The 65,548-nt window shown below is 39.0% G+C and overlaps 1 long non-coding RNA gene and 1 pseudogene across 1 annotated transcript; both read right to left on the bottom strand.

The window, feature by feature from the left end:
• Positions 1-27,959: 27,959 nt before the first annotated feature.
• LOC125616935 lies at positions 27,960-46,469 on the bottom strand. The gene is made up of 3 exons (XR_007347725.1): positions 46,459-46,469; positions 45,091-45,097; positions 27,960-28,120 (listed from the first exon to the last, which is right to left on the bottom strand). It is a non-coding gene; the product is annotated as an uncharacterized LOC125616935 (long non-coding RNA).
• Positions 28,368-29,028, bottom strand: LOC107136116 (annotated as a pseudogene).
• Positions 46,470-65,548: the final 19,079 nt, after the last annotated feature.

Below are 65,548 nucleotides of genomic sequence, written 5' to 3'. Positions count from 1 at the left end.
TATATATATATATATATATATATATATATATATATATATATATAGCTCTAGGGTATATATATATACATAACCTAGAGCCACACCCCAATTCCCACCTCCTCCAGCCACTTCAGTTACCACTCAGTTAATCCCTATCAGGGGATTAATCTCCGATTGGGTTAAGACTCTCACAACCCAATAATCTCTCTTCTGAACCTTCTTGCATGGTCTCATACATGAGCTTTTGGGGATACCTCACATCCAAACCAGCTTACTTGCATGTCTAGGGCAGAGTTGGCTGTTGGTTGAGGTCATGGCGTGATTTGACTTGCTCCAAGTTTCTTGTTCTCTAGCAGATTAGCCCTGGCATGTGATAACAGAGTTGCAAGAATGGAAGCAGAAATGTGCACTTTTTCAATCATCTTATGTAACATTTTCTTGTATTTCATTTCTCTAAGAAGTAACATGGCTGAGATAAGAGTTATGAAAATATATTTCAGGCTACATGGCAAATGCTGTGACTATAAGAAGAGGTGAGGAATTGGAACATATTTGCAATCTATCATGGGATAAATGCTAGGAGTAAAATTGTTGTTAAAGAACATGCCTAATTTTAAGGTTTGATCCATATTACTGTATTGTCTTCCTAAAAAATATTAATTTACATTATCAAGGCTTTTTATCAAAGGATCCATTATTCTATACTTGAACCAGCACTTGTAAAAATAGTATTTGCATATTGGTCAACTTTAATTTATGAAGAGGTTGGATTCTTTAAAATAATGGCAGTTTTATTAAAAGTACAAGTCATGTGCTATACAAATCACTCACATTGTACAATATAATATTCTTTAATATATTCACAAACTTGTGCAACCATCACCATGATCAATTTTAGAACATTTTTATTACTTAAAAAGGAAACTTCATTAGCAATTATTCTCCATTTATCCCCATAGGCATTTAAAATTAAAAAATTAAGCAACTTTCTTGTTATGAATTCTTTATATGTCAAAGGTATTAAAACTCTTTCCTACCATGTGTATTATAATTATTACCCAAGTTTTTTATGATCATTCATTTCTATTTATGACATACATAATTTCTAATTTTTATTTAATTTCTATAGTTCTTTTTTTGAATAGGTGTAACTTGATGTAGGCAGGCAAACAAAACAATGCATTTGTAGATTACTTTTCTAAACTAATAGGTATACATTGAATGAACTGGATGTATTATATTCAACTAGGAGAGGCTTGATTTTTTCATGAAGGTACAAGTCTATTTCTTTGGATTAAATGGATATAAATATGGAGGCTCAAATTGAAATATTTTGAACACAAGGTACTTTCCTAATATTATGAATACATTTATTATCAGGAATACCTTGACTATAGTTCTTTTCTCTGTGTGTCAAGTAATATAACTGAAGAAGAAAAGTGACCCAAAGGATAAACTCACTCTCCCTTAAGAAAACTCTGCAAAGAACAGTAAAATTCAATTTCATAAAGTCAAAGGAGACAATGGCTAGGGTGTGATAAATGTTTGCACTGATCTTTGAGCAGCCTTTTGATCTTAATAATCCCAGGTGACTCTAACGAAACTATATAGTAAAGGTTTTTCTCAAAAGATTGCTCACACCCTGCACATTCTGAATAAAGATTGACCCTTGCTCTTGGGAGGCAACTTTTAAACCCTTGAGATATCCTGCATGATAAGAATGTCTTTCAAAGAGTTCCTAGCCCAGGCACCAAAACATGATGCATGGAAGAAAAAAACTGGCAAATTAGACCCCAGGGATAGTAAAAACTTGGCTTTATGAATACCTGTTTGAAGAGTATAAAGGACAAACTGTAACCTGGGAGAAAATAGTTGCAAGTCACATATTAACCAAAGATTTATATGTATAAAGCACTGTCAAAACTAAACTCAAGTAAAAAAAATCAGTTAGACAATGACAAAAGACATGAAGAAACATTTCATTGAAGAAGACATAAAGCTGGCAAACAAGCATATGAGAAGATTTCCAAAATCATAAGCCATTTATTGAAATAGGTGTCCACAATGAGATACCACAACATACCTATCAGAATAGCTAAGATATGGTGACAACATGGAGTACTGGCAAGGATTCAGAGACTCTCAACTACCACTACGTAGCATATGGTAATGTAAAATGGAACAGCCACTCTGAAGACATTTGGTATAGTAGTTTCTTACGAACAAACCTGCAATTACTATAGAACCCAGAAATTGCACTGTTGAACATTTATTGCAGAGAAGCGAAGCATGTATTTTGAAAAATGTTTATGGAAATTTCATTTGTAATTGACCAAACCAGAGTCAGTTCAGAAGTCCTTTAACAGGTGGTTGGTTAAATAATTGTGGTACATCCATACCATGGAATACTACTCAATAACAAAAGAAGAGGAAGATTGATGCAGACAACTTGGGTGAATCTCCAAGGAACTATGCTGAGAGAAAAAATTCATTTTCAATGGGTTATATGCTGTATAATTCATCAACATCAAAAAATTACCAAATTTTAGAATTGTAAGTTAACCAGTGATTGCCAGTGGCTGGCGATGTAAGAAGAGGTTGGGTAAGGTGTGAGTATTGTTATGCAAAAGCAACATGAGGGATTCTTTAGGTAGAGAAACTCTTCAGTATATTGCTCATATTTGTATTCACAGACTTACATAGGCAATACATTGTATGATACTACCCACATACCCGTCCACACACAATTAAAACTGGGGAAGTCTGTTTAAGATCAGTGACTTATCAATGTCAGCATTGTGATTGTGATATTATACAGCAAAAGTGTACAAGCGATACTCTATTATTTTTTATAACTACATGTGAATTCACAAAAATTTCAATGAAAAAAAATGTTTATTTTTATTCACTGATTTGAAATTCCAACTTTTAAAATATTTTAAATTTCATTATGCATTCGTGCTTTTGTCTGGATATTCTGCTCTCTTCTACATATTGGTCTTTTGTCTAAACCGCATGGAGATTTTCAAATTGCTATTTCTGAAATGTGGATGATGTATACATGTCAGTTTTGAGGTTTTATTCATCACCTGTGGAAGATATATCCCAAAATGGCTACCATTGGGCCTATCCAGCATGACCTTTTCCTATTTCTCCATCAAGAGTTAGGATCTGTTTCTCTGCTCTTTATATAAGGGCCAGATCTGTGACTAGTACTGGCCAACAGAGTGGGCAAAAAGCATGATTTCTGGGTCAAGGCCTTAAGAAGTTTTGCAGTCTCTATGTTTTTCTTCTTGGAAATAAATCATTTGTAAAGGGGCTATAATTTGATTATTGAATGATGAAAGACTAGGTGGAGAGAAGATGATCTCAGCCCTTCATCTGTCTTTGATGAGGCTTAGACATGTAGGTAAGGCTATCATGGACACATTAAATGTGTTCAAGATACAGCTAATAAACATGAAAACGTTTTTGTGGCAGTAGGGAACTTTCCCTGTTCAAGGACACTTACATTGCTTGACATAGGAGACCACCCAAGTGAAAATGAGGATGGGGAGGAGGAAAAAAAAAAAGGAAAAGAAGAAACAGATAGGAAAATGGGATTCAGAGAAGAGAGAAAATGACACAAAATCATTATGACACATGATGAATGTGATAGTTTTTAATTGCTGTAACAAAAATACCTGAAATTAACAACTTAGAGGAGGAAAAGTTTATTTTGTGCTCATGATTTCAGATTTAGTCCATGAGGGGCCAACTCCATTTCTCTGTGCCCAAAGTGAGGCAGAACATCGTAGTGGAAGGACATGGTGGAGGAGAGCTACATCAATGCATAGTGGCCGAGAAACAGGGTGGTGGTTTAGGGGGAAGGGGCTGCAGGGAAGATGAACTTTTTCATGGCATGCCCCTAGTGACCCACATTCTCTAGCCTCACCCCACCTGCCTACAATTACCACGCAGTCCATTCAAACTAGAATGGACTGATTAGGTTATAGCTCTCACATATAATCATTTCACCTCAGAACGTTCCTGTATTAATCTGAGAGCTTTTCGTTGGCGGGGGCATCTCCAAATCATAACAGTGACTGATGGGCAAAGAAGAGAGATAAGGAGAAGGAAAGAATCAATGAGAGACATGAGAGAATGTGTTGAGAAGGTGTGAGAGAGAGCTGAAGGCAAAAGATGGGGTAATATGGAGAGAAGTTTGATAAAACAAGCTAAAGTACTCTCATTAAGTACTCTCATCTTCCATTTGTCCTTTGGACTACAGGGAACATTTCATTCTGCCCTTGAAACTTTGTCATTCAAGAGAATTACTTGAAGCTTAGAGATTTATGATGGAAGTAGAACAATCATATGATCCAACAATCCGAATACTGGGTATGTATTTAAAAAATGTGAAAAATCTTGAAGTCAGTACCCATATATGTAATCAACCTAAGTATTCATCAGCAGATGATGGGTAAAGAAAATGTGGCATATATGCACAATATAAATTGGCCATAAGAAGAAGGAAATCCTGCCTTTGTACAATGTGAGGAACCTGGAGAACATTATGTCAAGTGAAATAGCCAGGCACAGAAATAGAAACACCACATGATATGTAGAATCTGAAAAGGTTGAACTCTGAATCACAGATCAGGATGGTAGTTACTAGGAGGTAGTAAAGATATAGATTAAAACACATAAAATTTCATTAGGAGAAATATATTTGAGATATATATTGTACAACATGGTGACTGTAGTTAATAGCAATGCATTGTGTATAGTACTTGAAAATTGCCAATAAAGTAGATTTTAATTGTTGCTATGATAAATAAATAACGAGAGGTAATATATCTGCTAATTAGCTTGATTCTGCTATTCTACAATATATACATATATCAAAACATCATCCTGTATACCATAAATTTATATATTTTTTGTCAATTAAAATAGGAAGAAAGATTTAGAACAATTCTTTTGTAATATTGAGAATGTTTTCAAGCTTAAACTTTTATTTTTTAAAATTAAGTTGTTGTTTTTTTGTGTGGAACTCTGTGGGTCTTTTCAAAAGTAAAATACTATTTTGATTTGGGGAATTTTCTTTAGAACTTTAATAGTGTCTCATAGATACAAAATCCTGATTATTTTTGTTGAATAAACAAGCAAATTCACTAGCCAGGCTTTTAAAAATCTCTTTGGTATCAAACATTGTTTGGTGACCTTGATACTTGGGAAGTCAACACTGTTTTATGTTCTATTCACAAGGGTCCTTCATTTATAACCAGATATCCTCCCATGCCAAAGGTGTTCTTAAGTCCTCTGCGAGAGTTATTTTCCTTTCCTGAATCATCCCCTTTCTTTCCCCCTGAGGCTTAATTTTGTCCTGTTGCCACCTCCCCAATGAGCTCAGGTATAGATCCCAGGGAATGGAATTGTAATTGATCTAAGGCAATAATGATGGGCCCATTCCTTTTGCAGATATTGATTTAAGCCAGGTTATGTGACTAAGTCTAGCTAACAGAGGAGACAACAATTGAGGAGCTTCTGGAAATTTCCTTGCTAAAAGCAATTGAGACACAGGAGGAAACTCACCTTCTTTGCTAGATATTGTTTCTGGAGCTATTGGTTGTTGCTGTTGCTGCAGCCATGTCTGGACTGCAGAGGGAGTCACGTGACATATGAGGGCACATGAGGGTGACAAAACTGAAGTAAATAGGGCACTGTGGTCCCTGATGACATTGTTCATCCACTAAATTAAAGGACCCTGTTCTGGCCTTCACAAGCTGCTTGTCACTTAGATATTCTATAACTTGCATGAAAAACATTTTAACAGGCACACCTAGCGCTTATAGCAAACCAAATGAATGGTGGTGGGGGGGCAGAAACATGGTAAAGAATCAATAAGTACAGTTCACAGTCTTTCCTCTTTTTAAAAAATTTTTAATTTGTTCTAATTAGTTATACATGACAATAGAATGCACTTTGAGACATCATACATAGACGGAGTATAATTTCTCATTCTTCTGGTTGTATTTTCCTCTACTCTTAACACAATTGTGCAAACTTCTCTCAGAACAGGATTAGACACAGCAGCCTACTAGTGGGGCAAGAATTTTCTGGATTTCATCTCATCCTGTGTCCTGTGAGGTGGGCTGGTATAGCTGAACTACCAGGCAGATATGCTACTGCCCAGTGGAACTCATGCTTATGTTAAAAAATTGTGTAAGTGTTGTTGGTGGCCAGGTGGCCTAGAGGATGCATAGTAGATTCTTCTTATTTCCTTAATAGCCCCAAGTTTTGAAAAGAAATTTGAATCCAGGCTGTTTACCCTGCCTCTAGGCTTTAGGTGTCACCACGGAAACTCCCAGAGGTCTAAGATTCTTCCTGATTTTGCCTATCTTTGCTATACCACCACTCCTACTTTCTATTTGTTCCTTGAATAAAAAGGTACCCATTGCCCCTGAGGACTTAATGAAATAGAAGCTATCATCCCTCTGCAGCAACCTCTTCTGCCATCATTCCATTTTGCATGTTTATGTCTCCCCTCTTCTTCTTCCTTTATCTGTTTCTCCACTGCATCCTTTCCAATCCATCCTAGCCAGTCTCTCTCATCTTAAAATCCTCTTCCACCTCCATTTCCCATCCAACATTGCCCAAGTTCTCTTCTCTTCAGCAGCTACTTGAAGGAATTGTGTATACTTAAGTCTCCATTCTCTTCCCTCCCACTCACCATTCAACCTTTTAAGATCTTAACTCATCACTCCATTCAAACTACTCCAATGTCAATAGTGGACCTAATGCCACTGACTTCAAATTCAAATACTCTTTACTGTCCTTTGTGTTCAACTTTTCAGAAGAATTTGATATTGTTGAAAAAAATCATTTCTTGACTCCCATGGAACCTCCTTCTCTGGGTTTTCCTTCTGACACTTGGGATTATCCTTTCTGCCTTCTTCAAAATTCTTTTTACCAATCTCTCATCCATGGATATGGCTAAAGTTTGCTACTCACAAACTTAAATTTGTTTGCTAGTCACAAATTAATTTGTTAATTTTGTACACAAATTTATATATATACAAAACACAAACAGGTGCTTCAAATTCTCTTCAGCATAAGACCTGTGCATAAATCTCTTTTCTTGACATCTCTACTTGGATGTTGTGCAGCCATGTTATATTCAAGTTCAAATTTCAACTCATCGTCTCTCCTCCCAACCCTGAACCCTCAGTCATCTTCTTCAGCTCCCAATTATGGTAAATGGCAATATTAGTCACCCAAATGCCAAAGCCATAAACCATGGCCTCAATTTCCTAACCTCCCAAATAAGAGGTTGCAGTACACCACAGCTAATGTTACTTTCAGCTTTACAAGTTTGTAAAATATTAAATAAAAATTAAATGAAGGGATTTGAGATGGATTTTGCCTTCAGATCCTTCTTCATCATGATCAAAATTTTCCATTTACTGAAGCAGAATTTTTCCTTCCTGGAATATTTTATTTACCAATTATGAAGTTGTTTTTTTTTTTGCCAGATTTTCCTCATGAAATTCTTTATTAAAGGCAAGGTAGAGCCAAGTTAGATGCATTCTTAAGATAAATTGAAAAGATATTCTTATCAAAATCAAATGAATTTTGAAATATGCTCTTCTTTTAATTACCACACACCATTTGGAAATACACATAATTTAGGAACAGAGGAAATAGTATTTATGTCTTCAATAATAGACTTGAAGTAAGGAAATGTTTCTGCTCTTGGTGGCTTTAGTAATATCCATATGAGATCACCATATTATTAGAAGAAGTAATAAAACTTAATTTGTTAATGTAATTTATAAAATTTTCAAAGAAGGTCTGAATAATAATATGTATGTATAATAATAAATAGTGCGTATGGACATCTCTTAATATTGGCACCATATCTAGAAGGTGTACTAGATTCTCCAGATGTTTCAAAAGTATACTGGAGGAAGCTGACACACCTGAACATAAAAACCAAGAGTCATGGACCTGTATATTTGGAGTGGATCTTGGTGTAACCTTGTCAACCTCTTTCATTTTGAAGATGAGAGGATAGGTCTGAGACATTAAGTGACTGGCTCATGCTCACACAAGTTGTGTAAAGACTAGACAGCTCTGGAACCTGATCTCTAGTTTTCAGTCAGAGTTGAAGGCTTAAGAATGAAATGATTATAAAGAACTACAAAAAAAAAAAAAGGATGATCAGGCAAACTTAGGAATCTACTCTGAAACTGTACTTTGTTTCTTCCTTTATGAAATTAAACTCACAGTTTCTGGAAGATTTCCTCCACTTGGTATTTGCAAGCAGATCCCAGCTACAGATTGAAGCCTGGGAGAGGTTTTCCTGCTATAGGGCACTAGGTATCAGGTCATAAAAAAGCAAAATTAAATCAGATAACCAGATTGGCGGGCCTGAGATCTCCAAGACTCTGGTGCAGAATAGTAGATCATCGTGATGGCTGGGATTTTTTCTCAGAGATGATCCCTGGCTTTGGATTAATCTTGGCAATGACTCCTTGTATGATTTGGATATGAAACGCTCGCCTGAAGGTTTGGACCCCAGCTGCTCTGCAACAATGTTTAGAAAATAGGTATTTGGAGAAGTGATTGAATCATGATAGATCTGACTTCATCAATGGACCAATCCATTGAGGGATTCATAGCTGAATAGACTATTGGGCAGTGGTGGAGACTGTAGGAGGTGAAACCTAGTTAGAGGGAGTGAATTCTTGAGAATGTGCTCTTGGGGATTATACCTTGTTCCTGGCCCCCTTCTCTCTCTTCTTCCCTGCAACATGGGGTGGCAGTTTTGCTCTATAATGTCCTCCCTGCCTTGATGTTTTTGTCTCACCACAGGTCTAGAATCAATGGAGTCAACTAACCATGGACTGAAATTATGAGCAAAAATAAATTATTCCTCCTTATGTTATTTTTTTTTCAGATATTTTGTCATAATGACAAAAAGTTGACTAAACCATTCCCCACACAAGGCTGATGATCTTGGTCTGCATGATTTATGTTATCTCAGTTCACATTGTGTACATTCAAAATGCAGTTACTAAGATGAACCTTGTCTTTCCTAAAATAATCTGTTGTCATCCATTGTGCTAGTCAGCTTTTTGTTGCTGTGATAAATAGCTGAGAAAAACTACCTAGAGGAGGAAAGACTTATTTTGGTGTATAGTTACAGGTTCTGGTCCATGGTCAGTTGGCTTCATTACTTTGAGCCTGAGGTAGGGTAGAATATCATGGTGGAAGGATGTGGTGAAGAAGAAGAAGAAGAAGAAGAAGAAGAAGAAGAAGAAGAAGAAGAAGAAGAAGAAGGAGAAGGAGAAGGAGAAGGAGAAGGAGAAGGAGAAGGAGAAGGAGAAGGAGAAGGAGAAGAAGAAGAAGAAGAAGAAGAAGAAGAAGAAGAAGAAGAAGGAGAAGAAGAGAGAGAGGTATAGATAGATATAGAAAGAAAGAGAGAGAGAAAGAAGGAAAAAAATTGGCTGTGGACAAGATATACCCTTCCATGGTACATCCCCACTGACCTGCTTCCTTCAATTAGCTTCCACCTCCTACAGTTTCTACTGTCTCCCAGTAGTCCATTCAGCTATCAGTGAATTAATCCACTGATGAGATCAGAGCCCTCATGATCTGGTCACTTCCCTAAAGCTCCAAATTTGAACTTGCTGCACTGGGGACCATGTCTTCAACTACATGAGCCTTTGAGGCATATTCCAGATCCAAACTACAACATCATTCCAGGGCATATTCTGGGTGAATATTTTCTGTTGAAATAATCTTTTTCATCTTTTAGATTTGAAGATATTAAAAGAGAGAACCTTCTATTAATATGCTCTTGCATTTCTTTATTTGAGGTCAATTCAATGTCTTTAGTGAGCTCTGTATTTCTTTTTATTACTATCTTTATTGGTGCATTACAAGTATACATAATAGTGGGGTTCATTATGTCATGTTTGTACATGCACATAACAATGTTATCAGTCACATTCCCTGGCACCTTTACTCTTCCTCCTCTCCTCTTTCCCCCCATTTTACCTTCTCTACTCTTCTGATCTCCCTTTTATCATTATTATTAGTGCATTATAATTATATTTATAAATGGGATTCACTGTGGTGTATTTGTACATGGACATGGAATAATTTGGTAGATTTAATTCCTCAGTATTTCCTCATGTTCTCCCTTTCTCCCTCCCTCTCGATTCTCTTCCTCTACTCTGTTAGTCTTCCTTCTATTTTCAAGAAATTCCTTTTTTTTTATTCCCCCTTTTTCTCTTTCTCTGGTGTCCATATATGAGAGAAAATATTTGACTCTTGACATTCTGAGTCTGGCTTATTTCACTCAGCATGATGTTGTTCTTCAGTTCCATTAATTTACCAGCAAACGAAATAATTTCATTCTTCTTTATGTCTGAGTAAAACATCATTGTGTGTGTGTGTGTGTGTGTGTGTGTGTGTTTGTGTGTGTACCATATTTTTAAATCTATTCATCTGTTGATGGACACCTAGGCTGGTTTTGGAACTTTATTATTGTGAATTGAACTTGAGCTCTATATTTCTAATTGCTAAATATGTCTAGTACATGTTTAATGTTTAAATGTCAGCTGATAATAAACAATGGAGTTATTGAATGAGAAAATATGTGGGGGTGTTTTGAAACAACATATTTATAGAAGACCTTACTTTAATTAATTACTAGATAGTTTTCTTGTAGGAACTGACAGGTGGAATATTCAACACAGTTTTTCATTGGTTGGACAATGGAATTTGGTGTGGTCCTGATCTGAGACAGTATATACATCAGAACATGTTCTACTCATTTCCTAGCACAAAATGGACCTCAAAATGAAATCTACAGCAGGGAAGGTACTAGAGTGACTTGTTCTAACAGATGGCGGTTTGGTTCTCATGATTATAGATGTGAGCAAACTGCTTAAACAAACCAAGAGAACAAAATGTAAAGCAATTTCTATCTGATGGCACCTGTATGATTTCATGTAATTTCACCAATCATTGTTGGATGATTACTAATTCCAGCCACCCTCTCTATTTCTTTGGATGAAATATGTGTAAGATGTTGTCTCTCCTACTGAAAGTATTTTAATTCAGAAAGAATGGACACAGACAAGTAATTACAATGAAAACCAAATGATCACTAGAAATACTTAGTGAAGGAAAAAGTAATATAGTTGGGAGTGAAGAGTCACATTTAGCTGACAGTTATGGGGAACCAGAGACAGGTTCATGGGGGGATTTGTATCTAAGTTTGACCTTGAACGATTAGACTGGGAAGGAAATAAGAGACATCTCAGACTCAAAAAAGCAAACGAGTAAAGTTTTCCCAAGTATTGCAATGTAAAAAAGATATTAAATGAGGAATAATTCACTCCATATTTTCCTTTGACACGAAGCAGTCAAGAACATTCATAGGTATAAGTAATTTTACTTGGAATTGGATAAAGTCTGGAATGCTTTTTAAAGAAACTGACATAAAGATTAATAATTCTTATGGCATTAAGACAGTGTAATGAGCTGCCAAAACCAGAGAACAGTCAGGCAACACTCTAGACAAATTGGTCTTGCCCCATAAGAATATTTTAAAGGCCAATTAAAACATTTTCTTTAGTCCATAGAATGCTGTTGAAGTTTGTGTATGGGTCCTGTGTTGGAAACAAATGTGTTCTCCACTACAGTTGCCTTATCATTATTTGGCTATTTGGAATTGCTCAATATAGGCATGGCTGGGGCATATGTTTTATTGCTGAAACCTGTTTAAATTATATTCTGACTAATTGGGCTTTGATTTTAGAACTATGGAGCTATGTATGTCCTCCACGCTGTCTCCTTGGTTCCTACAAACCCCAGAGAACATGCCGTATGAGTGTGATGGAAACTCCTGCACTTCTCTTGACTTATGGTTAGTGAGGAACACTTGAGGCTGGCATCAGGTTACAGGTTTGTTGTTCTGCTTTTCTTTCCCTGTCAAGATGTCTCACTGTAATGGCATGTTCCAGGGTAACCACTCTCCCTACCCCCAACCACTTTCTTGGGACAGGATTCCAAGGAAGCCCCAACCCTGAGAATCATGGGTATGTAAAGGACAGACAGTGGCCTCCTGGGTCTCTGTCCCCGAAAGAGTGCCCTGAGGCATTTTTTTCCCCAAGCAAGTTGCTGTCCCTTAAGAGATTCTTTGAAAGTCAGTTTGTCCTGTAGCTACACTCTCTCTGCTTCCTAAAGGGACTCAAGGTGTCTCACAGTAAAAGATTAACATAAAATAAGATGATTCAAATGGACACAGAGAATCAAAATCCCCAGAGAATTGCCCAGGGTTGGAGGATGTGGGAAATATGCCAACCAGACCCTTGCCCTAAAGCCAGTGTGTGGACCTTGGCACTATTGACATTCTGGGCTGGGTAATTCTTTGCTGAGGGGACATCTTGTTTATTGTAGGACATTTAGCAGCACTCCTGGCCTTTACCCACTAGCTGTCAGTAGAAGTCCTTAGTTGTGACAACCACAAACGTCTCCTGACATTGCCAAATGTCCCCTGGAGGGAAAATCACCCCTGGTTGAGAATATGTGTCCTAGATACGCAATAGAATATCTGACTTTATACTTCCAAATAAACTTATCTTTCCCTAAGTTAGAGCTGCAGGGACTCTAAGCCCCAATATTGTAATGTAATACTTGGTGTCCTCACTCCTGTTCATGAACACAGTATTGATTGTAAATTGGGGTTTAAACCTTGGCTACCATTTACAAGTTATTGTGAGTGTCCTACGTCTCAAAATCTTTATGTAAAAAATGGGAATGATAGTGTTTTTGAGAATTAATCAACATAATGTTTCTGAAGCATTTCTCAGTGTCTGGTATGTAGTTTTATATAAATTCTGGAGAGGGGTGTTTGTGTGTGTTTGTGATTTTCTTAATCTTATTCTTCTGTCCCAAGTCATGGCTGAAATTAGTGAAGAGAAGTGGCGTTTGACGGAAGCAGTTGGTAAAGGAGATATCCTATGAGGTAAGAGATACCCTGTGAGACTATCTTGATGCTTGAAAAAGTCTTATGACTTGTACATACTTGAATGGGTGAGGAAAACCCAAGAAGAGCTCAGAGAGGAGGGAAGAAAGGTGTGTAAGGAGACTATACAGTCAAGGAGTGTAGACAGGAGGGAATATTCTAAAGGAAAGTTTTTCTTTTTTCTTTTCTACCGATGTGAGCACTGTGGATGGGGAGGACTGTGGATAGTACCAGAGTGGAGATACCATTCTTCCTACTTCCTTTGCAATACTTGAGAGCTGGAAAATACAAGTTGAAGGGACAAATTCAACATCACAAAAGCCTTGCTATAGATATGGCAAATAAAAATCATATATTTGTGGTGTTCTTTATAGATAAATTCACTGCTCCAACAGTATTTGCTATTGCCTTAGAGGTGCTGAGCTATGGTGCTCTGCGTGCTAGGGGACAACTTTGATGAATGCAGATTTAATTATGATAAAACCCATTAGCCCAAAGGCAGAGGATGGGATCCTTATAAGCAATTCATTCAGTGAAACTATTGCTTACAATGGAAGCCTGTTTTGAGATGATTCTAAATAGAAAACTTAGAAAACCATAAATTTTTATCCTTGGAGCTAGACAGCTAGAACATGAGCAAACAAGATAATTTTAGTATGTGCAGGCTTAAGGTGATAAATCCCTTCCCTTTATAGATTTTGTGGAGAAATTTTTAAGTTCACTGGTTCCCAGTTTGAGTCATGACCGAGTGGGAGGCAAGAGAATCTCTTCCAATGTGAAATATTTAAATTTGGAAGACTAAAAATATCTATGATTAATTTGTATCATCTCCAAGGGAACCCACAACCTTGATTTAATAATATGCAAAGAAATTTCAATCTGGAATAAATAATATAATGAAGTCCAAATATGGGTACCATAGTACATTTATAAGGTGCTAATGGAGCCAAATATCTGGCTTCATTCTGCTTTCTTGCAGGTTCTGGTTGGAACCTTGACCTTCATTGGGGGAAGATAACGAGGGACTTTTCCATAAGTTATTGAGTTGAAAGATAAGTTCCAAACTTATCTTGGCTTACCCATAGCCCAGCATAAAACTTTTTCAATAGAAAAAGTCCACAGGCAATACTAGAGCTGCAGGACAGGGATTGAGTCTCATTTTGGAAACTGGAGGTTCCAGGTTGATCTATGATAAATGAAGGCATTTCATATCTGCTAATGAACAGGTCAGGACTCTTGCCAGTGTACAATATGCAGTTGGATCTGTATTAATCTGCTAGGGTTGCCATAACAAAATCCCAGCCTACTTGGTGGCTTAAACAACAATTTTTTTTTCATTTTTTAGATTTTAATTATACATACACACACACATTTATGACAGTGGAATGCATTGTAATTCATATTACACATATAGAGCACAATTTTTCATATCTCTGGTTGTTCACAATGTAGAGTCACACCATTCGTGTCTTCATACATGTCCTCAGGGTAATGATGTCCATCTCATTCCACCATCTTTCCTACCCCCATGCTCCTCCCTTCCCCTCCCTCCCCTTTTCCCCTTTGCCCTATCTAGAGTTCATCTAATCCTCCCATGCCCCTACCACCATATTATGAATCAGCATTCTTAAATCATCAGAAAACATTTGGCATGTGTTTTTTTGGGATTGGCTAACTTCACTTACCATTATATTCTCCAACTCTATCCATTACCTGCAAATGTCATGATTTTATTCTCTTATACTGAATAATATTCCATTGTGTATATATACCACATTTTCTTTATCCATTCATCTATTGAAGGGCATCTAGGTTGGTCCCACAGTTTAGCTATTGTGAATTGTGCTGCTATAAATGTTGATGTGGCTGTGTCCCTGTAGTATGCTGTTTTTAAGTCCTTTGGGTATAGACTGAGGAGTGGGATAGCTGGGTCAAATGGTGGTTCCATTCCCAGTTTTCCAAGGATTCTCCATACTGCTTTCCAAATTGGCTGCATCAATTTGCAGTCCTACCAGCACAGACATTTTTTTTTCACAATTCTGGAAGTTAGAAGTCCAAGGTTAAGGTGTAGCCATGTTGTTTTTTTCTAAGGCCTTTCTCCTTGGTTTGGAGGTGGTTGTCTTCTTAGGGTATCTGTACATAGCCTTTTCTCTGTACATACTCATTCCTGGTTTCTCTTATTCTTTGTATGTTTTTATTGGTGTATTATAATTATATTAATAGTGGGATTAATTGTGACATCTTCATACATGAACAAAACCCAATTTGATTAATTTCATTAGATAGTAATTCCCCTTTCCCTCTTCTCCTCCTACCCCCGTGCCATCCTTCTATTCTACTGGACTTGCTTCCTTAAATATTTTTTGAAATTGTGCATTATAATTACATCTAAAAGTGGAATTTATTGTGATACATTCATACATGTACATAACATAATTGGCTCAATTTCATTCCCTGGTATCTATCTTTCCATTTCTCTCTTACCTTCCCCTGGATCCTTTTCTCTTCTATTCTTCTAATCTTATAAGGACAACAATTCTATTTGATTAGGGCTATAACCTTATGACCTCACTTAATCTCAATTACCTATTTAAAGACTCTATGTCCAAATTCAGTCATATTAGGGGCTACAGCTTCAACATATGAGTTTTAGGGAGGTATAATTCAGTCTTACGACAGGATCTTAGAGCAAGGACTTTAATTTGTCAAGAAGCTCATGGGGAAGGAAGGAACCCACTGCACTGATGTTGGTACCCATGAGATTCTATACTGGTTGTTCACTAGATGCACTGTAGAGAAGCAGCATTTTTTCCTCCTTCTCCATGTCTAAGAGTAGGAGGTAAGCTGAACATGAGGAAAAGTGTGTTTCTTGTATGAAAATTGGTGAAGGAGAAAGATCAAGTCCAAAGTACCTCTGAGCAGGGAAGGGGGATGTGGGCAGGTGGGGCTCTGAGGTGGAGAAGTGATATTTCCATGCAAGGGACACTTAGAAATCCTTTGCCTTTTTTGTCTGATCCATGAAATAAGTTGGATGCAAGCAGAGAGGACACTCTCAAAAGACTGTATGCTTCCTGCTTTGTGTTTATGTAACAGTAAATCTCACTGTTTCTCCAGTATTCTGTGTCTATGGTGGGGAAGAAGTGGATCTCATCTTTTAGACAGTCTCTAAGAGGCAGGTTAGGTAGACTGTGTGGCTGGATGGTCCTTTGCTTGCCCCAATTTCCAATGGTCTCATGATATGGTGCATGTGTAAAAGTAAAATTCAAGGTAAGAAGCCCATGCTATCTGAGCAGAGAAATGATACCTCTAAAAGAGGCCATTTGTCAGTGTGAAAGGTCTTGGTTTCTCAGGGATACAAAGAGACAGATCCTTTTCTCCCTCTTACCGACACTTTCCACATTTTGTTTTCTCATTCCTCATTCACAGAAGAAGACTATGGGGCAACGCTGTCAGAGGTTAAAGTGAAAAAAAGGGAAGACACTGGGGAGGACACACAGAAGAACTAAAGGGACTGAGGAAGATATTTATCCCTACCAGCCATGAGACGGGAGACCACGAGAGGAACTCTTAGGAGCCACTGTCAAAGACCCATGCCTGTCAGGGACTTGGTCAGGAAGAATTCAAGAAAGAAGTCACTCTGGATCCTTCTGAACTATTGTTCACTTACATGCACACCAATGCTAGGAGACCTGACTTTAGTAGGTAGTAAAGGCCAGTTTTATCCACTGATGTAGGCTGTGTGTGTGTGTGTATTTGATTTGTGTGCATGTGTGTTCAAAGGACTACAATAAAGATGTTTCACAGTGAATCTTACAAACTCTTTCTTTCATTATTAAGGGTCTTTTATGCCAATTAACATATTATTGCTCTTGGAGATTCTTTGACAACTCTCCCTTTTCAGGTAGGTCAGTGTACAAGTTGAATTCACATCATAGTCTCATCGATTTTTCAAGAACATGATTATTTTTAAACCTCATGCCTCTTTTACTTGAAATCATAGCTCTTTAGTTAGACATTACTTACAGTTTTAGCCTTCTATATTTTTTCCTAAAGCTCAGGTGGGAGGAAAATGAAGATTAGGACATCGGATATTTTCTTTGTTTGAAGTTAATTTTTTAAAGTATTTATTTAGTTGTAGAAGGACACACAGTATCTTTGTTTATTTTTATGTAGTCCTGAGGATCGAACCCAGTGCCTCACACATTCGAGGCAAGCACTTTATCCCTGAGCTACAGCCCCAGCCCCTTGAAGTTGATTCTGACTACAGCAGGCACAACAGGGCTTCCCTGGTTCTGCCCCAGAGCTGATCATTATCAGTCCCTCTTATTACTAAAGAGTTGTGTGTTAGTGGAAATCTTTTGGGTCAGTTTGGTAACCTTCATATTCTCTATAATAGGTTTTTGAAAGGTAATGACAAATTCAATAATTGCCAAATCATATGGTTTATTGACAAAACTTATTAAAAATAAAAAGCAAAATTCTCAGAACTGAGAGTGAATAAGTCTATACAAGATTATATTTAGCTTATTAGTTATCTGTTGCTGTATGAAATATTACTGCACACTTAGCAGCTCATAAACATACATTTACTGCAGCATCGTATCTGTAATTCAGGAGTCTGAATATAGCTTAGCTGGGTCCTCTGGCCTTCACCTTCACAAGGCTGCAATCAAGATGTCAACAGGGGCTGCAGTATCATCTGCAGCTTGACTGAAGAAGGATCTGCTTCCAAACTCATGTGGTAGTTGTTAAAGCTCAGTTCCTTGTGGTATGTTATAGTGAGGGTCTCAATTTCTTGCTGGTTGTTAGTTAGAGGCCACTCTCGCCCTTGCCACATGGAACTTTCCATTTGCTTTCTTAAAGCAGCAAGGGAGACAGTTTCCATGCAGGCAGGGCATTATAATCTTATATAATAGAATGGTATTTATTCCTTTATCTTTGTCATATTCTATTAGTTATAAAATCAAGTCACAGGTCCTGCTAATACTCAATCACATAAGAGATTGAGTAATAGGATACCATGCATATCAGGTGGATCAAGAGGACCAACTCTCTGTATGCCAGTTAGCAATACTTCATACTCATGACCAGAATTATAAGTGAATATAGCTGTCATTGTCCACTTACACTCTGTCAGAGTACTTGGGAAAGGAGGTGCAATGATCACATTGCCTGAGCCTCATCCACTCAGGGATGGCCCATTTGGCAATGAACTTGTCTTCTTTTTTTCCCTGACAGCTTTAACCTTAAATTGTATGAGAGGAAGCATCTACTTGGATAAACAGGTATTTATAGGAGAGGGCAATCCTGGGTAGGAAACCAAATGCCCTCTCCATTCTTTCCGGAGGGCTGGATGCAGAGTTCAATTGGTAGTCTACAAAAAGGAAAATTTTCTTTATGTTTTATAGGACTTTTGTGTTCTTTGTGCATTTCCTGATAAGACTAGGCATGTTAGAGATAAATAGGTTTCATGGTAGACTGTCTCCTTGTCCCCTGTATTTCTTACATATTATAAGGAGCTGCCTAGTGATCCTCTGTGGAAGTATTTCCTGCTTAATTTATCTCTTGTTCTTAGTAAATTTGACTTCACTTTTAAATTTTTATAATTAAAGTTAAATCCACCTTAAGTGCTCTTTTCCACACAGCAAACACAACTTGCAGATATAGTTCATTATTCTGACACAATTCCTAGTCTTGCATTTTAGACCACCTTCTGGGTGTTTCTATTTGGCTATCTTAGGCTGGTCCCAGCCATAGCAGACTGTAAGACATGGATCTGAGTGCCTGTAATTATCAGAATGTGATTTCAGGAAGCAGCAGCAAGGAGTGGGATAGGTGAGGGAGCAAAGAAAAGGGAGCTAGTAGAGAGTGTGGTATCAAATTGATTATTGCTCTGTGCACCTGGGGTTTAGTTTCACCAGGGGATACTATAGAACATACTCCTGTTATGAGTGAGCTGTACTACTAACATAGATCAAACTTATTTGTGTCCTTTCCACATTGTGAGAATTTATTGAACAACAACAAACTCACAGGATACACCACTTTTCAGAAGTTATAGTTCACTGAATAACTCATGGTTCCCCTGATGATCATCTGCTGGGCAATCACAGGATCTTTTATTCCAATCTTAATTACTAAGGTCTGAAACACAACATACACCACATTTACACAAATTTGGATATACATAACAAAAAGGCTAAGAAAGGGTTAAGGCAGCCACAAGGGTTTAGGAAGCTGAATTTGGGGCAAAGACCCACTGTATGTGGTCAGATTAATCTAAGCATTGGCTGAAGAACTTGTTCAGAACACAGAGTTGTCAGGGCCCAGAACTTACTCCAGGTCAGGGTCTGGACAGATGGCAGTTTCAGAACGTCAGCTTGGTGTGTCAGCTTTAGACGTCTGCTTGGAGTGGGCCATGCACAGTTATGAGCAGGAAAAATATGCTGTGTGAAGCCTGAGGATTGAGATTCTGAGATGCATTGCTGTGGTGACTTTTCTGGGCAAAGCTCGAGAGCAGTGACCTGCTGACAGGGTCAGTGTACTGCCACATCCAGTCTTGGGATGCTCCTCCTTTTATGGTCTGGTGTGTTCAGTAAGCTCATGGGCCTGAGTTTTTCCCATATGGGTTTGATACATCCATGCATCCATGTGCCTCTGATTAATTTGATAAGTTCACAGGAGGCCATTTTTATTATAACGATTAATTTATTTATCAGTTTGTTTCTTATAATTGTGCAGGGACAATGGTGGTTGTTTACTTGGACAAACAAGGTGTGGAGTTATTCTGCCTTGGCATCCTGAGAACTGCTGTTTCAGACGTCATGGAGTAGCTCAGGGCAGGGCACAACCTGCTGGCTACACTTCCGTCATTGTCCTTCCTCCCATCCCATCATAAAGTGGCTGGAATGTTTCAGGCATTGGTTGGGGACTGCTTCAGGAGTGCATCACGTGGGCTACAGTAGCCAGAGGTCACCTCAGGGATAGAGTGAGCGGTGCCGTTGAAACCACAGGTTTGGGAGAACCTATCACATCCATTTAACTGTGTCTCAGTTTGCCTCTGTTACACTTGTCAACTTTTGTGTCAGTACCGCTCCCCTCTTCACATCCTGTCAAATGTCACTCCTCTCGGCCTGGATTATCCTCATTTTCTGATGGGCAAGCAGACACTGGGAATGTTCAAGTGATTTGTCCAATGCCACAGACCTAGTGAGTGACATGGTTTTCTACTACTCCACCTAGAGGAGTGTCCCAGAGGTGGAAAGAGCCTACAGCAGCCTAGCTTGCAGAAGTCAGACGACCTAACCTGAGGCTGGTGGACTCACATTAAGTGGCATTTTTCTCTGGGCTTCCTATTTTTTCCAAGCCCAAATTAGAGAACTAAATCTCAATAGTTATATAGATGGTAAAATAACTCTCCTGAACCTCTGCCATGCTGTTTATTCCAGTTGGCTCTAGAACTGTATGCAAAACATACTCTCTCTAGAGCTTATTTTTCTCATTCAATGATTTTTGGTGGACCCTTTGAACACTAGCAGTGTGGCACAGGTGACATACAACTTGCTTTTTGTAGTGCATTGGATATGAACAAATGAGGTGAAACCCAGTCTTGATTATTTTCAATGTAGAAAAGTGGTTTGTATAGTGTAATAGTGAATTTGAATTTTCAACTTGATTGGATTAAGAGATGAAGAGGCTTCTGGGTGTGTCAATAAGAGTGTGTCTAGGAATGATTGGCATGTGGGATAGCGAACTGAAGTGGAGACCCTTCCTAAGTGTGGGCAACACCATTCAGTAGGATGATGGCTTGGATGGAATAAAAGTTGGAAGAATAAGGGAGCAGCAGCAGATGCTAGCTCCATTCTTCTTGAATGGCTTCTTGATTGTTGTCTCGATCACCTGAGGATATTGGATCTTGCTCCTTCACTCTTCCAAAGTGAATCTCCTAGTTATTCTCCAGGGAGTTTCTAGAAGCCTTTGGTCTCAGACAGGGGTACCACCATTGATCCCTCTTGTTCTGGGGCTTCAGCTTCTTGGACTGAGCAGCTTCCAGCTTTCCAGCCTGCAGGTGGCCATTGTGGACTATTCAGCTTCTGGTCATGTAAGCCAATCTAATAAATCCCTTTTTATAATCATACTGCCTGTTGATTCTGTTCCTCTAGAGAACCCCGACTAATACATATAGCTTTTTTATGTCAAGCAGAAAATACTGTAGACACTTCCAAAATATCCATGGTTATGTTCTTGTGTGTGTGTGTGTGTGTGTATGTGTGTATGTGTATAAAAGTGTGTAAAGATTAAAGTGTGATGGGAACAGAAGGGGTGTGGCTAATTAGGGCCATTTGTGGCAAGGGCTATGGAGCGTGATGTAGTAATGCTGGCACCTCCAAGAATGACATCACATGGCACCCCTGTCTTCCTGCATGAGCTCCTGCAGGTGTCAGCAATCTGAAGGCAACATCTTTTCCTAGGGCAAGCTAAGAGAGAGTATCAAATGCCAGAGTGAATATCAAATGCCAGAGTGAGTATCAAATTATCTGGGGGTATAAAGAATACACAACAGTACAGATTTTATTTCTAATGAGCCCAGGCTGGAAATACCTAGAAGTGTATTGTAATGTTGGTTCACCTACTTCAATGTTCAGGTCTCATTGGGCTGAATTCTCCATTTGTTAGCTTCAAACACTTTTCTTTTTAAAAATTTATATTTATCAATTTTTTAATTTTAGTTTTACTATCAGTGGTACATGGATACACAGTGTATGCAAATAAAAGTTTTATTAGAACACAAACATGCCCATTCATTTGCATACAATCTGCCAGCGTTCCCATTATAAGGCAAAGCTCATTAGTGATTGAGATTGTATGAAACAAATCCTTAGACAGTTATTTTCTTGCCATTTATTTAAAAATTTGTTTAATCTAGAAGGTGATAAAAGCCTTGAATTCTGTGGGCTTGATATTTCTCTTAATTGATCTAGATACAAAGCCTGATTGAAGCTTCAGAAACTTCCTAGAAACTCATCCGTGTACAAAGATTCTCTTTTTTATCCTCTTCCTGGCTGGGAAGTGGGGGCTGGGGGGGTTATACTTGCAACCTTTTATCCTCCTCACAGCTTAGATGATGAGGTGTTGTGAGCTCAAATAGATACTGATGGTAGATTATGCTCCAAGGAAAAAAGTCGGGAAAGGAGGCTATTCCACATGATCCCATTGTTGATGATACTTGTCCCTGTCCTCCTGAGTGAAGCAACAGAGTGCCAGGATGTGGAGTCCAGTGCAAGTGGGGCTCTTGGTAAAGAAGAACCGTTGCAAGCAGAACAGCAACAGCAGATTTAGGTTGACCCCAGTGCAGGGCATAGCACAGGGACCCACGCCAATGCATAGCTTGCCCTTTCAGGAAGCAGGCCTTGATCCTGGGGCTTTGGAGCTCAGAGGGATGTCAGAAGGCACCTGCTCACTGATTGAGACAGAGTGGTTTTGAAAACTAGCTCCACCAGGCGCCCTAGAGGGGGCCCCACCTGGGAGCGTGCTTCTCCCACTTGGCCCGAGCCGTTGGACGGCGTACTTTCTGGATCCAAAGAGCATATCTGGCTCCGTGAGCCACGCAGCTCCAGTCTACCAGCCAGCTCTCCCTAATACCTGGAAGTTATTTTTAGGGGACTTAGGGTGGACTGGAGAGGTTTGACACGTAATTTTCATGCCTGAGGGTTGGGTTTCACAGGAAATGTTTCAAAGAATTTAATTCAATGCAACTCACACACATTAACAGGGGCACGTTGGTTTTATTCGGGTTGCCTTACCATTAAGGGTTTCTATTCTTAGTCTTTTTCTCTCTTCTCTTCATTACCTTTCTTGACTCAGTTCTCTCCAACTTCACAGTTCCCTCTCATGCCAGTTCCTGAGCCCCTCACTGCCACACGGATTTCCTTTCCCTCAGTCGCTGCCAGCCCTTCTGCTTCTCCACGGTGGATGAGTTAGTGTCACTGCCGGCTTCCTTCCTGTATTTTCCAGACTCCTTTCTACTTTTATTCCTTTGCTCTAATTGGATTCGCCTCCTTATTTCTAGAACTTGAAATCTTAAGGATTGTCTTTATTTGTCCAAACCAAACGGATTACACACTGCAACTCATTCTTAATCATAGATTCTGCCTCTCCTTGTCTTGTGTCCTTGATCTCTATTTACATTAGATTGCTTAAGTGTCAGGAATAAGGAACTGGCCAGTTTCTTCATTTTTTGTCTTAGGACCATATTCTAGTTGTATCAATCCTCCTATCTTCTTAAAGTCTAACTTAATTTATATGTCCTTCTCTATGTCATTCATTTTTTATTCCTGGAAATAAGAATTACAGCTCTGAGAGTGAACATTTTAAATGAATCTCAAAGCAACTTTGCATTAAGAATAAACAACTGAAAGAAATCGAGAAACTGACTCAATCTCATGAGAAAATAATAGACTGGAGGAATTCACTCAGGATGCAGTCACATAAGCTGCATTTCTTCTGCTTACACTTTCTTTCCTATACCTAGAAGAAGTTCTGAACAAATCTTTCCCACAATGCTTCTCTTGCCACTCTCCTCTGTGGAAATCTCCTTCTTGGTCTTAAATTTACCTTTATCCTGGTCAATTTGCCCTAAGATGCCTGACCAACTTGATCCTTTTGGTCCTACAGCTCCTAGGAGATTTTTCTTGTCTTATTTCAGTTGTCCATCACTGTGCAACAAACTACCCTGCAGTTTACTGTCATAGGCAATAATGATTTATTATTCTCAAACATCTGTGAATGGGTTGGGCATTTCCTCTGTTGGCTTCACCTGGGCTTGCTCTTGCAGCTGCATTTGGCCAGAGGGTCTGCTGTGGTTTGAACATCCCCTCCAACACTCATGTCTAAGTTTAATTGCCAAAGTAACGTATTGAGGAATGGACCTTTAAGAGGTGTTCAGGTCTGGAGGGCTTCACCTTCCTGATGGATTAAAACCACTATCAAGTGAATGGATTAGTTATCCTCAAGAGTGTGTTGTTGAACAGTTTGACTTTCTCAGCTTTCCTTTGCTCCTGTCCTCTGTCTTTTGTACTTGATTCTTTCTGCCTTCTGCCATGTTTTGATGCACTAAAAAGGCCCTCACCAGACGCTGGCACCTTGACATTGGACTTCCCAGCTCCCAGAACCACAGCAAATAAATTTCTTTTCCTTGTAAATCATGGAGTCTATGGTACATTGCAGAAAATGGATTAAGACAGGGACTCCTGGCTTCTAGGCTGCTGCTACCATTGATGCTGTTCAAGAGCTGGGGAAATGGGGCAACAGGAATAAGGAAATCTTAGACAAATTCCTTTAAGAAGATGATCTAAAATTTTTTTCTACTTTGTTTCTTCTTCTATTCTGCTCCCATTATGAAATATTTTATAAATCCATTAAAATGTGCCAACTGGCTTCATTAGTTGTTCTAACAGTTTTAGCATAACTGGATTCTCTCCGTGTAACTTCTTCAACCACTCATGACAACTGCCTTCAATGTAGATGATACCTTCTAAATAGATTGAAATCCCCTTTCCTTATAGCTTTCTGTGGTAATTTGATGTCCCTAGTCCTGCATGGCAGAGCATCTGCCATATCTAATGAACATCTGCTGAATAAATTAATGCAAAAATAGCAACATGTATAATGACTCAATGCAATACTCACACTTCAGGACATTCCATTGAAAAGACGAGGAAACTAGAATACTGTGCCTGCATGGAATGATAGAACAAAAACAGTTACAAAGTGAATCACATCAGTAGAAAATAGCACCCAAATAACTACTCTGAGGAAAAGATATCTGAATCAGAATGTGGTCTGGATTCGGAAGGAGAATTCTGAGTAGTTTCAAAGTATTTTGCTATTGGAAGTTTTGGTTTCTTATGATGTTAATTTTAAGTTAGAATGTAGAAAGTCTCCTTTTTTAAAAATATTTTTTAGTTCTAGATGGCCACAACATATTTATTTATTTATTTTTTATGTGGTTCTGAGGATTGAACTCAGTGCCTCACACGTGCAAGACAGGGCTCCACCACTGAGCCCCAGCCCCAGCCCTGAAGGTCTCCTTTTTTATGTTACAGAGACCATTTGTAACATTGTCTTGATCTGTAAGGAACAAGTGTTTTGGAATCAGACGTCCTGGATTTCATGATCTATTTTTCCAATTACCAGATACAAGGTGTTTCTTCTCTGTAAACTGGAATAGGTGAAATCTAGCTCAAAGGCTCTTCAAAGAGTCAAGTGAAGTGATGCTTATTTAAAGTGTTTTGCAATAGCAATATAAGACTCAAATATGAGCTTAAGAATAAAATAAATGTGTTTTTGATTTATGACTGAGATGGATGGAGATTTTACTGAGATCTCTTTCAATACATGGAATGATTTTACTGAGATCTCTTTCAATACACGGAATCTGTAACAGGAGATGCCTGAGTTAAAATCCAGAACCAAGTTGCTGTAAAAGAAAGAATAACCACCAGCTAGCATGCCTTGAGTTTAGGTGAGCATGAATATGATGGCCAAAGAAGGGTAGCACCTTGGCATGTCATCAGATTAGGTGCCCAAACTGTGCCCGTCCCATCTCCAGCATGCAGCATCACTCTGTGGATTTGGCAATTTTAAAGAAATGATATTCTTCCTCTTGCTTAGAGTCCACAGCTCTGTGTTGTCTTTCCTGGTGCCATTAGCCTTCTCACTTTGGAGGACCCTCTTGCCTGTGACAATGAAAACCCTTGAAGACTCACACTCGTTTTTCTAATCCCTGCACTTTCTGTCTCTGCCACTCTCTGTTCAGAGCACTTCCCCATCTCTGCCTGGCCTACTCTACTTCCTCTTGAAGACCTGGGTTAAAATCCAACATTTTCAAGAAACCACTGCTAATCTTCACCACCAAAGTTAATTTCTTCCTTGTTCCTCCTTCCCTAGCTCTTGGTTTTTCCTCATTGGAAGTCTGGGTCGTGGTTTGTCTAGCTCAGAATGGCTTGTTCTCAGGAAAGGTCTATTTTCTTCTCGTTGTGAGCATATTACAAAAAAGGACATTTACTTGTTTGTCTTTCTGTTCTTCATGGGGCCTAACAAAGTGCCTTGTGTATAATAGGTTCTCAATAAGGACTTGTTGAATTAAGTTAGGTTATACTTGATAAATGTTTACCACAAGAGAGCATTGTCTTACAGAGCTGGAAAAAAAAAAAACCTTCGTGGAGATAAAAATAGACAAGCCACAAGGACTGAAGATGAAGGGTTACTTCTTGCACAATGAGGTTGTGTCATTTGGAATCTTTGGAAAACATCTCAGAATTTCCACTTCCTAAAGATCTTGCTGTTCTAGCATTTTGCCCACATGCTAAAAGGCATCAGAATAGACTTTGATAAAACAGATTATTTTTAGGCACTGTAATCGGCCCAGCTCTGCCAAATTCCTGGCCTTTGGTATGTGCTGCTGAGCAATGTCAGATGCTCAGACACACACTGACATTTACAAGGCAAGTGGTGGGCTCAGCCAAGTTCAGAAACGATATCCTCCCTTTCATTGGTTCACCAGAACTTTAGGAGGCATCTATGCATTTATTGTTTGCTACTGGAAAACTGACAGACTGCTGGCCGATTGACTTTCTTCTTCTTTTAAAATCTTTAATTGACAAATAATAATTGTATATATTTATGAGGCACAATATGGTGTCATGATCTATATGTACATTGTAGAAAGACTCAGTCATTTAATTAGCATGCCCAACACCTCACCAATTTATCAATTTGTGTATGGTCAGAATATTAAAAATCGATTTCAGTCATTTTGAAATATACAGCACACTATTACAGTGGTGGTCCCCATGTACTTCAAAAAGATTACTAAAGCGTCTGGGGCTGTAGCTCCGTGGCAGAGTGCTTGCCTAGCATGTGTGAGGCCCTGGGTTCGGTCCTTAGCACCACATAGAGAAAAAAATAAAATAAAATAAAGGAATTCTCTCCATCTACAACTAATTTTTTTTATTTACTAAAACATAGTTTTAATATAACTGCAACCGCATGCTATTGAATAGTATCTTCCCCTTACCTATCCCTCCCTCTCCCCACCAGTTTTCAATTTTCTGCTTCTACAAGATAGATTTTTTTAGAATCAACATATAAGGGAGATCATGAATGTCTTGTCTTTTCTTCACTAGGGAAATAACCTGCCAAAAGAGGCAGAATCTCCTTCACCCTGGGGATTCATGAGGTTATACATAGCTCTGTGAGGGGCCCTTGGGCCTCCCTGGCATTATCGCTAATGGAAGTTACACAAAGAACTAGGGCTGCATTAGAACTTTCTGGTATGGGATTTGTAGAAATGAAAATGGACAAGTCTTCACTCCAAACAAGTACTGATTGATTTTGGAAAATTCTAATTAACAATATCCAAGAGTCTTACTGTCTTCTTCCTGAAAGTTACTTTTACCTTAAAAAAAAGCACTATTTTATTTTTGCACTGCATAAAAACATCAGAATATATTTAGTAACCTCTGGAATTCCATTGACTTTTTAGATGCAGAAGTATCCAAAAAAAAAAAAAAATGTAGAGAACAGGATTGTGTGTGTGTGTGTGTGTGTGTGTGTGTGTATGAATGTATGTTTGAAAGAACAGAATCTCTGTCCAGACAAATAGAGTGGATAGAGAAGTTATAGAAAAAAATTTACATAACTTTGTATTTCTGAAATAGTGCTAATTTTTTTCACATTATATGATCATTTCTATGAGGTCTGTGAGTAGCTACCCTGGAGATGAAGTTTCTGATGGGAATTCAAATTACCTGCCTTCCATGAATTGATAAAAGGTAGATTAAAAACTGGTTTCAGGTCTGAAATGCAACAATTTAATTTTAAAGACTTTAGAAATTTCTGTCTAAATCTTAATCGGTAACATATTTGTGTGTGTGTGTGTGTGTGTGTGTGTGTGTTTGAGATTTTATTGGCTGTATTGACAATCAGTACACAGACATTTCACTTTGTACACAATTCTTAACACACGTACTGGAAATCTAAAAAGCCTTATACTGTGATTCTTTTTCAGTTATTCCAGTGACTTTCCAGCTTTTAATTTGGAGGCAATATTTTCTTAATAGAATATCAAGTACCAATATCTTTGAATGCTGATTTACTAAGGTTCCACTAGTTCAAAACTTCGTCACACACAACATACTCAAATTTTCCATCTTTCACAGCACATTAAAAAATATTAGGAAAACTAGATTTCCAAACCAAAGATGTTACAGAATACATACGATTCTGACAGCAATGATCCAGTAGTGGTCTTCTTTAGGAAACAATTCTACTAACAAACACAGGAATAGAAGTGATTTAAAATATTCGAGACATTAAATGCAATACTGTGACTCCAAACTGCCATTTAATATGTTTTGTATTGTAGGATATAAAACTAACCCCCCACCTATGGAATGTTAAGCTGACACCAAAGACAGTCCAAGCCTCCCATAATTCAATATCCCACTATTTTCTGGTTGTACCCAAAAATAAACAACCAGCAAATGATTTCACTTCTAAAAAAAAATCATTTACACTTAAAAAATGGGATGAGGTGGGATTCCCTTCTTTTAAAAAAATGTTTCTAGAGCTACTGAAAAACTTGCATTTACAAAATAGTTGATAAAAACATTCCTCTGGATTGTACCAGAAGGGAGACGGGACCACTGAAAAGACATGGTGTGTGATGAATCAGACTTGGCTTCTTTCTCTTCTGCTTCATCAGAGGCTGGACTCTCCTCGTTTTTCGTTTCTCCATTTTCTGCAGGTAAATCTTCCTCAGTTTCTTGGTTAGCCACTTCAGCCTGTTTGCCCTTTTGCTCACCTTTTCCCTTTTTGAACTGATGATTTATCCTTGCCCACCGTCTTCCTGGCCTTGGTGTCCGCCTTGGTAGGAGCAGGCTTGGCCGGCAGGTGGACCAACCTCCGCTTGGGCTCCTCCATCGCTGCGCCTTCGCAGAGCTGACCTTCCTCTTGGGCATCCCCAACATCTCTTCTTGTACCTAACCACCTGCTAGATTTAGACACATGATTTCAAAAAGAAAAGGGGAAAAACATTATTCTGCTGTTTTTAGAATAATCCATGGTGGAGTTTTTAGTTCATATGTTGTACATCTTCCCATTTCAATCATTCTAATCTCAGCAAATACACCTCGAATAGTAGAAATATTTACAAGAAAAATCCAAAATGACAGCTGGTTCTTTTCAAGATCGTTTGAGAATTCAAAGGTTTGACAGGAAGGCGAGTGTTAAGTAATGGATGTTTCAGGATTTTCTTGGGTCATGTAGTGAACTAAAGTATTTAGTACTTTTTAAAAAAAATATTTTTTATAGTAGATGGACACAATAAATACCCTTGTTTTATTTTTATGTGGTGCTGAGGATCGAACCCCATGCCTCACACTTGCTAGGCAAGCACTACCAACTGAGCTGCAGCCCCAGCCCCCCTTAGTGCTCTTTGAAGTCTCTAAACATGGTAAGATGGGTAGATCTGGCTGAAAGGTTGTGTAATGTAATGTTTTAGGCACAGCTGCATTTTTGTTGCAAAAAGTTCTTCTTTCATATTTTGCAAAGCAGGATGAACCAGATCTAACCTAGGCTTTGACACTACTGAGCAGGATGAACCTGGGAGCTTCCCTTACCTTCTCTGAGGCTTCATTTTCTATGAAACGGGCTTGGCCTGGTCAACGCCTATGTTATTTTCACAGTTGTTCAACCAGAGTATCAAACTGTGATGTTCTACATGATGGTCATATGAAGATAGCCTTATCTTAGAACTAAAGATTAACAACTATCTTAAGAGAAACTAATTTCTTGCAAGATTTTGCCCCTCCACCTTTTCTCAAAGGTCATTCTATGATATTTTCCCCCTTAATTTAACCCATATTTATGCCTGAATTCCTACATAACCCTTTGTGTATTTCAGAAACCTTTCCTTGGCCAGTAGTCCTTTCTACCTTCAAGGTAGGAATATTCAAGGACTTGTAAGATTTGAATGATGCCTGTTTAATCAGATTAGGAAAAAAGCAATGATAAAACAACTGACTTCAAGACTGATGATTTGTGTTTCTCAACTAGCTGTTTTGGAATGTAAATGAACAGTTTTCTTTTTGGAGATGATGACAATTTTTGGAAGAGAATGCCAATGTCACTCAGCCACAGAAACACCTCTGGACACTGCCTCATTGTGATTTCTCTGATCAGTTAAAGTCAATTGGTTGAGAACCATGATGGTGGCCTTCAGTGGTGAGGCTCATCTTCAGAAATTGCTATCTTCCTGTGCTGTGAGCCAAAAATATGTTATAACAGCATAACCAACCCTTAGAGGTTCATCCTCTGAAGATCAAGTTCAAGGTTACCATGGGCTTGACAATATGGCATTCACACTTCTTGATTGGATTCTTAAAACGTTTTAAAGGGTAACATGGCTGTTATAGATCTTGTGTGAAATTTTGTCTGTGTGTCTTTCATGCTATAAGTCAGGTTTGTATTTTCAAATTATCTTAAAATGGACTCTGCAGGCAGGCACCTTGGATCCTTTGACCTTGAGGAAGTTGTTGCAACTTTCTGTATCTCAGTTTCCTCCTCTAAGAAAGTGGGATAAGAGTAATGGCTAACTAATCATCAATCAAACAATTCATCAATCTCTCTATTCCTTTTTTTACTTTTTAATTTGTTCTAATTAGTTATAAATGACAGTAGAGTGCATTTTGACACATTGTACATAAGTGGAGCACAACTTCTTCTTCATCTGGCTGAACATGGAGCAGAGTCACACTGGTTGTGGAATCATACACATATATAGGGTAATAATGTCTGTCTCATTCTACTATCCTTCTCATCCCCACACCCCCACCCTCCCCTCACTCCCCTCTGTACAATCCAAAGTCCCTTCATCCCCTTGCCCCAATTATGGATAATCATCTGCTTATCAGAGAAAATATTCTGCCTTTTGTTTTTTGCGTTTGGCTTATTTCACTTAGCATGATATTCTTCACTTCCATCCACTTACCTACAAATACCCTAATTTCATTCTTCTTTAAGGCTGAATAATATTCCATTGTGCATATGTACCACATTTTCTTTATCCATTCATCTGTTGAGGGGCATCTAGGTTGGTTCCATAGTTTAGCTATTGTAAATTGAGCTGTTATAAACATTGATGTGGCTGTGTCACTGTAGTATGCTGATTTTGAGTCCTTTGGGTATAAACAGAAGAGTGGGATAGCTGGGTCCAACAGTCATTCCATTACAAGTTTTCTGAGGAATCTTCATACTGCTTTCCATAGTGGTTGCACCAGTCTTCAGTGCTACCAGCAATGTATGAGTGTGCCTTTCCCCCACATCCTCACCAACACTTATTGTTGCTTGAGTTCTTGATAATTGCCATTCTGACTGGAGTGAGATGAAATCTTAGAGTAATTTTGATTTGAATTTCTCTAATTGCTAGAGACATATGACATTTTGTCATATGTTTGTTGATTGATTTTATTTCTTCTTCTGTCAAGTGTCTGTTTAGCTCCTTGTCCATTTATTAATTGGGTTTTTTTTTTTTTGGTATTAAGTTTTTAGAGTTTTTTAATATATCCTGGAGATTAGTGCTCTATCTGATGTGTGTGTGGTAAAAATTTGCTCCCATTATATAGGCTCTCTCTTCATGTTATAATCTGTTCCATTTAGTGATTCTTGATTTTACTTCTTATGCTTTAGGAGTCTGGTTAAAGAAGTCAGATCCTAAGCTGACATGGTGGAGATTTGGTCATAGTTTTTCTTCTATTAGGCTCATGGTTTCTTTTCTACTGTTTAAGTCTTTAGTCCACTTTGAGTTGATTTTTGTGCAGGGTTTAGAGACAGAGGTTTAATTTTGTTTTGCTACATATGGATTTTCAGTTTCCCCAGAACTGTCTGTTGGATAGGCTATCTTTTCTCCAAAGTATGTTTTTGGTGCCTTTGCCCAGTATGAGATGACCATATTTATGTGGGTTTGTCTCTCTCTGTGTCTTCTATTCTGTACCATTGGTCTACATGTCTATTTTGCTGCCAGCACCATGCCATTTTTGTTACTATTGATCTGCAATATAATTTAAGGTCTGGTATTGTGATGCCTCCTGCTTCAACTCTTCTTGCTAAGGATTGCTTTGGCTATTCTGGGTCTCATTTTTCCAAATGAATTTCATGATTGTTTTTTATATTTCTATGAAAAATGTCATTGGAATTTTAATAAGAATTGCATTAAATCTATATAAGGGTTTTGGTAGTATGGCCATTTTGTCAATATTGATTCTGCCTATCCAAGAGCATGGGAGATTGTTCCATCTTCTAAGGTCCTCCTCAATTTATTCTTCAGAATTCTGTAGTTTTCATTGTAAAGGTTTTTCATTTTATTTGTTGATCACCAAATATTTTATTTGTTTTTGAGGCTATTGTAAATGGGGTAGTTTTCCTAGTTTCTTTTTCAGTTGATTCATCACTGATGTACAGGAATGCATTTGATTTATGGGTGTTGATTTTTTATCCTGATACTTTTCTGAATTCATTTATTAGTTCTAGAAGTTTTCTGGTGAAATTTTTTGGATGCTGTAAGTATAGAATCATGTTGTTGGCAAATAGTGATAGTCGAGTTCTTCTTTTCCTATTCCTATCCCTTTAATTTCTTTCATCTGTCTAATTGCTCTGGCTAGGGTTTCAAGGACTATGTTGAATACAAGTGTTGAAAGAGGGCATCCCTGTCTTGTTCCAGGTTTTACAGGAAATGCTTTCAATTTTTCTTCATTTAGAATGATTTTGGCCTTGGGCTTAGAATAGATAACTTTAAAATGTTGAGATATGTTCCTACTATCCCTAGTTTTTCTGGTGTTTTGAACATAAAGGAGTGCTATATTTGGTCATGTGCTTTCTCTGCATCTATTGAGATGATTTTATGATTCTTGTCTTTAAGTCTATTGCTGTGATGAATTACATTTTTGATTTCTGTATATTGAACCGAACCTTGCATTCCTGGGTTGAACCCCACTTGATCATGGTGCACTATCTTTTTAATATGGTAGTATGGCCATTTTATTGAGTATCTTTGCATCTATGTTCATTACGGATATAGGTCTGAAGTTTTCGTTCCTTGATGTGTCTTTGTCTGGTTATGTTATTAGGGTGATACTAGCCTCATAGAATGAGTTTGGGATGGTTTCCTCATTTTCTATTTCATGGAATAATTTGAAGAATATTGATTAATTCTTCTTTGTAGGTCTTGTAGAACTCAGCTGTGAATCCATTTTGTCCTAGGCTTTTCTTGGTTGTTAGGTTTTTAAAAATAATTAATTAATTTTAATTAGGTATATATGACAGCATAATGCATTTTGATTCATTGTACACAATTGCAGCACAACTTCCCGTTTCTCTGGTTGTACACGATTTAGCATCACACCATATGTGCTGTCATACTTATACCTAGGGTAATGACATCTATCTCATTCCACCATTTTCCTGCCTCCTCCCTCCCCTTTGTCCAATCATCAAAGTTCCTCCACCCCCCTGTCCCCATTATGGATCAGTATCCCCACTTATCAGAGAGAACATTCAGCCTTTGTTTTTTTGTGATTGGTTTACTTTGCACAGCATGACATTCTCCAACTCTTGTTCTATTAAGTGTCTTTCTGGTTCCTTTGCCCATTTATTAATTGTTTTTTTTTTTGGTGTTAAACCTTTGAATTCTTGATATATCCTGGAGATTAATGCTCTATCTGAGGTGCAGGCGACACAGATTTTCTCTTATTCTGTAGGCTCTCTGTTCATGTTCTTGATTGTTTCCTTTGCTGTGAAGAAGCTTTTTAGTTTGATACCATGTCATTTATTGATTCTTGATTTACTTCTTGCACTTGAGGAGTCTTTTGAGGAATTTGACTCCTAAGCCAAAATAATAGAGAGTTGGGCCTACTTGTTCTTTTAGTAGGTGCAGGGTCTCTGGTCTAATGCCTAGATACACTTTGTAACCCAAATTCTTTTGAGCATTGAATGAGTTAATATGAATGTGGAATAATGCCTGGCACAAATAAAATAATATATGTTATTCTATTGAGATTATAAAGATATTCATCATTATTTTTTATGATTGAGAGGACCATCATCTTTTTTTTCTTTTTGATGGTGGCAAGGACTCATAGGGCTTTAGGGTTCCATGGCATCTTAAGCAGTTGGTAGTCCAACCTCTTCTCTGATGCTTGAATCCCAACAATAGCTAAGTTAGTAAGTAGAGCAAACTTGAAGATATGAATACATCTCACCATTGGTTAACTAGAAAACCCTGCTTCAGGAATGTAAAACATTATGTCTCCAATGTCTGATAATATCTTTCATATAGACCACAAAGTATGTAATGTTTTTTATACAGTAAGATTTATCAAGATTCTAGAACAATTTGCTCAAATATAGATCATTTAGTGGAGCATGTGTCTTGGTGGTTAGCGAATTTGAGTAATTCATCTGTCCTCCAAGTCTTTGGACAAAGTGAACTAGAAATGGAAATTCTATAAAAGTTCTAGGGAACAAGGCAGAAACATTCCCAACCCTTACAGTGTCTCTCTGACAGTGGAAAGATGTACTGTTTTTTAAGTGTAGGTTAGCTCCCTGTAATTGATAATTCTGCATGTTTTCCCAGAAGATGGAACATTTCTTTCCATTTCTATATTTCCAGTTCATGCATTCTGCACCCAGTATCTTCTTGATTTCATGGAATTTTCTTTAAAACAAACCCCAGATATTCTCAAACCTCACAAAATTTTGTAAGAATAACTTGAGGAGAATTGAGCCTATTGGCCCAATACTTAATCAAAACTGGAATGAGGAAAAAGATTATTTTCAAATTAAAAATAAACATTACTCCAATCTACAATATAACTCTACAAGCAGAATGATAATTTTGTTATCAAGGGACATTTTGACACCAAGGCTTTGAGAATTATATAACATGATAGTCCATTTCAAAGTCAGGCACATTGGCACACACCTGTAGTCCTAGCCACTTGGGATGTTAAGGCAAGTTACAAGTCAGCCTGGGCAACTTAACAAGACCTTGTCTCAAAATAAAATAAAAAGCGATGGCATGTAGCTTAGTGGTACAGCACCCCTGGGGTCTAATCACTAGTACCACACATGTGTGCTCACAAAAGGAAAAAATCCAAACCAATAATGGTTAGGAGTACCAAGATTTTAGAAGTTAACTTCATCTTCACTTCTGGATATTCCTTTAGAGGGTTGAAAACAATGTCCCCTCCTTTTTTTTTTTTTTAAATTTCCTACACAGAATCATTTAAATTAACTGTAGTGTGCATTTCCATCATTACCCACTGACTTGGAAAGTTTTAAAGCTATTTTATGCAGCTAAATGACTTTGGAATAGTGCCTGGCTCAAATAAAACAATATATAAGTTGTTCAATGGCTGGACTAGTCAAACCTTCAGAAAGACAGAATGGGCGTCCTAATCCGGGTTTCACGTACAACTCTAGGTCTGCTCCCCTCCACCCTTAGGCTCTCTCCTGGGTCATAACAACCTCCTCCACCTGGGTGTTGCTTCTAATTCACTTTCCCCTCTCCCTTCCACACGAAAAGCCTCAGCTACACCTGTACCCTCCATAGTCACAACATACCTCGGATCCTCTAGATCTTTCCATCCCATTACCACTAGTCAAGGGCATCTTGGTCTCTCCATCCTCTATTGCAAGTGATTTCTGACTGGTAATCCTGCTTCCACTCTTGGGTCCTTATAATCTTCTTTCCATATGAGCAGCCAGAGTGATCTTCTTAGGACCTCCAAAAGGCTGTTCTCACCCACACAGGATCCGGCTCACCAAGCCCTCCACATTGTAGTTATGTGTGGCTCTCAGATCTGCCTCCTCCACCTTTCCCTTCCTTTCTTCACCCATGAAAAGGACCTTCTTTGAGCTCTTCAGACATGTCCAGATGTGTCCCCTCTCAGGGTTTTGCTATCAGATTGTCATGTCTATCTGGAACACTCTCCATAGATCTTCATATAGATATTTATTTATTTTTTTAGGTTGCCATAGATTGGGCCCTCTTCTCAGACTGCCCAGTGTAAAATAGCCCTCTCTGCTAGCTCATATTTAGTAAGCAAAGTCCTTGCTTGTCTTCTTGATCTGTGCAATCTCTGTGCCATTTGTTGAATGGATGAGGAGACGATGCTATGTCCATTCTTGTCTCTCAGAATCATGCTTTCTTGATATCTTCTGAAAAGACAAGATTCTCTCAATGGCAAGAAAAATTGGCTTTGAAGCCAGATAGCTCAAGCCCAAGCTTGCTAGGTAACTGATTCCTCCTCTGTAAAATAGATGGGGTTAATAGTAGTATCCACGGCATGGAATTATTGAAGTGATTAAGAATGTGAAAATGCCAACCACGATAAAGCACACAGAACACCGATGGCCACACATGTATGTCAGCTGTTCTCAATGTAGCAGGAGCATGAATCTATATATATATTTTTTATCTCCATATAGCTTCATTATAAATAACAAAACATTATACACTTTCATTGCACATAGATACGGTATAGATATAGCGTTGGCTACTTTTGTGTTTCTACTATTTTGTTGAGCAGCAAATAAAATGTTACAAGGCTTTGTGAAATACCATTAGCTGAATGCCAACCACTCTTTCTTACCTGGTTCTATTTGGCTCAGCAGGGTACCCTTGAAGTAAACAGCCCCAGTATCACAAATTGTTACAACGAGTTTCCTGAAGGTGGCAGCAGAAACCCAAGGTTTGGAAAATGCTCCTGTGTTCTTGTGGACAGCTAGACTGTGTATGAAAATTACACCACGGATCTCTTTTTGTATCTTAAAATTCCTCTCATTATTGTGAGTGCTGAGAAGACGCGGGTCATGATAGTGTCGGGGAGCAGATCAAATGCAAATGATATCTGAGAAGCGGTAGTCTGCTATTATTCATTAAAACCTCAGGCAAAACGAGAGCAGTCATGCATTAATACAAAGGCAGGGAAGTGGAACTGGTGGTGAGGTGAGATGGAGGGCAGGTAGCAGGAAGAAAAGGATTTGGGTGGGAACGGGCATTGGGCCCAGGACACCTTGATTTGTGTGAGTGCACAGCTGGTGCAGGCCAGAAATGAGTCTTCTGTGGAGGGGTCAGGGCAGGATCCCTTTTTGTCGCCGTCGAAAGCAGAGAATTCCAGAAGTAACCTCATCCATGATTTAAGCAACAAGCAGATTCTATAATGAAGATGAGTAAAAATCAGATTCTTTGTGTCTACTAGAGACCTGGGGAGTAATAAAATGAAAGAAAGAGAGGAGGACCATTGTTAAAAGGTTGGAAGTTACTTTGTTCAACTAAATGTGAAATAGCACATACTGACCACCAGATGGCAGGATTGCACCACAAAATGTTGGGAAAGAACGTCCTCGTGGAAAGATTCAGATCTGAAATCACCTGTGCTTTCCATTTGCAGCGGTAATTGGAATTTTGCTTATAAGGAGCAATTATTCTTTATTTGAAAATTTTCCATTAATTAAGAATACATTTTTGTTAATAATGACTGCTTTAGGTATTCTTTGGTTATTGTTTTGCAAAGAGGGGTGCCTAAAAGTTCAATTGTCCCTTACTCTGTTCTATGATTAGAAATTATCAGTGGGATGGGGGCGGGGGATAAACTACTCAACACCTGAGCATTTTTTTTTTCTTAAAGAGAGAGAGAGAGAGAGAAAGAGAATTTTTTAATATTTATTTTTTAGTTCTCGGCGGACACAATATCTTTGTTGGTATGTGGTGCTGAGGATCCAACCCAGGCCGCATGCATGCCAGGCAAGCGTGCTACCGCTTGAGCCACATCCCCAGCCCAACACCTGAGTATTTTTTACAGCCACAATCAATCAACTACTGCAAGATTGCAAGACAAAAACAATGAAGTCTAAATTCATACAAATAAGAGATCTTGTTTAATTAAGAAATTCATTCCACCTATGCTACTAAGAGGAAGAAGTCTGAAGTAGGAGAAGGCTGTGAAATTGAGAAGTCCCAGTCACTAGGGACAGCTGTCTTTCCTGCAATGCCTGTATCATATAAATAGTGTCTTGGAGCTACAGTGTCCCTGTGGCTACTGAGGGTTCTGAAGCCATCAAAGAAACAAGTTAATAGGAAGGTCAAGTCAAAACTGCTCTCAGAGCACTAGAGGGTAATCCATGTTGAGGAAAGCAGAAAGGCATGGCTTTGCTATTATGAACGTTATCAGTGTCTCATTAACAGACGCTTTAACCTCAGGTGTCCATAGAAGAGCAGACCCTGAATTATCCTCCAGTCCACTCCACTAGGGACAGGTACCTCGAGCCCTAGGGCATTTCACTCTTTGGCTTCTCCTGTCCCACACTAGTCAAGGATTTTTGCACCCATCTTTTCATTTAATACACGGACCAACAGCCTTCATTTATTATGATTCCTGCCATGTGCGACAGTGGTGGTAGGTATATCATGTATGTTATTTTATTTGATGATCATCTTTTGAAACTTTCACCGCATATACTCATTCACCAAGAACAATTTTAGGCAGAAATGATTATAAAATGTGTGAACCTTTTAAATCCACATTTTATAAAAATGCATAATGTTTTTAGAAAATCTTGGATATTGGAAGTAAAAAAGAGTAAACTGTGTATCAAACAGTTTAAAAATGCATTTTGTTTCTTTGATGACTTCAGAACTCTCACGAACTGCAGTGACACTGTAGCTTCAAGACACCATGCATATGATACAGGCATTGCAGGAAAAGACAGCTGTCCCTAATGGCTGGGATCACTCACTTTCACTGTCTTCCTCTGCTCTAGACTTTGTCTTATTAGGAGCACAGGTGAAATGGATTTCTTAATTAGACAAGATCTCTTGTTTGTATGAATTTAGACCTCATATTCTTTGAGCTTTCCTTTCTTTTCTTTCTCCATCCCTCTCTCTTTCCCGCCTCCTTTCTTTGTTCCTTTCTCTCTCCCTCCCCTCTCTTCAGGTACCCTAATGTCTTATTGTTTATTGTCTTCTGTTAAGTTTAGGTACAAACATTAGAAGCAGGTGCTTTATCTTATTTCCTGTCACGGGCTGAACTCAGTCCTCTCCATCCTGGGCCAGTTTGTACGTTGAATCCTAACCCCAGAACCTCAGAATGTAACTATATTTGGAGTTAGGGATTTTAGAGAAGCACAGTGATGCAACCCCTTAGATTCTTTTGTTCTCTGGAGCATGACTCTTCAGGAATGTGCCTTCCATCCTTGTGCAGGGGCTGTTCTAATCTCTGAATCGCTCCAGTTTTAGTGTCTGCAATGCTGAAGCAAGCACTCCCTTTAGATTCTTTAATCCCCCAATTTACCAAGATTTTATTAAAAATGGGCTTTCCTGGCCCTTAGGTCTTGCCCTTGTTGTTACATCCCACCCCCCACAGGACGCTTACTGACAGCATTTGTGTGACTGTACACAGATGTTCAACCACAGCATTTCCAGTCAGTTCCATTGCACTGTGATATATAGCACATTGATTCACATTAATATTTAACATCATCATGAGTGCCTAAAAAATTATCAGGAAATGGAGTCAACCTGAAAATAATGGTATGTGTGTGGAAGAAAGAAGACCGACCAAAAGGAAAATTTTGTTCTAAACCTTTCTCTTACTGTTGCGTAGTAAAAAAAAGGTTTCCTCCTTCAGTAGATCACACGTGTCTGCAGAGGTCATAAAAATCACAGTGTATGGTGAAAACGTTGAAATGCTGCAGATGGCAGCATGACATTGCACATGACTGCTCAGAGCAGTGCCACTGCGTCATTATCCCACTTTTTTTTCCTAGTGTGTAAGTTACTGGAATCTTTTAAAAATGATTATTTATGGTGAAAACTTGGAAAAGTAATTATGCCTGATCTTTCAAGTTCACTCCCATGGCCTGTACTACAAAGTCCTGGGCAGCAGGCAACCCCCGAAAAGCCTCTAGCAGTTGTATTGTTATCCTAGCTACCAGCCCCTGAAGAATCCCAGGGTCAGACTTCACATATTTTGAAATCAAACTCAGAGATGTCCCCAATCACCTTTTAAGTTCCTAAAGATAAATTTACCAAATGTTAATGAGGAAACAATTATTCTCAGAACTTATGGAAACTGAGCAGAGATTGAGAGTTGCCTTCAAGAGTGAGGTATAAATGCTACTCTGTAAGGGACGTGAAGAAGTGGTTCCAAAGAGCTGCTTCAGGCAACTGGAATAATTACTATTTCTGATAAAATATAACACATTGATTACTCTAAGTTATGGGTCAGCAAACTGTTTCTGTACAGTAAGTATTTTCACTTTTATGGGTTATACTGTCTTTGTCACAGCTAGTCAACTCTAATATATGCCTTAAAGGCAGCCGTAGACAACACACACACACACACAGGTGTGGCTGTGTTCCAATAAATCTTTATTTAAAAACAACAACAACAAAACAACAGGTGGTACATTTGGTCCTGGGCTGTAACTTGCTGAACTCTGCTCCAAACCTGGGCTGGTTTTCCAACTATGGAAGACTGTTTCTGTATTCAATTTGAATGTCTCCACAGACATTTTTCTCTTCTTCACATTTTTTCACAGATCCTGCTGCCACTTTCCACATATGTTCCAAACATGATGCTGTGTCTTTTTTTTGGGGGGGGGAGTTAAAATGTTAGGTTCGGCCAAAATGAGGAACTGACTTCTGAGGGTGACATTGGAGGTAACTCTCATTCTAATGTTGGCTTGAGGGTGTCTCATTTTGTCTTATTTCCTCTCATTGGATCCACTTGATTTGAGTTCCACCTTAGGAATAAGGGTTTACACTTGGCATTGTGTTTAGCTCAAAACTGGCCTGGTAGGTGAGCATGTGATAAGCAGATGCTCTTCAGGCATCTTGGGGCTGAAGCACGTGTATGTAAACCCAACCAGCAGTTTAGAAAGTAAATGCTATTATATTAGAAGTCAAGCACATATACAGTTATAAGCAATCTCCTATATTTATCAGTGCATTCAGAAGTTCTCAAAAAGGTGGTGTATTTAGTAATATATTTACCAATAGTCAGTTCCCCCAGGAGGTTAACTCTGAATACAGTTCACTCACGGCACTTACCGATGTCTAATCTCCACCTGGAGATGGTCCAGGTGTAGATAATAATGATGAGTAAGTAAATTTACCTATGAAGATTAGAAGAAATTAAATCCTGGGATCTTCTTCAAGGCAGAGCCGAGGACTTAGTGGACTGTTTTGCTTTTTGAGAGGATTTCTTTGAGGCACATTGATATGATAGGCTCCTTCCCACCTGTCCAGACTGGAGCTGATTCCAGAAAAATGACATAAATCATTTCCAGGAATTCCCCATGGTAAACTTCTACTGGGGAAGGTAGAGATGGAAGGTTGGAGTTATGGCTTTTTTCTCACTTGAATTCTAAGCTCACACTAAACATTGTAGCTGTAAAACACTGTAACATGAGACCGAGGCTGGTTAAGCATACATTTTCTCTTTCATGAAAATCCCTACAAACTAGATTTGATACATTTTGTAAAGATTAATTTATGAATGATCTCTGTTATTCATATGTGAACTGTGATACTCAGTTGATTAATACATAGGCAGAAATTTGTGGCTGGCCCTCAGGGTTTGACCAAGGGTCATTTGAAGCCTTGATGTATGTCTGCTCTCATAGAAAAATAAAGGTTTATCTGTACAATAAAGGACTTTGTCTATTTTCATCTTTCTTGCCAGTCTGGAAATCTGATGGCGTGGTCTGGGTTGTAGAAATAGACAAAAGTAAATAGAGAAACCTGCTTTACGGAACAGCCTTGGAAAGTGTGGTTGCTAAGGTATAGATAGGCTTTGTAGGGGGAATTTCCGTTATAAGTATAGAGAAAAGACCAGAAAAGTGATTTTACATGGAAACATACACTAGGTACTTGGAAAGTGTGCTGTCTATAGACGGGCTGTGTAAAACACATATCAGGGGGAGAGTTGAGAATTTGCTCAAAATGTTGGGATGAAAAGTACTGGGAGTGTTTTGATTATTGGTTGGAACTTGATGGAAAGAGGAAAAAAAATCCTCCAGGTGATACAAAGTGGGCCTTTTTTCTCATGCTTCATAAAGGTCTTTTGGGAAACATTGCCCATTTCTACCCCATGTTTGGAAAACCTTGGGTGTGTGTTTTTACTGCATACCTAAACTTTCCAGAGGCCCAGAACTGTGCTATTCAATCTAGTTGGTACTGGTATCACTGTTGCACAATTAACATGTGGCTACTATCACTTGAGAAACTGAATTGTTAATTTTACCAAATTTTAGTTGACTTAAATTTGGATAACCACCTGTGGCTACTGACGACCAGTATAGAGACCATTTTCATCATCACAGAAAATTCTGCTTAAACAGTGTCCTGCACTCAAGATCAGTAATTTTTGCTCACAGAGTTGTTTTTTGATAGTGAAGCTTCAGTTTTCTTCAAACTGATAAAGTTTTAAAAAGAATGCTATTTCATGCAGATCAGAGTTGCTCAAAATTTTTTACCATCAGTCCTGAGTAATTCGATTTTTATCCACAGTATTTTATATTTATTTCCTTCTAATGTGATTAAACAAAAACATACTATTATCAGGAAACACTTTAATTCCTTGTGTTTAAAATGGCCTCACTAATCCTTAGTGTGGTAACCAAGTAGATAATTTCATTTTCTCAGTGGGAAAAATAAAAAAAAGAGAAAGACACGTGTTCTTTCTTTTGCCAAACAGGAAGATGCTGTTGTTTAGCAAGAGCGAATTAAGAGGGAGGAAATTTTTAGGTCATCAAGTGACTTCAGAAATATGTACATATAATATATATACTTGCAGCTCTCAGTAATTTCCTGAAAGGGAAACTGTGAATACCTAATTTAAGTTTTTTTTTTTTTCAATCTCACTCTAAGTACACATGAAAGAAAATGAGAACTTTACATTTTTTTTTATCATGATTTATAACCCAGTGTAGGTATATTTCAGGATGTCTCTAATGATCTCAAAATGTCATAAAATTATCAGGAAAACTAACTGAAAGCAAAATGCATTAATATCACAAGGAAATAAGCTCCCGGGAATAGCAACCTGATCTTTCTGCCTCACAAATGTCCCCAGGAATGCCACAACGGGCCCTTATGGAGTGAACGCATTTAATTGTGAGCGTCTGTTTATTGTTATGGCGAAGGAAATGTTACCCTGCAAAAACACTGGGGACCAGGTCTATCTGCTTAATTTCCCAGGCACTATGGTTTGGGGATCCAAGAAACTGGCCAGGGACTTGCATAAGTGGCCCCTCAAAAGACATGGCCTTTCCATGGGCCTATGCCCTATGTCACAGAAAGGTTTCCAAAAGGCAGACTCATGTGTGTCCAGAGTCAGGCAGATATAACTGTCCCAGCTGCTATCACACTTTAAAGACACTTGATTTTGTCACTGATGGAGAGCAGGGTGACAGCCAGAGAGGAACCCTCCTACACCCTCATCCACATCCAGCACCCTTTCTTCCCCTTTATCTGGTCTCATCCTTACATTGTCAGAAAAATCCATCAGCAACATCGCACCCTGCTCAAAATCTTGCCAACACCTTCTCCAAATCATAGCGATCAACATATTTAATAGACTTCAGCTGTCTTTTTGGGAGATCTGGCAACAAACTTAACTGAAAAAAAAAGTCAGGTTTTTTAAAAAAGAAATGCTGCTTTATTGCTTAAATGTGGAAATAATACAGACCACCAGCTAAGCTAATAGCTTCTTAAAAAGGAAAGTTGAACAAGTCTAGTGTTATTTCAATAGCATGTACATAAATGGAAGGTGACAAAATACGGGGGCGGGGGGCACATATGCAGGCAAATCATTGCTATTCTGAGTTCTCCATCGCAACATTGACTGAATGTAGAATGAGGAGCCTAAGAAACAGTTCTGGAGCCCTTCAATAGTGGCGTCCACAAACCAGGTAAAACACTGGGCACCTCACTTCCCAGTGTCTTCCCGCAACCTGCTCTGTACTCTGTTTCTTGTTGAAAACAATTATTTCATGGGTGGTTGTCCTTACGATTCTTGGATTCTCTGTATTATTGGCTTAACTCCCATCAGCAATGGAAGCCTCTGTGAGTTCTGGCAGACCTGGCTTGTGAAATTACACAGAATCTGATAAACTTGGCCCATTTAGCCAAGAAGCAAGGGCAACAAAGTGATGAACATAGGGAAGTGTGTGGATCCCAACAGTGATTACAAAAGTTCAAAAGAAAAATGTGTCTCCACAAGCTCTCCTTCTACCCTTGGTGCACATTTCCAAGTCTGCCCATGAATCACATAGCAGTTCATCTCTGTTACCATTTTATGAACTAATTAAGCTCTGAAAAACTATTTAAATCCAAGCTGTCATGATTTGTTTTTCTCTTTCTTTTTAAAATTGGTTCTTTTTAGTTATACCTGGCAGTAGAGTCCATTTTGATAAAATTATACATGCATGGAATATATCTTATTCTTATTAGGGCTCCGGTCTTGTGGATGCAGATGGTGGCTTTTATTTCAGTTTAATAATCAGTCTTTAAGATATGGAAGTGGTCCAGGTGGGTTGGACATAATCTCATGAGCACTCTCAGTCTAGAGGGCTTGGAAGTTAGAGATAGAGGCTTCTGCAGACCTGAAGGAGGGGGCATGCCCTGGCTGGCTTGGAGATAGAGGGAGCTTTGTGATAAGAAGCATGGGTGGCCTCAAATGGCTGAGAGTAGTCTCTGTTTAAAAGCCACAGTGGAATTGGGGGCCTCAGTCCTATAATCACAAAGAACTGAATTCTGCCAACACCAAGAATAAAATGGGAAACACATTTTCCCCCTGTATAGCCTTCAGATGGGAACTGACACCTTGATTTCAATCTTAAGATACCCACTTCAGAGAACTCATTCATCTTGGGCTAGATGTCTAATTTATAGAGCAGAGAGCTGAGAAGTGAAGTGCTGTGTTAAGGTGCAAAGTTTGCAGTAGCTATTTTGCTGTAACAGAAGAGCTATACAGCCTTTAAAGACCTTGCCTACATCTTGGGAGCAAATTTTTACCCATCACACATCAGATAGAGCACTAATCTCTAGGGTATATAAAGAACTCAAAAAGCTAAGCACCAAAACAAACAAACAAACAAAACAAAATAAACCCAAATAACCCAATCAATAAATGGGCCAAGGACCTAAACAGACACTTCTCAGAAGAGGATATACAATCAGTGAACAAATATATTAAAAAATGTTCATCATCTCTAGCAATTAGAGAAACGCAAATCAAAACTACTCTAAGATATCATCTCACTCCAGTCAGAATGGCAGCTATTATGAAGACAAACAACAATAAGTGTTGGTGAGGATGTGGGGGGGGGGAAGGTACACTCATACATTGCTGGTAGGACTGCAAATTGGTATGGAGATTCCTTGGGAAACTGGGAATGGAACCACCATTTGACCCAGCTATCCCTCTCCTCGGTCTATACCCAAAGGACTTAAAAACAGCATACTACAAGGACACAGCCACATCAATGTTTATAGCAGCATAATTCACAATAGCTAAACTGTGGAACCAATCTAGATGCCTTTCAGTAGATGAATGGATAAAAATAATATGGCATATATACACATTGGAATATTATTCAGCAATAAAAAAGAATAAAATCATGGCATTTGCAGGTAAATGGATGGAGTTGGAGAAGGTAATGCTGAGTTAGCCAATCCCCAAAAAACAAATGCTGAATGTTTTCTCTGATATAAGGAGGCTGATTCATAGTGGGGTAGGGAGGGGGAGCATGGGAGGAATAGATGAACTCTAAATAGGGAAGAGGGGAGGGAGAGGAAAGGGGGGCAGGGGGTTAGCAAGGATAGTGGAATGTGACAGACAACATTATCCAAAGTACATGTATGAAGACACGGATTGGTGTCAACATACTTTGTATTCAACCAGAGATATGAAAAATTGTGCTGTATATGTGTAATAAGAATTGTAATGCATTCCACTGTCATTTATTTTTTAAAAAAATCAATTAAAAAATTAAAAGAAAAGACCTTGTGCCTGATTATTTTCTCTCCTCAGCCATGCTGAGGAGGCTGTGCCCAGACCAGTTTGCTGGAGAATGAGAGACCACGTGGAACAGAGCTGAGGTGCCCCTGCTTATGGCTGGCCAACTTCCAGAAGCAAGGCCATCTCAGCAGCCCACAGCTGGCCTTAGATGACTGGGGAGACCAGTCAAAGGTAGAACCATTCAGCTATTCTGGTCTAAGCTGCTGGCCTGCAGAATCATGGGTTCGTTAATGATTATTGTTTGGGCCCCTCTGTTTCAGGGTGATTTGTTGCACAGCGATATCTTGATGTTACACAAACAGGCACCACACTTCTGATATCTTCATTCAATGTGAGCATGTACATAGTTACCTGTAGAAAAAGATGAAACTGACCATTCTTAAGATGGGAAGCACCAGGCGTGGTGGTAAACACCTGTAATCCCAGAGGTTCCAGAGGGTGAAGAAGAATGATCACAAGTTTGAAGCCAGCCTCAGCAACTTAGTCAGACCCTAAGCAACTTAGTGAGATCCTGTCTCAAAATATAAAATAAAGGGGGCTGGGATATGGCTCAGTGGTTAAGCACCTCTGGGTTCAATCCCTGGTACCAAAAAAAAAAAAGAATAAAATAAAAATAAAAAATAAAAAAATAAAAAAGTGAAGCTTTGATCTGCTTAGTGATGAGATCCCATTTCAGTGAAATATTTAGGCAAGATACTATAGCAGTTCCTCCTTCTCCATAGTTTTACTTTCTGTGGTTTTAGTTACTCATGATCAACTTCAGTCTGAAAAGATCACATGGAAAATTTCAGAAATAAGCAATTTATAACTTTCAAATTATGCAGCATTCTGAGTAGCATGATGGAATCTCATGCTGTCTTGCTCCGTCCTACCTGGGATGTGAATCATCCCTTTGTCCAGCATATCCACAATGTATACACTCCCCTCACAATTGTTACTTCATAACATTTTTTTTTGTTATTAAATGGATTGTTGTGACATCTCAGTGCTTGTGTTCAAATAACCCTTATTTTACTTAGTAAGGGTTTCGAAACATAAGGTAGTGATGCTGAAATTTCATATATGCCAATGAGAAGCTTTAAAGTTCTTCCTTTAAGTGAAATGATGAAAGTTCTTGATGATAAGGAAAGAAAAAAAATCATATCTTATGGTTGCTAAAATCTATGGTAAGTTATTGCTGTTAATGTCTTAACTGGGCCTAAATTTTATGTTAAAATTTATCATGGGTATATATGCTTAAAACCACCTAGTATCTCTAGGGTTGGGTATTGCCTGTAATTTCAGGTACCCACTGGGAGTCTTGGCAGATGTCCCCCAGGGATAAAGAAGGACTGTCATCCCATACAACTGATCAAAGATGTGCTTGATTTTAATCAGGATTATAAAATTCCTCATTGTCCCTTCAATTCAAGTAGCAACATAATCATAACTTTTTATGACCAGAAGCTCTAACAAATGTATTTTCACCATTGTTAATATAATTGCAAATTATAAATATGTGAAAAAATAAACTAGCTATCTTGCCAAACTTCTGATTTTGGCCAAAAGCAGACATGTTGTGGCAGATAACTGATGTTAAACAAACAAACAAACAAACAAACAAACAAAAAAACGAAGATGAAAACACTTCAGTGGTGTGTACTTGTGTTGTCATATTCTAAATATGTACCTATAAATATGTGCAATGTGTCTTCACATGCGTTTTGGGGGCATCCTCTGTGAACTCAGGCAGCTGTTTTACAAACTAGTTCTCTTCTTCAGCAGGCTACAGCCTATTTTGGGTTCCCAAGATGAATTGACAGGCCTAGAAGCAAAGATATGAGTGCCACAGTTTCATTCTGAACACTTCATGAGGATGTGAGGGATCTTGAATTTGGAAATTTTGATTTCTACAGTATTTTAGTGATAGAAAGATTGTGACAGTATCTACTGTTAAAATCCTCATCAAAAAGCCATGGCGGAGGGGCTTCCCTCCATCTCCAAATGAACCAGGAAACGATAGGACAGATATGGAGGTGGAAGTTGCTGTGGATGGAGGTGAAACTAGTGTGGAGGAGAAAATAAATCAACCACAGGCTGCCATTGCCGGGGGACGGTTGGTGAGAAGCTGCCCAGGGGCAGGATGAACAGTGGCTCCCAAGAACGCCAAGGAGGTTACCCAAGGTGACAGGGAAAATCTCCTGTGTGAGAAAGTGGGTAGGAAATTTGATTCAAAACACTACTGACACATGGGGTATAGGGGGGAGTAAAGTGGGGATGAAGGACATGAGCTTTCAAGTCCAGCTACAGAGAAGTCCAGGGAGGCATCATGGGTCTTACTTACCCTGGGACCTACAGGTTTGCCTTGGAAAAGGTAATTATTGGATGTCTAGTATGCTTGGTAGGATTTTCAGCTGGAGAGTATTGAAGGTGCTCAGCTAAGAAGGAGTGTTCCCTGAGAAGGGGTTTTGCTACACTCAGGTCCACAGAAGACTACACAACTCTACGAACAGCACTGGGGCTGTTTACATAGGGGGAGTGATGGGCAGAGGACAAAGTGACGCCCAGTTAAGCTTCAGTATTGCACAGCCCTTATTCTAGAAGGACCTGGGCATTACCAACAAGCAAAATTTGATCTGTAGACACGTTTCTGTGGGATTTTCAGAAGTAAGAAATAATGATTAGTCCAGAGATTCAGCAAAAATCTGGGTTTTTCTTATTCTGTTTGAATCTTTTCCACTAAGGGATGGAGAACCTCAGAGGATTTGGGTTTATATGCCCTGTATGATGGCATCTCTCTGGGAAATATTTTTCACACATGCATCTTCCACCTGACCAGTCCCTTTCCACTGGGCCCCTGTCCAGTCCCTTTCTACACCCTATGCCTCAGGCCCACAGCCTTCTTTTGTCCTGTGCAAGGGAAGACCCCAGCAAACTGAGTCCCAAAGAGGGGGGTGGTCACGTGTGATCATGACCTGCAGCCTTCATGAATGCCTCCATGTGTGCAGCTCCTCCTTGGAAATGCCACATGAGCCGGGCATCACTTTATGACAGAACCTGGTGCCCTGTCCCTGGAGCCCAGCCTGCACACCTGGCTCACAAGTCCTCTGTTTTATTCTTCTCTAAACCTCAGCACATATTATAGAGCCTGGCACACAACAGGCACCCAAGGCCACCAAGCAAATGACACTAAATGTGAGAATATACATACAAGTACGCTTCTGTTAAAATAATATTTTTCTTGTTTCCTTAAAAAAGATGTGAAATATTAAAGATACAAAGGCCCCAGGCATGATATTTCTGCACAGCATGTGGGGCTAGAAAGAGCCAATTATAGTCCTTATACTTCACCGGGAGCAGGAAGCTGAGTGGCACCTTCTTTGATCCAGCCTATCTTCAAGAATTGAAGGAGAGACCGAATAGCTGTTGAAGGCTGGTACCTTCTCTCCAGTTCACAGCAATGCTTGTCCTTCCTGTTGTGTGTTTAGGAGTGACATGTCTCACCCTGGACAAACGTCCTGTGGAGTCTGTGTGGGCTATAAGGTGTTTGCTCTAGGGAGCATGTTGGTTGTGAAGTTCTGAGGCGTCTGCAGCTTCCGCAGGCGGCTGGCAGTTGGCTCCAGTAACTGCTGGCTTGTAAGCCAGGTGTGTATTTTATTTTCTGGCGGAGTCATTATTTCATCACTGCCATAAAACTTCAGATTTAGGAGACATTTAAGGACACAGAGGGACAATGGAGCATCATTCCTGAAATGAGATATTTTCATTGGCAAGTGTAAATGTCTTCGTCACATAGTTGCTTCCAAGCAAATTCTGAATATGGGAAAGTGTAATTATAATACAGAATAGGGCACTTTCCCAAGAATCGGGTGTTTATAGATCTGGCTCCATCACATTGTATCTGTGTGACCTTGGGTTGCTCAGCGTCTCTAAGCTTCAGTTTCTTTCTGAGCAGATTAGACATCACAGTAGAAGCAGGGCAGTATTTAGGGAGAGCTCATTCCTTACTCCTGGTGTTTCTTGCAGTTTGGAAGAATCTCTTCCTCATTTCCTTTCCCCCCTTTATAAGCCTGAGGCTTGCAGCCCCTCAGTATTCCTCACTCATTCAGGATTTATTTATCCAGGCAGGCGGTATGAAGAAGCAGATCTACTGTACCTTGCCTCTACCGCTTCTTCTGGGGGCAAGCTTTTTATACAGTTCAGGACATTCTTCTGCTGGCAGGGGGCAGGGTGGGGGTTGTGGCCCTCCACCAGCACAGCCTGCCTGTCTGTGGTGGTGGGCACCTATGGTGTTAGGCCCTTGCGCAGTCTCCTCCTCTTGATTGTGAGCCAGGCCAGTGACTCCATTCTAACAAATAGAATATAGCAAAAATGAGGGGATTTTGCCTCTAAGCTTGGGTTAAAAGAGACTGAGTAATGATGTCTTGTGGGCTTCTCTGCCTCCCTCCATTTGGGGATTTTGGTAGAGCAGGAAGCATGCATCAATGAGCAGTTTAGTGGACAGCCCGCTTAGTGGCTGCTGATGTCCTCAGACAATGGCCAGTCAGCAATGGAGGCCCTCAGTGTAACAGCTTTTGAGTAACAGCCACAGGAGTGAGCTCAGAAGCTGGTCTTCTTCCGGGTGTTCCTCGGGATGATCACAGCCCCATCGGACACCTTGATTGTGGCCTCATGAGAAGTCCTGAGTCAGAGGACCTAGCTATGGTCACCCTGCTTCCTGATAAAGGTCAGGAGTCCATACGTGTGTGAGATAATAACTAAATGATAAGACAATAAAGGTGTGCTGTTGTCATCTGCTAAGCTATCTTTTGTTTTGTCATACAGCAAGGGATAACTATGTTGCCGGGTGGTTCTGGCTGATTCTTATGGTCAGTTTTAGGAAGCCCTTTGCCCTCAGCTGTACCTGTATTCTCTGGCCTGGCCTATATTGGTCATAATGATGAGAGTTTGTTCCCCATTTGTGTTTTTCTTTTTGATTATTTATTAATTAGAAAACCAGGTAAGGGAGATATATGGTAATGATCACCCACCAACACCTGCACCATAAACCTCATCATGAAGGCGCTCCTTAGTTAGTTTCCTTCAAGAACTGCCTTAGGAAAGCCACAAGTCAGGTATTCAGGACCCAGCTTTACTCAAGACAATACCTTTCCAGTGTCTCTGCTGTTAATCAACACACAAATGCTTTTCCTAGGTACTTCTATAGGTCTCAGCAGAGGTTTATGTGCATGGAAATCCCTTTACCTCCAAAGCCAATTCACAAGCTTTTCCAAGGCCACTGTCTTGGCTTTCTCATTGGCTCCTATCAAAAAACTCTCCAATTAAAACCCAAATCCTAGGGAGGGAAGTCTCAAGTTCATGTAAAGCCAGAACAGAGAAATTCTGGAGCTTATATAGCCACTGACCTTTGAGGTCACTTTGGAGGATAACAGATTTCTCGCCTGAGCAAACTGCCATGCCTTTATTATTCTGGGGAGAAGTGGAGAGGGAAACAGATGCTTAAGACTTTCCAGAAAACATTAACAAGGCGACAAGCATTTGGGCATTCTTTGCTTTTTCCCACTTACTCTTTCTCAGTTCAGTGAAACCAAACGAGTTCATGTTTAGTTCCAATGCTTTGGTCATTCCTGAACATTTTTCAATCATGGCCCAGGAATGGACAGGGTATAAATAGCCTCTCACTGGGAGGCACAGCCACTTGGGGGGTGGGGAGTAGGCACTGCTTGACCCCTTCAGGAGGGAAAGAGGGACAGGTCATGATCTGCAGCTGGAGAAGGTTGATATTCTATTTAAACTTCTTCCCTTGCAACCTATTTCAGATTCTGCTAAGAAAAAAGAATTTAGACCATAAAAACAGCATTTGGATTTTATAAAATACAACAGATCAATTCCTACTTGTGGTTTTGCCCTGGAGTCTGGCGTGGAGAGCTGCTCTAACAGATATTTTTCAAAAATCATTAGGCTCACCAGAATTCAAGCTGGCCCATGACATTTGGGTTGTATCCATATTTTTCAGAACTAATACTTTTCTACCCCCAGTGGTCTCTGGCCCTTAATCCTGCTCTCTACATCACGAATTTAGGAAAAAAAAAGTATTTGCCCACTAAAGACATACTTAGAGTTCTTCTGTATTCACAGATTTCTGGGCAAACAAAACTACTTGAATAGGAAAGGGAAGCATAGTTGAAACATTTCTCACCCTTTAGGGCTGCCCATGATTTTCAATAATTCTTGATTTCTGCTGTCACCTTCAGTTTTCTTTGGGCCTGGCCTATCTTGGTGGCACATTCATTTTTATGTGTGTCTTATCACCTAGGATGATCAAAAGTCATAGGTGATAATAATTATAATGGGACTTTTTTAGAAAATATTTTATATTTTAATATATGATGATTATAAGATACATCTACATAGTTAATTGTGAAGATGCTTGTCCTTTCATTGAGGGCAGTGTATTAGTTTCTTATTGCTGCTGAAACAAATTACTGCATGCTTCATGTTAAAGATGAAGCAAATTTATTATTGTGCTGTTCTGGAGGTCAGAAGTCTGAAATGGATTTTGTTGGGCTAAAATGACAGTGTGTTTCTTCTGGAAGTCCTAGGGGAGAAATCGTGGCATTACTCTTTCCAGCTTCCAGAGGCTGGATATGTTCTCTGCTCTTGGTCCCAGATCACTCCAGTCTCTGCTTCCATTACCACATTTTCTCCTTGATTCCAAACTTCCTACCTCCTCTTTTCAGTTATAAGGACCCTGACAATTACCTTGAACTCAGATAATTCAGGAAAATCTCCTCATCTCAAGATTCCTCACCATATTCTCTTTTCCACATGAGGTAACATGTACCCAGGTTCTAGTGATGAGAAGGGTATTATGCTCCTTACCATAGGCATTTTCAGAAGAATTCCTCCTTCAACCACTTGATTGTTGGTTTGTGGGTTAGGATGATGTCAAAGTCTGCAAACCCTCATCATTATTATTACTATTGTTTAGAAAAGCTACAAGAAATTTGATTGCTGGCTTCTTTGAATTCTGGGGTAAAACTTTGGTGGTTCAACTCTGAGACCAATTTGGCATGTCAACTTTCCCTACTGTAGACGGAATCACTCTGAATTCAATAGAGAAACCATTAGTTTAGGAGCTGACTGGTGCAGACCACCTGAAACTACCCATGTGTTGCTATAATTAAATAGCAGCAAGCTATTTCAAATAATTCTATGCTTTTATACACACATTGCAGGTAAAATACAGGCATATTGAATATACTATATAAACTAGTACCTGGAAAGTTTACATGAAAGTAACACCTCTTCTTTTCTCAAAGGGATCCATTTACAAGCACCTTTACAGATCACAGTTTTTCTTTTTGATTTTGTAAAAACTTGTCTTCCTTCTGTTTTTCCCTTATTCATGCCTTATCTTCCTATCATGGAAAAACTCCTGTCAAACAAATGACCCTGCTGAATACAAATATTGAGAAGGCAGAGTTATCTGATGACTGGGAAGCACATATATTTGTAACTTGTATGTTATATAAAAAAATATGTATTCTTAAAAAAATTTGTTTTTAATTGACCCCTATCACTTTAATGGGTTTTGGGGTACAGTGTGTGGTTCAGTGTAATAGCTCAATCAGATCATTTCTAATTCTTTGCTCTAAACAAAATTTAAAGACCTATTCAGGATTATTCAAATGATCTTTGCTGATATACCACTGTGTATGTTTAAGATGTAACTCTGGGGCTGGGTTGTAGCTCAATGGTAGAGTACTTGCCTAGCATGCATGAGGCACTGGGTTCAATCCCCAGCACCACATGAAAAAAATAAATAAACAAAATAAAGGTATTGTGAATATCCACAACTAAAAAAAACTTTAAAAAGGATATTACTCTGAAAAACTTCAAAGAGCTTAAGGGTATTATCAGAGCAAAATCTACTCTATTTCTGGCTAAATTTTTTTTTAAGAAAAGTCTTTTTTTTTTTTAATACTAGTTATTATAGCAGGGAATAACATAAATGCTGACCTCAGTTCTGTCCATTTTATTGAAAAGAATTTCCATTTTATGTTTATTATTAACATTTTAATATATTTGTAATGTCTTGATTAATCATGTACTAAAATGAGAAATTTTATGATAACGATCAGCAGAAAACTTAAAAAAAAACCTTTTGAACCTATATAGCATAGAAAATTAATGAGATGTCAGTTGATGTCCTTTTTTTTTCAGTGAACTATGATAGACTTTTCAAATAAAATTCAAGTGTAATACATTATTATATAAGGATAAAGTTGTATGGGGAAAATGAAACTGAAAGAAGTCTTCAAGGAACATTAAAAACAAGATGAACATTACATATGCATTTTAAAATGGACTATAGTGAGTATGGAATTGCACTGGAAACATTTAGAAGAGTGGAGTATCAGTTTTGTTCTAGACTTTCAAATTTTTATTTTTATTTTTATTTTTATGCGGTGCTGAGGATTGAACCCAGTGCCTTACACATGCGAGACAAGTGCTCTATCACTGAGCCACTACATAGCCCCTAGGTTTTCGATATTTACCATTCACTAAAAGTCACTTTTAGGAACCAATTAAACCCTTAGATGTCAACCTAAAAATGTGTTAGGTGGTACCAAGTCTTTTGAAATTATTTTAAGAGGTAGATGAGTAAAAGAGTGTTGAAGACCAGATTATAGAAATTATCCATATGATTTAAAAGCAAGATTTGAAATGAGATTAATAACTGAGGTCTGGGGGTGGTGAGCAGCATTGCTTCAGAGACCACCAGACGGTGGGCTCTTCTCTGATGGTAACTGGAGCCCAGGGTTGGGTTATGATAGAACTTGCACAGTCTAATCAGGATTGGCAGGACCTGTGTCCTCACTCTTGTCTGGAACCCCTGGGAAGCTGTGGATGCGTGGATGGGAGCAGGAGAGCAGAGGTGGCTGTGTGGGACACATGTCTAGAAGGTCCATCCACACTGTCCCCCTGGTTTCCCTCTGGGTTTGAAGACCAGTTGCCCACAGGACTCATTTTTGCTTCCCTCTCTTCCCTGCTTCACGGGTCCCCGTTGCCCTGCTTGTGCTTCCTGGGATCATTTCCCAAATAAACTAACTGCACCTGAGTTAAATCGCAGGCTTTGCCTTTGAGGGCCCGGAACCAAGATGCATGTGCTCAATTACTTTCTTATATGGAATTTAATTTCAGTTCAGCAGAGCATGGGCATATTGGGTGCACCGTAGGTTTGCCCTAGGGCCAACCTATTGATTAATTGATCAGTATGGAATTGTCAGATCATTAGCTGGTTCTTTGCATTGAGTATACATAAAGAGATTTGGGAAAAAAACAACCTTGAATAAATTTATGTTTAAAGGAAATAATTCATGTAGAGAAGAAGTGGTTCTGTCAAATACCAGTAAGCAAATACAGAGGCATAATAAACTAAAATATTTAGGGCAATTCTTTTGGAATAACTGTAATTTTTCATTAGACATTTTTTCCTTCTCATTAAAATTTCTAATGCTTTCTTCTTATAACCAGGAACTGTAAAAGAACTCAACTGTAGTGTCTGGTTTTTTAAAAAGTTAACCTTCATTTGTAAGAGCAAATGAGGATCATGTTCTACTCTGGATTTAACAGGAAATAAGCAAGATTTTTCCCCCTTAGCTTTCATTAAGGTCCATGTAAATGCTAGTAATGCGTTTATGCAAATACCCAGTTGGGTTTCAAGGGCTGCCTTTATTATTTAACTGCAGTGTTATAAAAAGTTTAATTTTTATATTACATTTTGCACCAATGATCCAAAGCTTATGAAGGAGGCTCTAATTTTTTGAGATGTGTTTAAATCACAGGCTTCTGGCAGCGAGAATAAAAGTCCCGTCCGGTATTCAACCTTGAGCTTTGAGCAGGGAGTTATGTTTATAGCCATCGGTGGAGAAAACCAAAATGAGAGAGAAATAATAAGCATGTTAATAACTTTCACAAGTTATTAACGAGTAGAGCCAGAGGACTTGGAGAGGAGACTGAGTTTCTGGTTTCTTTTGGATGATTCCTGGACATATGTGACCTTGAGTAAGTGTGTCCTCATTTTTTCCATCTGAAAAGATGAAGGCGATCTTTCATACTTTCAATCACTGCTGGAGCATTGGTATCAGTTGGTTTGTTGTTTGATGCTCAAAATTACTGAATAAGTTCTTCCTTCACCACCAAGTTGCAGCATTTTAATAGGAAACAGACGTGGGCCAGAAAAAGAGACACAGCCTGGGAAGGCAACCCTGGCTGTTATATCCCAGGGTGGGCTGTAAGGAAGCTGAGTTATCATTTAATTTTTTCCCCAATAATTTTTTTTTGGAGGGGTTTACACCATATGCCAGGCAGCGTGCTAAACCCTTTGCAAAGATGATCTCATTCCTTTGTTTCACGGGTCTATTCAGAGAGGTAATGTAGGCAAGGTCTTAAACTAAAAGTTGAAGACCAGGGAGTTCAGCTCTGTTGCTAGGAGTTTTAATCTCCGAGCAAACATATACCTCCTATTCCATCCTTCTACTTCAGAAACAAGACCCCTGGACGTTCTGCCATGTGCCAGGATACCCAGGGTAATAAGTGACAGTAACTTCAATCCGAGAAATGGCTTGGGTCAGCCCAGGCAACACAGCAGGACCCCATCTCAAAAACAAGCAAAACAAAAGGAAGGCAAGCCCGTTTCACTCTCCTGGATTTTACTAGGAGTAATCCGTGCAGCAACAAAGTCCACCTTGTTAACCCAGAGAATTTTCAGATGATTTTTAGAACAAATGAGCAGTTTCATACAGGTATCTGGGGCAGTTTTGTTTTACAGATCCCCAATCCATTTATCTAACAACTTTCTGCCTCTTCTATAAAGTTCCTATTCTGCTGAACAGGCTCTTCTTTTATGTAGAAGATGTTCATCTGAAGATGCGAGACTTTTTCATCTAAAAATCAACCCAAAGTGCTCGTCTTTAAGTATTTTTAGTATTTTATTATTTTTAAGTTCTCTTCTAAATCCTTCTTCCCACTGTTTAATCTTGTTTTAGATCCTCAAACAATATCCTCAATCAAGTTTTGCTACATTTTTGTACATTTTTTTGTACATTTTGTGTTTTCACAAATACAAGTATACCACAGTGAATTCCTCCTTTATGTATACTTATAAAGCATCAATTATTAAAAAAACCACAATAAATAAATAGAAGGAAGACCAGTAGAACAGTGGAAGGGGAACTAAGGAGGGAGGAAGAGAAGGAAAGAGGAAGTAATGGGAACTGAAAAGGAGCAAATTATGTTCTACGCGTGTACTATTATGAATAACTACAATGAACTAATACAAACAAAAAAGAACTTTTGGAAGTTAGTGATCATCCATTATAGATACGTATGTTTCTATCTTTGATCATACAACTGAAGGCATAAAGCCATGTTTTCTTTCTACTAATAAGTAATTTTTATTTCGAGGTTCAATGTTTGCATTAAATAGACGTGTGTGTGTATGTGTGTGTATGTCTGTGTATGTGTGTGTGTGTGTGTGTGTGTGTGTGTGTAATGATGATTAAGAATATGATCTAGATTACCTGGGTCAAATATGGTTCAAATCTAGTGTGACCTTGGCTCCTTGGATAAATCGCTTAACCTTTCTTTGCCTCGGTTTTCTCACTCTATAAAGTGGGAAGACACAGTTGTATGCACCTTGTGGGATTGTGAGGCCTAGTCAAGTCAGTACATATAAAGAAATTGAATCCATGTCTGGCTCAGTGTAAGTGTTTGCTGTTACATAGTAGTAAAAGTTCTCACTATTTTCACCATAAGTTCTCACAAATTATTTGTTATAGAACAACACTATCTTAATGAAGACCATCTGTACCATTTACATTTTTCTAATAGGAACATTTAAAAGAGGTAAAAATAAACATATGAAATTAATTTTAATAATACATTTCATTTAACCCATTATATAGAGCTATTTCAATATGCAATCAAAATGAAATTATTTACAACGAATTTTACACTACTGCTATTATACTGTGAATGAAATCTTGTGTGTGTGCTACATTTGCAGTACATCTCATTTTGGGCTAGCAGCTTCAAGTGCTTGTGGCCGTATTTGGCTGGTGGCTACTGTATTGTAAAGTACAAAGCTAGAAGGTGAAACATTAAGATTAAGATTTTGACATAATGCTTCTTTTTCCATAGACAGTTTATATGATATTGTTGTGACTATTTAGTGGAACCATTATTCTAGGAATAGGGCCAGGCTCAAGAAGTATTGAGAGGAATTAGAGGCTTCTCTCTGGGGCTCCTCCAGCTCTGGTTGAGGATTCTCCTCCTGCTTGGCATAGTACTTCTTTCACAGTAAGGTCCTAAAGTGGTGTCCATGCAAACAGGCCGTTGCCTTTCCACATCACTGTCTTTTCCATTCCCTCAGGACCCTAGTCTGATGAAGTCACAGGCGATTCTCATTATTCACAGTAGTCATACTCTATAAAGTTGCTGCAAACACTGAATCAGCAAATATTGAACCACTGCTCCTAGGGAAAATACAAGGTCAGGATCCTGTCAGCTTCTGATCACAATATTTTCATCAACTAAACAACATATGGCCTTATTTTATTTGTGTTTCTATATAAATATACCTTAATTATTTTCAGTTTATTAGTATGGAACTCACAACCAACAGCACTGTAGCTCATGCCTCACGAAGCTTATCTAATATATATACACTAGACCACACTTCTGCTTGGGCCCGTTTAACAGTAAAGTTGTCAATCAAAAGCATAAAAATGTTGAAAACATGGTAGTAAAAGACTCTCTAAAGGACACTTGTTTTGCATTATGAGAATTGAAACTTCTTTGACCTCAGCTGGGAATGTGTCTATCAGGTCACTTTTTTTTTCCTGTGCTGTGCATTTCTGTGAATGACCACGAAAGCACCAAGGGTATTGATTTTGGAGTTATAAATTTTAGTGAGTAGGCAAATCTGTGAATAACGAGGATCAGTTGTACCGCTTTTTGACAACATCTGTATTTTCAGAGATGTTTCCAGTGTTCTTGGGGGAGGGGCGTTTGGGAATCCACTGGGTTCCTTCAAGCTCCATCACATGGATGCTCATACAGTGAGCTGCACACCCTGGGAGTACAGCAGCCAAGGGAGGTTATCTCAGATTTGGATGGGCAGAGTCAACGGTAAACAGAGAGCCAGAGAATGAGCAAGGCTCCCCTTGGAAAAGGCAAAAGTGGAGGGACACAAAGCATCAAGCCTTCCAAGGAAGGCATGCTCAGGCACCAGGATAAAAAGTGGAAAATCTCCAAGTGCAGACTGAGAGCCAGACATGAGCCAGGAATGAGTAGGTAAGGCCAGGGCTCTTGGCGACTAAGTCAGGGTGTCCAGAGTTGTCTCTTTTGAGGAGCTTGCTCTGTAGGGCATACATAGATTACTCTGGGATAAAGGCACAAGACTGAGTGAAGACATGACCTGGCTCACACTTCGTCTTGCTGCACACAATAAATAGTAGATTATGCAAGAATTGTTGATATTTTCATTGAATATTCTGTAGTCTCATCATTAATCAAGTTGACCTAATTTTCTGAATGTGCTAGGACCTCACCCTTTGTCTCTTCTGTCAAACCATTTTATTTTTTGGTTTGAAGCAAAGAAAAAAAATATATATCAAATGATTCTAGTTCTATCAAGAAAACAGCAGAATATTTAGAATATACAGTGATTCTGTTATCATCTAAATTGATCTATTACATAGAATTCTCCTTTCGGTAAATTTTCTGAAACAATGAAATTTCTTTTTTTTTGAAATAGAGATTGTGCTTCCCCTTCTCATGTTACTCCATTGCATTCCACGGTAGACATTCTTTAATGACTTTTATTTTTTTCACTGGGAGTCATTCTCTGGTTCCATTTCCAAACTGGAGCTGTTTTTTCTACTCTGTATTCTACATACGGCTCAACTTCATTGTATTGTCTCTTCCTACACTATTACAGAACACTCTCTAAACTCCACCCATACAGGAGTTCAATAAACAGGCCCTAATGGGCATATTTCCCCACTTTATTGAATCTTTGCAAAAATTAGAGGATAACATAGGCAAAGAGTAGAAAAGGATAATACCTGGAATGATGTAATATGGTACAATGGGAAGACAAGTAACCAAGTTGGAAAAGGGTGCTAAGAAGTCAAATAAATTAAGATATAGGTAAGGAAAAGCTTAGAAAAAGTCAACCTCAGAGAAGTGGAGAGTAGAATAGTGGTTACTAAAGGCTGAGCAGGATGAGGGGATGGAGTAGGATGGTCAACAGGTGAATTCTAATGGAAGTTGTAACTTTAATGTTCTCTAGTCCAGTAGGACAATTATGTTTGATGATAATTAACTTCATATTTCAAAATAGCTAGCAGAAAGGATTTGAATGTTCTCAACACAAAGAAATTGGAATGCTAATTACTTTGATGTGGTTAATCTGCAATTTACATATGTATTAAAATATCATGCTGTGCTCCAAAAATATGTACAAGTGAAAAGAAAAAAGAGAAAAGCTTAGAAAAATGTCTCCAACATTTGGATGATTACTTTTATTGAACAGGTATCATGGCAATGATATAGAACAAAAATTTGGGAAATTAAAAATAAAAAAGGATTTCTTACCTCTTGAAACTAATACAACTACAAATGTTACCTATTATTCTACTTAAGTACTGGTGGTCAGGAATGTTAGCTTAAGTCAATCTTAGCAGGAAATTCTAGGCCCATCAAACTCACATAAGATTATCTCATACTAGACAAAGGTGTCATCAATATACAGTGGAGAAAAGGTAGCCTCTTTAAAAAGTGGTGCTGGGAAAACTGGAAATCCATATGTAGCAAAATGAAATTAGTACCCTATCTCTCAGTCTGCTCAAAACTCAACTCAAAGTGGATCAAGGACCTAGGCATTAGACCAGAGACCCTGCTGCACCTACTAGAAGAACAAGTAGGCCCATCTCTCCATCATGTCGGCTTAGGAGCTGAAATCCTCAACCAGTCTCGTAAAGATCAAGAAGTAAAATCAAGAATCAATAAATGGTATGGTATTAAATTAAAAATCTTTATAGCAAAGGAAACAGTCAATAATGTGAAGAGAGAGCCCACAGAATAGGAGAAAATCTTTGCCACCTATACCTCAGATAGCACATTAATTCCCAGGATATATAAAGAATTCAAAAAACTTAACACTAGAAGAAACAAACAAACAAAAAACACCAAATAACATAGTCAATAAATGGGCAAAGGAACCGAACAGACACTTCACAGAAGAAATATGATTGGTTAACAAATATATAAAAAAATATTCAACATCTCTAGCAATTAGAGAAATGCATATTAAAACTATACTGAGATTCCACCTCTAGTCAAAAAAGGCAGTTATCAAGAATACAAGTAATAGTAAATGTTGGTGAGGATGTCGGGGGAAAAAGGTACACTCATACATTGCTGGTGGGATTGCAGTTGGTGCAACCACTATGGAAAGCAGTATGGAGATTCCTTAGAAAACTTGGACTGGAGTCTCCACTTGACCCAGATATCTCACTTTTCAGTTTATACCCAAAGAACTTAAAAGCATACTATAGTGATGTGGCCACACCAATGTTTCTAGCAGCTCAAGTCACAATAGCCAAGCTATGGAACCAACCTAGATGACCCTCAACAGATGAATGGATAAAGAAAATGTGGTATATATACACAATGCAATATTACTCAGCCATAAAGAAGAATGAAATTATGGCATTTACTGGTAAATGGATAGAACTGGAGGCTGTCATGCTAAGTGAAATAAGCCAATCCTAAAAAACCAAAGACCAAATGTTCTTTCTGATATTCAGATGCTAACTCACAGTAGGTGGTGTGTGTGTGTGTGTGTGTGTGTGTGTGTGTGTGTGTGTGTGTTGGTTCACGGGGTTGGACAGAGGTTAGTGGGGGGAAGGGTGAGGATGGAATGGGAAAGACAGTAGAATGAATCAGACATAAATTTCCTAGGTTCATATATGAATACATGACCAGTGAAACTTCACAACATGTACAACCACAAAGATGGGAAGTCATACTCCATGTGTGCATGATATGTCAAAATATATTCTACTGTTAGGTGAAGTTAAAAAGAACAAATAAGAAATAAAAAATAAATTCTAGGTCCATGATTCCTGACAGAATAAGTTGCTTTAAACATCTCTCAGTCTTAGTTTTCTTAGCTGCATATGGGAACAACTAGCTAAAGCCTACAGAGCGGTGAGTGGATACCAGGGCAAGTGAAATTGTCATGAACATAATTTCTTCAGACATGTGTTTCTTAGGCCCAGCTCTGGGCCATCTTCAGAGAGCCTGTGCTCTGGAGAGACAGGGGCAGACCATCAGATGAGCTCACAGGTCATGAAGAAAAACTGCAGAAGATTGGGAAAGTTGGAGAGGGAGCTGTCCTGGGCTGGGGGCCAGGCCAGGCTCTCTGAAAAAGTAATGTTGGGTGGGGAAGCAAAAGAAGAATGAGGGTTAGGTAGGCAAAGCGGAGGGGGCCTGGGAAAAAATCCTAACAAGAACTGTTCAGGCAGAGTCTCTGAGGGCAAGGGGATTGTGTCCTTCTCTGGGGAACTAAAGGTTGAGCCTCGTGGCTGTGGAGTCAAGAATGAGGTAGAGAGACTCAAGGGAGTCCGCTGAGTGGGAGGACAGAGGCTGCATCACAGAGGGTCTCATCCTGAGGGCAGTGGGGAGCCAAGACAGAAGGTCCAGCTGTGGAGCTTCTGATGAGAGCAGAGGGGAGGGCCTGGGTGACTGTCTCCTCTTCTGACCTTCCATGACAGATGACCTGGCAGTCGCTGGATAAGCAGTGTAGAAAAGTGGGGGAATCTGGGAGATATGTAGGAGGCAAAATTGATGGCCGTTAGGGTCAGCTAAAGAGGGGGGGAGGTATTAAGGATGAGTTCCCTTCCCCCAATTGGAACCTCAGCATGGGAATGGTGGAGCCGTTCCCTGAAATGGCAATATTGAAAAAGCACCAACTTCAAACAGGAGCTTTGTCCTTCCTCACCTGTAAACGTATCTCACAAATCTGAAACCAGAGTGTGTATTTTGCCTAAAATCTTACTTTCATTCACAAAAGAGCACTAATACTCCTATATCACAAATATCCATGCAAATATAGCTTCTCTGATTGGTTTAAGCTACGTCCAAACCTTTATTTAGCTTTATTATAAATTTAAGTCATTTGAAAATAATTCTTATTATTCTCTAAAAATCTGTCTATGTGCTTTCCTTGCTTAGGTTTCTAAACATCTGTAATGTATCACTCCCCTGATCACTTATTTTCTCTTGGTAGCCTGTGGAGTGAAATGATGCTCTTGCATTTAGCATGGATCCAAGGCCCTGAGTCACTTCCCTCCTCCTGCTGAGGGTTTTGTGTTTCCTTGGCTTTGTTTTTGTTGGTCCCTCTGCTCCGATTCCTCTAAACACTTCTACCCTCTGAGTCCTACTTGTTCTTCCAGGTCCCCTTGAAATGTTTCCACCTCCTGAAGCTTTCCTGGATCCCTGAGAAAAGGGTGTCTCAGGTGCCTTGTTCTAGTGGGAGTTTAGAACACAGAGACTTGAGTTGCTCCTATCAGCCTCCTCCTCTAGATCAACAGTTTCTGGAACTGTTTTGAACCTTCTTCCCTGTTAGTAAACAGTGCTGAGCCTACCCTCTGGCCTCAGCAGACCCTGAGAGAAGGAGATGAACGCAGGTCATCTAAGTGGGGAGGTGACCACCCAGGAAATAACTTAAGGGAGTGGAGTAACAACAAGCAGGTGACAATTGTGGGCCCCTAGCACTCATTCCTGCTGTGTAGAGCATGCCTCAGAGTGTCACCACCGAAGGCAAAGATGCTGGCAAGATTGTCCTTTGTTATGGATGCTATGTTGATGTCTGTTATGGACACTATGTTGATGTCCACTAAGCTGTGGGCTTCTAGGGAGTAGTAGGCCATGAGGGTAGAATGCTTAAGAATGGGGTTAGTGGTTTTTTAACAGCGTCCTCAGGGTCTCCTGCCCTCTTCTTGCCTCATGAGGACACAGCAAGAAGGCAGCAATCTGCACCCTGGAAGCGGGCCCTCACCAGAGTCTGACCATTTTGCTACCCTGATTTCTAGACTTCCAGCCTCCAGAACTGTGAGAAAACAAATATGTGTGTTTAAACACCAAATCAGAGAATTGTTTAGCAGTCTGAACAAAGACATCCTCCATCAGTCAGTCAGTGGTTGACAGTTTTCCAAGAGACCTTGGCCCTCCAGCACTTCTGGCCTGGCTGGCCTGGTCTGCTCCCAGGCCAAATGTAGCAGCCAAGCAGAGGGGCCTCAAGCAGAGAGCTGCAGATATTTTAAGTAAAAAAGGCACTAACTGTGTCTGCATATATCCATAGAATATTCTCTTATTTCTCAGTCATATACAATAATGGAAGCTTCTCTTTCTACCTTCAAAACAACGGGGAAGAAATGGTACCTGGAGGGGAAAAGAGAGCTCTACCAGAGGAGAGTGTCGGAGGGGTCTGGGTTTTTATTAAATGTACCTAGAGTTTCTAGCTCATGTATTTTAATAGCTGAACATATTAAAAGTCATGGTCTAGAATTTACAGGGGCTGTAGGAGAGGTAAAGTGAAAAGTGACGACACCCTGGAGCCCGGTAGGTTGCAGCACACAGGAGCAGCCGCAGAAGTAAGGGGTCATAACATCTTATGGAACATGCTGGAAATAGGAGAAATGGTCTCGCGATTGGTGTGATGTGAAGCCTGTTTAATGAAGAAAATGGAATTTGGATGGGGTTTCAGTTTAGGAATGTGTTTTCTGGAGTCTTAAAAACTAGCAGGAAGCAGACACACTGAGGCAGGTCCTTGTAGGTTTTCTCCAGTAGAGGAAGGAAAACGCGGGTCCTCTTTGCCCCAGTTCACAGGTTCACCGTGCTTCTCTGTCCTCCAGTCATCTTCTCTCGAATCTCTCTATACTTCTGCTCCTCTTTCCCCACTCCCAGGACTGGCTGCTTTTTAAGGTGAGGTGATTTTTTTTTTTATTGGTGGAGTATATTCATTCATTATTATTACGTTTTGAGAAACGAATCAGCTAACAGTGCCTATTAGAGAGTATTCAGGTGACTTGTGGCCCCCTTCTGCACATATGGAAGAAGTATCTGGACTTGACAAAAAGTATATGGGTTCTTTTATTCATGATTTCTCTCACAAATAATGCTTTGAAAGGAAAGGGAGGTAAAGCCTTGGTGGGCTTGTGTTACTTTTATATTATTTTCAAGAACGAAATCAGACCAGTCATTGGCGGGCTCCTCTGTTTCAAGGGATATTCCCAGCAGAACGCCACTGCAGTCCAGCAGTTTAATTCACTATTAACCA

This window comes from Marmota marmota, unplaced genomic scaffold (assembly GCF_001458135.2).
Source record: "Marmota marmota marmota unplaced genomic scaffold, marMar, whole genome shotgun sequence".
In the NCBI taxonomy this organism is placed as follows: domain Eukaryota; kingdom Metazoa; phylum Chordata; class Mammalia; order Rodentia; family Sciuridae; genus Marmota; species Marmota marmota.
Note: the sequence above shows the minus strand (reverse complement) of the source record. Positions and strands in the feature narration are given on the sequence as shown.